Source organism: Manacus vitellinus, unplaced genomic scaffold, assembly GCF_001715985.3.
Source record: "Manacus vitellinus isolate BGI_N305 unplaced genomic scaffold, ASM171598v3 scaffold_1_pilon, whole genome shotgun sequence".
NCBI lineage: Eukaryota > Metazoa > Chordata > Aves > Passeriformes > Pipridae > Manacus > Manacus vitellinus.
The window spans coordinates 38,335,421-38,407,509 of record NW_021939396.1 but is presented as its reverse complement, the minus strand read 5'-3'; the positions used below and the strand labels follow the sequence as shown (position 1 = coordinate 38,407,509).

General features: G+C 39.6%; 2 protein-coding genes across 2 annotated transcripts; both read right to left on the bottom strand.

Annotated features, from left to right (window-relative positions):
- Positions 1 to 13,039: 13,039 nt before the first annotated feature.
- On the bottom strand, positions 13,040 to 33,663 carry LOC103755453 (transmembrane protein 68). Its single transcript, XM_018080195.2, has 7 exons — positions 33,539 to 33,663; positions 29,647 to 29,977; positions 27,134 to 27,298; positions 21,174 to 21,367; positions 18,955 to 19,015; positions 16,978 to 17,117; positions 13,040 to 15,318 (listed from the first exon to the last, which is right to left on the bottom strand). The coding sequence occupies exons 2-7, from the start codon at positions 29,972 to 29,974 to the stop codon at positions 15,214 to 15,216; spliced, it is 993 nt and encodes a 330-aa protein (XP_017935684.1). The 5' UTR covers positions 29,975 to 29,977; positions 33,539 to 33,663; the 3' UTR covers positions 13,040 to 15,213.
- Positions 33,664 to 37,666: 4,003 nt separating this feature from the next.
- LOC103755455 (transmembrane protein 68) lies at positions 37,667 to 55,639 on the bottom strand. The gene is made up of 7 exons (XM_018076287.1): positions 55,604 to 55,639; positions 49,404 to 49,734; positions 48,045 to 48,209; positions 45,129 to 45,322; positions 40,195 to 40,255; positions 39,655 to 39,794; positions 37,667 to 37,771 (listed from the first exon to the last, which is right to left on the bottom strand). The coding sequence occupies exons 2-7, from the start codon at positions 49,729 to 49,731 to the stop codon at positions 37,667 to 37,669; spliced, it is 993 nt and encodes a 330-aa protein (XP_017931776.1). The 5' UTR covers positions 49,732 to 49,734; positions 55,604 to 55,639.
- Between the last annotated feature and the right edge of the window lie 16,450 nt (positions 55,640 to 72,089).

Here is a 72,089-nt window from a genome sequence, read left to right as displayed (position 1 = left end):
TTAAAAGAGAAACTTGAAAATTTTATATATTTGGATTTTGTAGATTTTTTTTATTTTATTGCAACACAAGGTACCAAAATCATTAAATAAAGTACACTGTGGTCATTTTACCATGTCTCTTGAGTCCTTTTTAAAACTCTTTTATCCTGGTGGATCAGAAAAAGGATGCTAACTTTTGAGCTTCTGAAATTATTAGCAAATAAGGCAAAAGCTGGCCGAGCTTGGACAACAGTTTTGGACAGGTGATTGTCAGAGATCATTTCCACTGGTAATTATTCTATGCTTCTAGGCAGTATTATCACAAGGACTCCCATCTCTGAGCATGAGAGTGATGCAAGTGGCTCCCAGGTTACCTCTGGGAGTGGGAGAAAACTTGACCCGGGACTTGAACAACGTTACAGGCGTTGTCCCAGCAAAGACTCCCAGGAAACCATGAGGTATCCTGACAGCCATCTCTCCCAGAGCAGCAGAAAAGAGTGCTCTGGCCACTGTGGCTGAAGTTCTGACTGCTGTCTTTGAAGGGAGACCTTCAAAATAGCTGTCCCTGCCCAGGGAACAGGTCAGCAAGTCCTCCCCACTCCTTGGCCACTTAGAGCCAAAGTGCTCTCCAACACACGACCACACTCCCCAGTTGCTCCCCCAGCCAGTCCACAATGCCAAGAAAGGGAAATGCAAGAGGAGTTTGACCCTGACACGAGAAAGGGGAATTTCTGGGCTCTGATCTCAGGGCTATTGGGGGAGTGCAGAAACCCAGGACTTCTCTAGCACCTGAGAAGGGCTTTGGTCACAGAGGATAGGTTTTATCCCCCCTTCAGACTCCTGAAAGCATTGCCATTCAGTGATAAGTATCAAATAGTGGGGAAGGGAGACCTGAGCCTCACCCCAGTCTTGTCCTGACCCCGATCATTGGGAAAAACTTCAGGGAAGATGCAGATGCTTCTACTGCTGCCTCCTGGGCAACTGCTTAAAACACTAAACTATTACACAAGTTGTTGCTGTCTTTGGCAGTATCTACAATATGCTTAATAGCCCTCTTAGACTTCATTGCCACATTTGTGTGTGCAATGCCACCTCAAGCCACAGCCAAAGTTTGTGCAATAAAGGCCAGCACCTAGATCCCTTGGCCTTTCTGTCTCATTGCCATGTTCCCACTCCTTCTTAGATGCTGCTTCTTGGCCTCCCTCAGGTGATCAAGAAAGGGAGATGAGAGGGAAACAATCCACAAAACAATGAAATAATTGTCATGAGTTCAAAGAGAAGAAATGTATATATATATCTTGTGAAAGTGAATTTGGAAGCAGGGATGATATGTGACTGATAGATTCTCAGAGGTTTTGTTTCTCATGTATCTCTTATTGTTTGACTAAGGGTTTGAAGGTGTTGTCCCACCTTCAAGTAGTTTGTTATTTTAACTTGGAAAAGCACAGTGGAGGGAGCAGCAACCCAGGGGCACTACTGGCTTATTTCACATGAGCCCTAAATCCTCAATCCCTGTAAACCTGTGACTCGTCACCAAAGGCTCCAAAACCAGTGGGCAAGTAATAGAAACACACTTTTAAATACTTTTCTAACCTTTCACATGGCTTCCTACTCCTCTCCACAAATACAGGCTGCATGGGACACATTAACTGAGTGGGCAGCTGCTACAGCAGGGTCTAGTTAGCTTGGGGTAAAAGGGATTTATTTGGCATGGTTTTATGCAAATTATTTACCTCTGGGGAAAAAAGCTTTCTTCGGGGGACTTTTAATGAAAACCTACATGAAAGAATCAGAGCAATTTCTTTTTAGTCTGAACAAAGGTAGTAGACAGTTTAATTAGATTTTTAACAATGGAAGGAGAGAAAAGTTTTGCAAGGGGTTTGAAAAGTGCTTATTCAGAGCACTTCTTGTCTCTTAAAAGAATACAGAAATGTCTACAGTTCCAGTAAAAAAAAAATAAAAGTCCCAAATGTCCTGGCAAAATTATTCAAGCAGGGGTTTTCTCCTACTTTACTTAGCCTGGGAGCCAGCAAGAGGCTTGGCTTAATACTGCTAATAGTGCACCTAGAGCTCTGTGTGCATGGGAAGGAGCAGTCTCTTCCTACTACAGCAATCAGAAACTTGGGACAGTAGATTAGAGATAAGTTATTTTTGTCTCCTTAATGTTGCACAGGTATACAGTGCACTTGTTCACTGATTTAATAAACGAAGATGGAAAGCAGAAAAGTAAGTACTGATGTGTAGTATTGTTGCTTTGGGCGTATTTCAGACCCAGGGTCAAGTACAGAACTGCAGGTAAATTTAATGTGAAGATGGGTTGGAGACCTACTCTTTGGCACGTTTTTGGGCTAAGCAAGGTCTAAAGTACACAACAAGTATGTTGCCCACACAACAATGCATGGTTTAGCGTTATTCTCATGAGCTCATCTGTGTTTCTTTTCAATGGGAAGGCAGCTCAGTTAACTGACAAAAGTGTAGCTCTGGAGGATGTAGAGCACAAAGCTGGCTTTCCCTGCCTTTGCTGCCACCTAGCACACTGGGCCATGCATGTCGTGGGCTTCAAGCCTGCTCTTCAGCAGTAGGCTTTTTCCAAAATGGAAGGATTTCTCATTCACAAGAACCTACACACACACACACACATACACAAAAAAAAAAAAAAAAAAAAAAAGAGGGCAAAGTGATACTCACTATGTCTTTCAGTAACCAGGTCGTTTATTTTTAATCAGGTTCTTGTTAAGTGCTGTGAGCACAAGCTGCACTGCCATGATCACACCCAAGATATACATGCTGTTTTCCAGTGCTGTGTGACTGCTACATGCACTCATAGGACTTACATTATTAAGCAAGTTGACCAGTTTATGGAAAGCAAGCTCACTGATTATGTCCCAAAACATGGAAGGATAAGACCATTACCATTATAAATAATTGGAATTGAGCTAATGGATTATGAATGATATTGTGGTTTGCTGCAGTTCATCACCAAAATATCTCATTGTTTTAAGCACATTAATCTTGTATTAATTTGAAATTTCCTGTGTCTCTAGAGAATGTAGGAGTCCAAATTTGGAATTTTATCAATTCATTAAACTCCACAGATCATTTCAATATGAACCTAACTTCATTTTTAACATCTGTGACTAATAGAGCTCTAGCAGTAGCCAGTTCTAATAGTTCCTCTATGTTGTCACCAGCATTAGCCCTACTTTATTCCTCTGTTAGCTTTGTGCAATCTTCTGCCATGCCAGTGGATCCACCACTGGAGTGAAATGAATGTAGTTTCTCTTCTCTGAGACAAGAGGCACTGTGATCAGCCTCAGCTTAGCCTCACCAGCTATTTCTCAACTTGTAGTTACATGAGAGTAGAGGGAACATCTGGAATCTCCTTCAGCCTGAGTAAGCAGCATTACACAACTCAGCCCTTCCATATTTCACATTTGTCCCTACTGATCTTTTTCTCTAGTCTGATGATTTTGTAACTCTTCCAAGATTCTCGCTTTAAGGCATTTTCTTTTTATGTGTGTTTCTTCATTTATTTTAAATGCACGTTTGTCTCTGATATTTGTTTTTGTGATTTCCTTTAGGAATTTGTTTTTGCTTTGGGCTCAGCTTGCCATCTGTTATGTTTGAGACTACATTTCAAATGCTGTCACCTTTTCGTGCCGACTTTGATACCAGCTGACTGTGTTGGTGCAGCAGTTGTGAAAGGAGCTTTGTGTTTATGTTACAGATGTGTGGCATTTTCTCTGAGGCCTGATGTCCTGAAGAGTGTTCTAACAATTTCCTGATAAAATCAGGAAAATTAACCCATTGCTCCACTTCTCTGGTAGGTCAGTGTTTTGTTAGGTACCCTGTGCCATCTTCTGCTTACAATTTCACCCCAAGATCTGTTGTGCTGACTTGTAATTTCTTTGACTTCTGTATGTGGCTTCGGCTATCCCATATTTTAAAATCTAAAAAAAAAAACCAACCCAAAATAAGGAGATCTTGCCTTAGCTGGGCCATAGTGTCCTAGAGCATTCACCATTTCCAAGGAACGCAAATAATTGCCATGTGCTTAAACTCTGCTATAGCATAAAGCATATGGCATGTCTTAAACACAGAATCACAGAATCAACCGCATTGGAAAAGACCTCTGAGATCATCGAGTCCAAGCCGTGACCCAACACCACCCTGTCAACTCAATCTCCTTTAATGAGCACCTCCAAATATCTTACCCGTGTGAGCAGCATACACAGTGCAGTGTACTCCATGCCTGTAAAGGAAAAATGAGGTTGAAGCCTGTTCCATTGTATGATTTAAAGGCAGACATGAGCTGTTTTGCCTCCTGTAAGAAACACTGGTACTCACACAGGGGTTACAGCTCTCCCCTCTCTGCCCCAGCAGAAAGCAGGTAGGACATCACTGGCTATTAAGAATAATTATCCTTCATGGTTATATCTTTCTTTAAAGTGGCATTAACTACTAGGTGTGACTTGTAACTAATAAGGAATCAAATTCATCCTTTAGATGGGCTTTAGGTTTTGTACTTGATCCATCTGATCTTCAAAGTTATAATTATCCAACTTCATTCTATTTATATAGTTACCAGTTTTTCACATTTAGTCACATCACCTTATCCCAAACTGTTACACTGTGCTGATAAAACCTGAGATTCAGTGATAACAGCTTCTTCAACACCCTAATGGGACAGGATTTCATTAAAGTGGTGTATTATGTAGCATATAAAATTATTTTACCTTACCTGTAGAGCACCTCTGTGAGGCTTTGTTGCAGAAAGAATTGCAGGGTGAAACTTCCATCTTTGATTTCCCTGTATGAATTGTTAGAACCAGACATCTCCAGAAAATATGCAATTAAATGAGAAATGTTCTTGGAAATTTGGGGATCCAAAAAGTGTGGTCCACAGTATACATTCTCAGTTCCCAGTTGGATCTCTGACACACCACGGTGGTGACATTTAAATTGTGGGCTGGTGAGCAGGGAATGGAAAAGGACCATTTCTGCTTCTGTCTGATCCTGTCACCCAGCCACCTACATGATGTCACCTCTGGCTTCTGCCCATTTTAAAGAATATTGTGCCTCTTGCAGGGCACAGGGGCATTCCTGCTTTGTCTGGATTTGTCTCACCTACCATGCAGCCCTATGGAATTGCACAAGGGCAAGTTGTCTGGCAGGACTTTGCAGTCCTCACCAGTGTGTGTGCCTTGGTTTAGATGGTGATATGGCTAATGATCTGATCCAGCATGGCACAACTCTTCCCTCAGTAGTGACTGACACATCACTGTACTGTGTTCCCATCAGGTGTGCCATTCCCCTAGTAGTGCATGCAAGTAGGATATGAGAAACCTCAGTTTTGAATTTAACTTTTTTCAGCATTGTTTTGAATATAGATCTTCTAAAACCTTTTCTTTAATTAACTTTTTTTTGCATAGATAATTCATTTTCACCAGCAGCCTATGCTACAGGATGCTTCTAACTGTGCAGAGAGATAATATACTTTCTTTTTATTTCTGCCTGAAGCAGAATTAAAATAGGAAGAGAACTGTTTGGTTGCACTTTTATCCTTTGGAGTAGTTTTTCTTGTGTGCACATGTGCAACATCTTCTGAGATCATAGCTCTTACATTTCCTAAAGGAAGAGGAAGAAAAAATAGGGCAGCCTTAAAGAAAAACAAAAAATCTTGGAAGAACATAAAAGTCTTGTGTTCATTACAATTTGCCTTGAAGACTTTATCTGACATTTCTCTGAAACCTGAGTTATCAGAAGCAGTAATTTGCTCTGCATTATCTACTATCTCAATTCAAAAGAAGTATTAAAGAGGATGCCATTCGAATTTATACCAGAAGACAGATCCCAAGGGAGATGCTCTGCCTCTTATAAAGGCAGCTAGTGTAGGGGAAAGAAAGCAGAGAAGATTCTAGGCTCAGGATTCCCTGTTATTTATCTTTTAACTGCCTGGGACAAATATACAAAGACTCTGCACCTAGGTGTCTAGGCATAGGTATACAGATCAAATCATGCAGCAGGACTAGGCAGAGCCAGCAAGCAGATACAGCCAGTCAGACAGGTGAGTAATGGAGTCAGGAAGGGTGAGTAATGGAGCTGGGCACCGTTGTCTGCTGCCTTGCCAGAGCTGAGCTTTTATCTGTGGCAGGGCAGTGCTCCGTGTTCTGGCATTTTCCAGGTCCCACACATCTGTTTTTTTAAGCAGAGGCTGCAAAGACAACTTTTTCATACTGGCCTTTTCAGTCTACATCAGGCTGCACGAATAACTGGCTCCCTGTGTGCCAGTTTGCATTGCTGCTGTCTAAGTGGGTACATGGCACCAATCTGAGCTCATCCTGCAAACTGTCAGGACGCGAGTGCAGTATTTGGTGTGAATGCTCAGAGTGTTCAAAGGAATAACCTCTGCTTCAGCATTGTGGTTTTCCACTTACACCAAGGCAGCAGTGCTTTTAAATTCCCCATGCCCTTATTGTTCCTGATATCAGAAACACTGACTGCAAACTTACAGCCAAAATGCTTGGGGGAAAAAAATGAAAAAACGGAAGCCAAAATGTGAGCACAACTTTTCACACTGCAAGCTTCCCCATGCAAAGATAGTTCCTTCACTTGCCCTCAGATATCAGCAAAGGAGATGCAATTTTGGGGGTTTTCCATGCTATGGAAATTATGGCATTTGTAACTGTGAACTGAGCAGACCTAACTCCACAAGGTGGTCAGACAGGGAGGGCTACTTTCAGGCTGGCCAGGGCAGACATCTTTAGGGATCACGCATATAAAAAAACTTTCATCTTACAGAGGGGAATAACTGCACTATCTAAGCCATGCTGAGCTATCATAGAACATCCTGAGTTGGAAGAGACCCACAAGGGTCATCAAGTCCAGCTCTTGGCCCTGCACAGGATAGCACCAAGAGTCACCATGCGCCTGAGAGCACTGTCCAAATGCTTCTTGAACTCTGTCAGGCTTGGTGCTGTGGCCACTTCCCTGGGCAGCCTGTTCCAATGTCCAACCACCCATTGGGTGAACAACTTGTTTCTAGTATCTGACCTAAACCTCCCCTGACACAATTTCAAGCCATTCCTTGGGTTCTGCCACTGGTCACCACAGAGAAGAGATCAGTGCCTGCCCCTCCTCTTCCCTTCAAGGAAGTTGTACACTGCAATGAGGTCTCGCCTCAATCTCCTCTACACTTAACAAACCAAGTGACCTCAGCTACTTCTCATACATCTAGCTTTTTGACAGTTTTTCTAACTTCAGACAATCTGCCTTGCTAAGTAATGTATGTGCTAGTGGCAGCTTAAATTGGTGATTTTTTATGAGGATGGTTGTAATGGGGCAGCACTGCTCACCAAAAAAAGGACCAAAATGCATGTAATGAAGAGGGGGAAAAAAACAGTCCAGCAATCTGTATAGGAACAATTGTTTCCATTATAGATGTGCTGTTGTTAGACAAATGGATTCTCGGGAGAAATAAACCTTCAGCTTTTCTGCTGATACGTATGGTAAATCCAGCACAAGTACAGAGCATTATGGGATGCCAGGAAGGGAAATTTGGGTCATGGGCATATGAATTACCTGGAGCCAGCGATGTTTTCTTCATTTGACTTATTCATTTATTGATGCAGCTGCCAGCACTTGCTGCACCTCTTAAAATTGTCTTTGCCCCACCCCAGCAGTGGCACATTTATATTGGGCTGAATCACCACCACCTTCTCCCAACACAGCCTACCTGTGCTCAGCCAAATATCTTTTCCTCTCTCCAGTTGCAAAATAGTATCTGCTCAACAGCAGTTGAGTATTAAATCTGATTAAATTTGATGGAAGCAGGTCCTCATCCTGTCCCAAAAGAGCCGATATTATAGACTCGTGTGTTTTCCTTTGACTGCCTGTCTCCACTGCTGTCTCTTGCCTGGCACATTGCCTGGAAAGGAGCAGGGACTGTCAAAACAGGAGAGAGTGCCAAAGCAATCAAGCTCCTTCGGAAGGAAAACCCCGATATGAAAAGTTCAGTCTTTTTTGGGATGTCCCCCTTCTACAGGTGAAATTGCCCTTTCATATTTAAATATAGCAGTTTCCCTCATTGTGAAACCTGTAAGTCCTTTGTGTTTTTTCTCTGGAGCTTAGGAATATCCCGATATATATACATAATATAACAAATATGGAAACATTGTTCTGGAACCTGAGTGTTTCTGGCTTTATTTGCTCCAGTGTGAGCATGCTGCTAACACAGCTGCTGTCGACACTGGAAATGGGGCCCAACTCCTCAGAGGTGGACAAATTCCTCGTTGATGAAAACTTCCTATAGACACAGTTCCTACAATTACAGAGACCTGCACTAAAATTAGGAGCTTGGGCTGTGGAAATAATTACTTGCTTGCTATCTGTGTTTTCCTGCATGATTTGAATGGATGATCTGTTAGAAATCAGCACATCTACCAAAATTGCTTGGTTCACCAGCTAATAAAAATGATTAAGCATAATAATGACAAAGCAAGCATGAGCGATATCATCTTGACATTTGAAAAGCTCAGGTGGATTGAATAATAATGGTCTCCTATTTGCCTTGCAACAGCAGCTGAAGTAGGTTTCATGCTCTTGTTTATACCAAAGAAACAGGGCATCACACATACACACACAGGTACACTTACCTATGCTGCTGTGTAAATTAAGTCAGACAGTATCTCATCCTGTAGCTGTTAATGGTAAGATATTATGAGTTAAGAAACTAAAGACAGATTGATGTATTCCAGTGGCTGAGATTTTTCTGGCTGCCTTTTTAAGTCAGCTCTCTACTCTCATCTTTTCTTGAAGTGTGTTTTTGGGCACTCGTGGGTGCATAGCTGCCCACATACCAGGCTCTCCTGACTCACCTTGCTGCAGACAGCAAAAAAAGCCATCCTCCAATTTTAAATGCTTGTCAAGCTGGATACCCACTGGCTCATAAGGAAAGCTTTGCAAATGAAGCACTGGGCACGGAGTAACCAAAACAGCTTGAAAGTAGTGTGTTCAGCACAACTTCAGACCTATGTGTGATCCCGTTGCTGCACAGAAGGGTGGATAAATTACACACATAAGACTGTCTGTTGGTTCATGTATTACAGCTGCTATGCAGAAAGCTTATTGACTTCTAGAAATGGTGGTTTTGTATACTGTACAATGACAGAAAAATACCAGAGGTTCTTCATATAAAGCTCCCTCCTCATTAGAACAGCAGCCTTCCCTTATCAAGTTTGCTCTCTGTGGGGATCCTAAAGGAAGTAGTGGGATGTGCATAAAGACCAGAACCACGTTACTGCCTCAGCTCTAACTTCCTGTGTGTGTTCAGCCACACCTGAGCCAGAACCCAGGCTGAAAAAGATATTCCAGGGCACATAAGGCACTGAAAACAGGGTGGCTGGGCCAGCTGCACTTCTTAAAACTGTCTGGGGTGGCTGGACCAGCCTGGCTGCTGCCCCTTCCTCTGACTGCCCTGCAAAGGCAGCCCCACCACAGCACCACACCACGCGCTGCCCCCATGAGACATGATTCGCAGGCACTCGAGCTGGTTTCGCCCCCTTGCAAAGGCAAAGCTTTAGTGTCATTCAAGGCTTGTCCTGAACAATCCTGAACATCATGGGGAGCAGGGGAATCTGCAGGAAAGATTACAGACCAAGGCTAGTGACAGAGAGAGGAATTGGGTAGCATGCATGATGACAAGCTTGTTTTTGAGGGGAAGCAGCAAGCCTGGAGGTGCTGCTACCTGACGAGCAAGTCTAATACAGCATTGACTACAAGACATCTTCCACTAGATGCTACTGAGTTACACTTTGCTTCAGACACGCCCTGAGCGCTGCTGAGGTCTTCTCCTAAGCCTACTCCTCCCAAATAACTGCCCCCACCACTGCTCAAGTCAGATGGCAACTTAAGTCCGGGAAATGCCATCACAGCTGCTGTGCTTCTACGCTGGTACCAGATTTTGCAAGGACAAAAATAGAACCAGGAAAATTTGGTTCCATAAACATGAGTCAAGATTGTGCAGAATCAGAATTCCAAAAGTAGTTTGGGGTTTGTGTGTGCTTGCTTAAGCTGTGGAGTTTGGTTTATATTTTCATTAATACCTTCAGGAATTGAGTCAAGTTGCAGTGTCTTTTCCCTCAAGCTTGTTCTCACAAATCCAGAGATTACCAAAATGTGTGTCTGGAATGTGGAAATCTATGGTAAAAAACATTAACCAAGCAAGCCTGTAACAGCTGTGCCCATTAGTTCAGAAAATTAATCCACTGCATGATAGGCATAAAAAAATTAATTTGTTTCTGAATAGACAGGACACTTCAAAAGTTTTGGTGGATCTGTCAGTAGAGTGCTTTTTATATGGTAAGGAGAAATCACTTTAAAGAAATGTCTGTAGAGCTGGCAACTCCATTACAGCAGTTGAAATAAGAACTCAGAAAAGTTTCCATATACCTTTGGTAGACTTCAAGTAGATCAAAAAGAGAACTAACAAATGTTTATTGGGGTCTCCATTTCTGTTCCCACTTAGGAAGTAACTGAAAGAAAAATAAGTTGCTCTGAGCAAAGTGTAGACCTGACCATAAGAAAACACTACTGGAAGAAGCAGAAAAGCAAACCCCTCTGGAATATATGAAGATCAGCCCCATCTGCAATGGGACTCATCCCAATTCATCTGCCACAAATTCCCTGTAAAGATGACACAAAGTTGTAAATTCTTATCCTCCCTGATGCTTGGCACATTCTGTTTCCCATTAGAAAGAATTAGGTAAAAATGGTTCTGTTTCTTGACTTTTATTTTTTAAACTTTTAAGATCTTCTCTGAATAATGCGATACTTCCATCTGTATTTTGTTAGAACTTCAGTACCTCTTGTTCCCAGCGCATGCCATGGTTTTAGCTAGAAAACAGGAGCCAAAAGTGATTTGATGAATTGTGCTGCATTCTCTCATTACATTAACTAGTATGGACAGCAGGGAGTGCTGGGCTTTCTCTCATGATGGCTGTAACATAAGGCCTGGTGGAAAAGGATCTGCTCTACAACAGCCAGCTCAGCTCTACAGCGGGGAAAAAAATTTTGGGTCTGCTTTATATATGCAGCCTGATGTTAATTCCAAATGGCATCTCACCTTCTTGTAATGTTTCACACAGATGCAAAACCGAGAAGTGTTAGCAAACACTTCAGGTTTTAAGAAAATTATCCTTACAGTTCCAAAGCTTATTACATCTTTCTGACCAATTTTCTGACATGAAGGGATGATTATAACAATTTTAAAATGTTTCATGAAGCAACATACAGTAAGCATGTGATGTATGCTGCAACAAAATTCAAAGTTGTGATAAATCTGCAACCACCTGTGCAAAACAAAATTACTCAAAAAAGAAAAAAAAAAAAAAAAAAAAAAAAAAAAAAAGGCAGACAAGCTAATACTGCAAATAACCCACGAGTGAGGAGAAAAGTATCAGAATCACTGAGTGACTTCAGTTGGAAGGGACCTTCAAGACCATCCAGTTCCAACCCTCCTGCCATGGGCAGGGACACTTTCCACTAGACCATGTTGCTCAAAGCCCCATTCACCTGGCCTCGAACACTGCCAGGGATGGGGCATCCACAACTTCTCTGGGCAATCTGGTCCAGTGCCTTACCAGCCTCACAGTAAAGAATTTCTTCCTAATATCTAAACTGCCCTCTTTCAGTTTAAAGCCAATGCCCCTTGTCCTGTTGCTACATGCCCTTGTCAAAAGCCCATCTTCAGCTCTTTTACAGGATCCCTTTAGGTACTAGAAGGCTGCTCTAAACTCTCTCCTGAGCCTTCTCTTCTTCAGGTTGAACAACCCCAACTCTCTCAGTCTGTCTTCAATGAGAGGTGCTCCAGCCCTCTGATCATCTTCAGAATCTTAAGGCTGTCATTTCTTTTGCCTAGTTCTGAGTTAAAAAAAAAAGTGAAGGGAATAGATCTAAGAAAGTGTCATTGGATTGCCTCATTAAGTTTTAGCAGACGTTTCACAGAATTATCTTACTTAACATGCATTTTCAGTGCTACTACACTCATGTAGCAATTCCATGCACTTTCACATTTACTTTTGGTACCATAATTTTTTCATGCAAAAGTAACACCAAAAAAAGCATTCTTGTGTCTATGCTGGGCTTAATAGTGATTAAGCCCTCTAGAGCTAACACACTGTCATCATAGCTGTATCTTTTTATACAGAATAATAGGATGAAGCAACATAATGGTATACTTGTACAGCAAACCCAACACTGGATAAACCACACAGTTGTGTTGACAATGCTGATTAACTGCTCTACCTTGCATTTGCAGAGATTAATTTCATGTGAAAGCATCCTAATAATAGATGTTCAGACTGAGCTCTGCTATTACACAACAGGACAGTAAATTGACCAGTAGGAGATTTGGGTCTTGCTGAGAGATAATCATGAATACCTGTCAGTACAGCAGTCAGTCTACTTCCAAACAACCTAAAAATACATCCCCTGCTTATGCTCGCATGGAGAAAAACATGTGATGTCTTCAGCATATCCAAAGGCTAACCAGGTAATGAGTGGTTTAGTCTCAAGCTGCTAAAATTTCCTTTGAATACTTCTGCCTGATGCACAGTAAACCAAATCAGCTAAAAGGATGCCTGGTCTATAACCTTATTTGTGAGAGTCTCATTCCAGGTCTGCCCCGTTTTTCAGTGCAATAAAGTAGGCATTCACACACTAAATATGTACAAATAAACCTTACTAGTCAGTATTTATGACCTATTTTCTGTTGCAGGACCTTTAAAAAAGTGTTATTGCAGTGCCTGTTAAGGCCTCCTGGAGCACTGACTGCAACTATTAAAACTCAGTCCCTATTGTTTGTGACTTTTGTCCTTTATTCCACCATTGTCTGAATTATTTTTCCTTTAATTCATTCCTTCTGAGGTTTTGATCCTTCCACCCCTATGCAGACATTAGGCAAGAAGGGCTTCTCAAGGGTATGACGTGCTGCTCAAAGCCACTGAAGACTCAGCGGGACAGGCCACGTATCATTCCATTTAGTTCAAACACAACACAGAACTTCAAAAGTCTATTCCAGTTGTCAATTTTATTCAAAAGATGTCTGCTATACATTTTTAATATATAGAAATAAATATGAAAGGCCTATACAAATATGAACACTTAAAAGAGTACCAATACTGCCCTTCATTTTTTTTTACTCATCTTTCAATACTTAAAGGGACAAAATTGCAGCGAACAGCCCACATATTTAGTAAAATAAATTTTACAAAATCTCTGATAAAAAATGTCTGTTCATGTCTAACAGAACTTTTTAGACTGAGTTTTCTTTTACATATATATGCAACCTCAACACAAAATATGTTCAGCTGCCTTTGAGATGTTCACAATATAGACTGATGCACATTTTCTTCAAGTTGGACAGTTAAAAAAAAGGTCATACTTAATTTATATTCCAATGCAGGAATTTGGCATTATCATTTTTAATGACATACTGTGTTAATATTTTTAAACACATACCAATAAATAAAAAAGAACACAATCCTGCCTTCAAATGAAACCAAAGTCATTTTAAAAACTTTAGAATGGGCATTTGCTTTTGTATAACATGATTCTTCCCAGAGCTTTAAAAAAACTTAATTTAACACAACATAAAATGCTTTTGATATAAAATAACATCATAAGTAAGCTTTTTGCTTCCTGTAAACCATAATTGATAGTAAAATATCACTTTATGCAAAAGTGTCTAATGTAGGACATCATCCACATGCACTTGAGTAATGTCACTAATTTAAACATTTAAAGGAGCATAAAGCAATGTATGAGCTTAAATGGTGAGAGGAATGGATACTAAATCAAATACAACTGTTCCTTCAAAATTTGGGTGTTGGGGTTTTTTTGGAGGGCATGCGTGGAGGTTTTTTAAGAAAAGGTCAAGCCCCAACAATATTGAAAGGAGACAATGTCATACAGCAAAAACCTCTTTTATCTTTCCTTAAGGAATTTGTCCTCATCCCAAAACCAAAACCGTCCCAAATGTTAATTTAAGAACTGTAGATTAAACTTGCTGGAAATCAGAAGAAATATTTCAGATATTTCCTAATTGGAAATAAAAGCACAGGCTTTAGTTCAGAAAAAATATAACAATACAATTTGCTGTAAATGCACAATAGCCCAATCCTGCAACTCCTTCCTGTTGATTCAATTGTTTTCACTTAAGGAAAGTATATGGAACTTCCGCCTCAACCCTGATTTAATAACTTATGTAAATACCTGTTTGAAGAATATATATGTTTAACACTTTACCCACATACTAGATCTAAAGGCTATTTGGGAATGTCTATCCTGTTTTTCAAAAGAACTTCTATTTTTAAAAAGAGTGTTGTAATCATTTTTTCTTCCCTTCAAAATAAACCTTTGTGAGCTCATCTTAAAAAACAGTACTCCCATTTCCACTTCTTGACATTTAAACGCTTGGTTCATTCTTTCAAAAGAGAATTTGTAGATTAAATGAGAAATATACAGGACAAGTCTCTAGTGAACAGCAGATATCCAATATGGCTTGGCTTGAAACAGGAGCTGTGTTGCAGGGTTCTCATTCACTGCATTGGAGTGGTTTCTGTAACAGACTTCCTTGGATCGCTGCAGTTCTCTAATCAATTTTGACTTCTCCAAATTCTTTCTGAGCTCACCCAGTAAAACCAAACACTTTCCAGCACAGGTTTTGCAGTCATTGCTAGAGGTTCTGCAGGCCAAACGTTGACTGTATTCCACCAGTGTTAGAGTAACAACCTACGGAGAGTTTTCCTACGTGTTGCACAGCATTAATCTGGCCTGAAAAACCTACTTACAGTAATGAGGATAAAAACAGTAAGACTCCATCTCTGGGTGAGGGGGGGGAGAGATGTCAACGCACCAAAAAAAGGACAGACCATGTACACAAAGGCTTTCCAAAAAAACAAACCAAAAAACAATGACCCAGACACTTTCAAGGTAGGAATGCATTTATCAAAAATTAAACTTTGCTCCATTATGAATGATTTGAAGTTTGGGTTCCTGAGCTTGATACTGGACAGGGGAAAGGGCAAGGGTAAGTGATTTCTACCTTAAATTATACAGCAGTATCTTTAGGACAGTATTTAAAACCTATTATTAGAAGAATTAATAATTTGCAAATGTGACTTTAAGAATATTATAACTAAAGAGTAGTTTATAGTAGTTTAAGTTCAGGAGACCTTAATCATCTTTCTTATATGTTTGAAATCGTTCCATTAAAGCCCTAAATATATTTCCTGGTATTTTCTGATGTTTTTCTATTAGAGCTTGGACCGCTGCTTTTGTCTGTAGGGAAAGAGAAAAGGTTTTGGTCAGATTACATCATCTTTACGTAGCTCACACATTAGCACAATTTCTAGGCTCTTCTTCATCCTTTCAAATGCCACAGAACTACTGCAAGTACAAAATACTATTTTTCCATATTTAAGCCCACAGGATGTGATTGCAGCTACACTGCCATGGAACAGACCAACAAACTAGTACTTTTTTTTTTTCTGGTAGCTGAGTTCACAAACTCTATTAGTGATACGCAAAAATAAAATGACAGACAGAGTAAAACACCCAGGTTTGCATCAGTAACGTTCTTCCAGTGTCCATGAACTTTCCTTCTACACACTCTCAGAAGCAGCACTGGAAACACCATTGTGTCTTTGTAACACATTGCCTTTGTAAACCAATGGTCATCAAGGGCAGATGATTGTTGGTAGAAGCTCTCACTGTTCATATGAAGTACGTGATCAGCTGTTAAGTCCTGGAGAAGGACTTTATAGATCTGGTCCTAAGTGTTTCCAAAGATCTAAAATTTGTATTAGGTAAAAAAAGTGAGCTTAATTTTTTTCTATATAAAATTGAAAAATGCATACTGTGCCATAGCATGATACATGAGATACAACTTTAAAATCACTCTAATTAGGATTCTAGGGAAGTCACATTCTAGGGGCCTTTTCCAGCAGAATTTGCATTTAAGTCAGAAGCAAGTGAGGGTTGGCACAAATTAAGATGCCAATGCATGTTTGAAAGCCATTGAAATACACATTCTCTCCTGAAAGCCAACAATTCTGAAGTCCTGTCAGACTGAACCCCCAAAAGAAACAACCAATTTTCCATAACCAGGGCTTAAGATAATGCAGATAAACAATTTAAAATAAACATTTAAGCCATTTTGCAGAGATCTAATCAGAGGGTAAACAGACGAGGAGAGACAACTAAACTGACACCTGCATAGTCAAGAAGTCTCCTTCTCTCAAGTGAAGTTTTCAGAATGTTCTGAGTGACCATCTGTGGAGCTTTCAAAAATGGCTATCTCAGTCCCCTCCATCTCACTGCTCCACCATTTAACTGGTTTATGTCTTGCACTGTGAAATCTATTAATAAACTGGATGAACATGAGGACCTGACAATCCTTTCGACAAAGAACCTAAATCTGAACATTTAAAAGTTAATTTGTTGTGTGAGAAACTAGAGGAAATAGAAACACACTAAACAAAGCAGTGAAATTATCTCACTTATTTTTTTTTATTGCATGAAATTCCAACAGCTTGTGAACACAGATTTGTTACGTTTGAAAGGTTTCATCAGTATCTTTCTGAAAAGACTAAGATGTAGAACACTTCCTCCTGGATGAAGTGCTTCTCTGTTTATCAACCCAGAGCTGTCTTATCTGACTGAACTTCTTCAGTCTTTAAAGCAAGTTGTTTCTCAAAGCAAATAGAGGGTGTAATAAACTTTAGAAGACCTAGAACAGCTGCAAGTTGTAGTAATAAAAAGATAGTATTTAAGGCCATTCAGACTTAAACAAGTCCAAAACTAACTAATGATTCCATCAATTTTTATAACTGGCTCCTAGGCAGAAATCACTTGAAAAATCTATTGCAGTTTTTTCTATCAGAACATTCAATATTTAAAACAAAACAAAAATCTATATCTATCTATATCATATCTTACCTTTGCAGCTAGTTCCTCAGCAGTCACATTTGGTTCATATGGAATGGGTTCTCCGATAAATGTACGTAGCTTGACTGGAAACCCACCATACAGGGGAACTAATGGCAATCTAATACGTTCATATAGTGACCTAAATATTTCTAATGTCAAAAAAATTTTTAGGGGAAAGCAGAGAGAGAGAGAGAGAGAGAGAGAGAGAGAGAGAGAGAGAGAGAGAGAGAGAGAGAGAGAGAGAGAGAGAGAGAGAGAGAGAGAGAGAGAGAGAGAGATTATTCTGTTAAGTTTTTTTTCCCCATATGTCTCAACATTGAAATTGTAATCTAGCCCCCAAACCAGACTCTTTAAAACAATGTGTCATCTCAATTGTTGTTCTACCTTTGACTTTCATTTTCCAAAAGCTGCATTAATGCTAACATCAGACTTGTTTTCTACCCTAACTTGGTGTGGAATCTTTCCTCCAAAGAGTAGCTGAAACAAGAAGGAAGAAGAGAAAAATTCAACAGCTGCCTGTCTGGAGAGGACAGGAATGCTATGCAAAGCAGGTTACAGGTTCAGCTCATTTTACAGGTTAGTTAAGTGCTTTAGTATTGGAAGACTGCACTGGTCAGTCCCACTGTGGTCTAGAGAATCAGAAATAGCCTTATCTGCCTAAAGGTCAGCCATACTAACACACTGAATTGCTCTTTCAGATCACACACTGGTTGCAGTTACACAATATAAAAAGAGAGAAAAACCAGGTATTTCAATCAGCTCTAAGAGGACACATGATCTTTGCCACATGCCACCTTTTAAGCATTCATCCCAAATGTACCCAGAAGACATTCTTTGAATAATGCTTGCTAATATTATCTTTCTCAATTGCAGACAAGAAATTCCATTAACTGATGTGCTGGCATAAGAAAATCCTTATCAATCAAGACGTGGAATTATCTGTACACCACCTATAAAAACAAATATTCAAAAACTACTAAAACTGGAGTAACACCTCCAGTGATAAAGAGAGTTCAATTCCTCTAACAATCTGTTGTAGTATGCAAGGAGCATGAATGATTTTGGCTTAAATTTCTTCTCTTTGGGATGATTCTCCTGAACACAGCAACAATTAATTGCTGTTTATTTTTGTACGTGACAAATGTGTGAATTATTCTGAGCATCTGCATGTGATGCCTTGGTTTTCTCCATGCAATATTTAGTTCTTAATTAGAAGGGGAGAGAAACAGAACTGTGTTGCTCCTGTAATCCTCTAATGAAAGTGATGATACCATACTTGAGGCAGAACATGTGGTGTGGAAGAGACAGTTCAGGCCCCTTCTGCTAGACAGTAAGTTGAAGAGCTTAAAAAAAAAGGGAGTTTAACACTAGAAAATGAGCAGAGATGTGGACATCTAATCATCCCAGAGTTGGATGCTTCAGACACAGACCCATCTATTCCTTTCTGTCCGGAAGTCCCACAGAGATGAGGAAAAAGAGCTGGCAAATGCAAGTTTTTGTAAGGAACTACAGGTCTAGTGCAGAATAGTAAAGCAATTACAGATTAAATAATAGTCCAAATCACTCAAAATTTAACCACAGGCAAAGGTGTAAGTACAGAGCTTTAGGAGAACATTTAAAGGAATTATGTGTCAGCTGCAAACCTGTTTGCTTTGCTTCTTAACAGACAGGAGAAAACCTAGTGTTGGCCTAGCAGACATAAGCAGAGAAAAAAGCGCTGTAAATCTTTCTGCCTTTTTCTGGTTCCTTTTTCCTTTCTTCTACTGCTTCTGTAAAGGAACACTTACATGGAAAGTAATTTAGATGAGCCAGTACCACGTCTAATGCTGATATTAAATCCTAATAACATCTCTGAACTCTAACAGAGAGCAAACCTCAAGAAACAAGGCTGCATTAAATCTGAAATTTATATGGGAATTATTTCTACAGAGATAGGCTAAACACATACGCAAAAAGAAACTACAAAAAAAATAGAAAATATCTTACTTATTCCTCCTAATGTCCTAAAGCTTTCTCGAACGTTTTGTGTAAACATCGGAATGATGGGCTAGAAGGGAAAAAAAATAATTAAGAATTTAATGAAGATAGCTCTAACTGAAAATCTTCTACCTCACTTAAACACAACAAGCAAATTAATTCCAGAAGACTGTCTCAGACAAGGACATATAGAGAGCAAAACAAGTATTCTTAATTTCTTCTGTGACTTTCTGCCATGAGGTTTCAAACTGGAGAATACTACAAGATTTCAAGGAGTCACTGTTTCACCAAGTCCATTTTCTCAAAGCAGTCCAGAATTTCAGAACCTATGGAGCATTTAGGAGTCCCTCCCCCATCTAGCAGTGTTTGCACAGTTGTGACTTAAGTGTTTAAACCTCTTACCTAATTTGTAGTTACGCTCAAAGGGAAGAATTCACAGGATTAGGACACTAAACTTGTCTGATTCGTCTCTGCTACGCTGATGGTATTGCTTCACACATGATGTGTCATACATGTCCATGATTTATTTCTGCTGATGAATACTTGGAATGGTGTTCAATATTTCAAGTTTTTATTGCTGTTTTTGTTTACTGCAAACAGCTGTCAAGATTTACAAGAACCGTGAGGGGGGCAACTACTATATGAAGTTTTTCACTATCATTTTATGGCATGTATCCACTGTACATAGCATCATCAGAAATACAGAACTCTTCATGGGATCTTCATGCATTCAGATTCTTATAAACTTTTTAAAAACAAGCATGGAGATGAGCTAGTACATGAAACTTTTCAGAAAGGTATCACATTGGGGTTTTTTTGGGGGAAAAAAAAAGTCTGTAAATAATACGATGCAATTACAGAGAATAAAAGGAAGTGCAGTTGCATAACCTGAATGGTTACAAACTTGTTTATTCTAGAAAAATCTTACTTGGAACATTTTACTTTTGACATAGAAGTAGAGATTTTTGTATGTACCAAGTTAGCTTATATGACAAAAATTCTGGCAAACAAACTGCTGAAATGAGACAATTTCAAGGAGTTGAAGGTTCTGATTTTAGACACATTTTTCTGACATTTCAGACACATTTTTCTGTCCATGAGGAGTTCTGCTTACAATTCAAGGTGACTTAAAGTTCATTTTTAATCTAAATAAAGATATTTTTTCCACTTTCAGCCTGCCTCCGACACTATTCCTTTTTCACTGCATCTCTCAGTTGTTGTTTTTTTTTTGGGGGGTGATGAAGCTACAACACCCTTTTGAGTGCATAAAAAGAACCGAACACATTCAATAAAATAAATGTAATGAGTATAGCCATAGTTGAATCTCAGGTATGACCTTTCACATGCTATTACAATACATTAGTAAAATCTAAACCTGCTGAAAACACCCTGTTTAAGCAGTGTTATTTTCCTTGTGAGAAAAGCGACATACACTTGAGTCTTAAAAGTATTCTATTTCTGCATAAAATCCACAAATTTAACTAGTCTCTCTTTGACAGTACCTAAACATAAAACTTTTGGTGTGAGACTTACTTTTAAATTGGGTATATGCAGAGCTACAGACATATCCACGTACCTTTCAAGTACAAATATAGAATGAGAGGGACTCTGAAATTATTATTAAAATACTTACAATTCAAATATATTACACACTGTTCTGCCTTTCACAGTCGGTCCCCTATGAATAAGTATCTGCCTGCTGACCAAGCACAGTGCTATACATTACGACTGAAGGGACAGTTCACACCAGTGAACTCCTGCTGCTCCCACTGTATGCCCTGGATTTTACTACTATAAAATGCCAATACAGTGCATAGTGCCAGTGAGTCTATACTCTACTGGGTCACAGCATACTTCAGTGAAAGGAGCAACAGAAATGCTGATGTAGGGTTGCTTCCCAACCATTCTGGTCAGGGGTTAAGCCATCACAATCCTGACCAGTTATGTATAAAACAGCAGACCCTTGTAACAGAAATCATCCTGTATTTCATCTCTCATTCTTTTGAACTCTGTATTTCCTGACCACACTATTTTTAGCTGACTCTAAAGCCTTCTTATCTATCAAAGGCAACAAAAAGAGTTATGAAGTGCAGTTATGAGAGCAAGTAGACCATACTCATGACAGTCAATGTAACAGCAGATATACGATAATCAAAACAGCTTTCCCTGGAAGAAAGTAGCAGTAAGTTAGCATTCTCTGCTTCTCTTCCATGACCTGCCATACTTACCACTTTTGCATCAATGGCCACCTGAGCAAAGCCTTTCCGATTACTCCACAAAATAGTGTACATCTCATCACTAAAGAGTGCTTCCCGAACTCCACCTGGGGCAATGGCTAACAGGTGGCCCTCCTTCAGAGTACTGACACAAGCTTCTCTTGGTCCAGGTATAACTCCATGTACATCAAGTAATAACTTAAAACCTGTAGGGTAAGACAATATTAATTCAGAAAATGTTCATTCATACTACCATTGAGTACAGATTCCCAACACAGAACAGTATGGCTAAAACTTATTTGTCTAACAAGCTGTAGCCCCAAGTCCCCAAGAGGGACTGAAGCATTAAGTTGCGCTTATAGATTTTAGTCTGCAAAGTTGATGATTTAGGGTTTCAGCGGCTTTTTGTCATAGTAACGTGAGGTGATACCTCATTGTCAGGACTAAACGGAAAAAAATTGGCACTGCAACATCTTTCAAGTGTCCCTTCAAAGGAGTTAAGTTGGTTCCAGGGCACTGGCTCCTTGCTCAAGCTCTACTGTTCAAATGTAGCACAGTCCAAATAAAATACAACGAGAAGCAATACCAGCAAATCGTTGTGGTTTTTTCATTTTGTGAACTTTGGCAAAGCCCAGTTGTGCACAAGGAGAATGATTCATTTTCTTTGTCATTCTCTGCATTACAGATCACTGCAGCACTTGACTCCCTGGTTCAGTCTGTGAGTACCTTTCATACAAAGATCTGGCAAGCCTGAATTGGGTATATTCATCTTCTGTTAATATTATAACTGATTTTCTTAACCTAAGGTTACATAAACTCCTCCTATCATCTTGAATTTGAAGCGTCATACTGGCCCCACTCTCCAAGAAACAGCAGAACATCAAAAATTTGGTTACAAGCATCAAATGGGAGCATACCTGATGAATTTAGACTAAGATTAAAGGACATAACTAGCATTAACCTCTGTTTGCAGGAAATCAGTCCTGTTAACTGTTAACTGGTTCAATAAATTTCAAATTTATACAGTATTTTTGAGTACTACATACCAAAATGGGAACTTTGGACATCTGAGCAGCATGGGAAACATTATTTCTTTTTCTGGAAGTTTCCCACTGAGGCAAACAACCTTATCAGTCACAGACAAGGAAACAGAACTGATCTAGTCCAGTTTGCCTCTCAATAACAAATTAATAGCTGTTACTACAAACACACGTTTGTTACATACACTCACATGCTGAAGAAGTGTTAGAAATACAGTTAGGAAGATAGATCTGTCTTCCCTTACAGCTCGCATAAACTAAGGGCTTGAGAAGAAAAGCATGAGGCAACATATCATTAGTTTATTCTTAACTAAAGTCTGATCTCTAACTAGTCTTTGTTGTTAGTGTGAGTATAATTACCCCTGATTCATCTCTATACACAATCATGATCTGTCCACAAACATGACAACAGAACAAACACAAGCTGCACTACACCTGTCACATATTTTGCTGTGCCCGTCTCGCACACTGCTGGTGACATTCGCAATCTTCATCTAGTAGCATTTGCACAGAGGACACCTGAAATACAGTTATCCTAAAGTAAATTCATTTCTTTCAGGTGCTTTGTTTGTGGGATCTTCAACAGCTGGCTTTTACAATGCTTTGTATTCCCAAACTAATTAAAGCTCTCTGGAAAGTACTTGGTGGTAAGAAGCTGCCTGTCTCTAAGTCCTTCCTATCAGTGAGCTCAGGAGACAGACAAAACCGTTGAAGGGTTGGCTGAGCAGGAAAAGAGACTCCAACCTTCTTTTCTTCATTGGATATGCTGAGAAAGGGGTGGGCGGGAAGGTGCATGTGACACAACATCACAAGTCTGTTCAGTTCATGGATCAATAAAAAAAAAAACACCAGAACACAGAATACGGGCAAAAATTTGTACTACAGAAAAGTTCGGGGGGGAGGTTTCAAGTCTCCACAAAATTTCTCAGATGTATTTCCCCCCTTGGCTTTCAGTATAAACTTTATATTCTGAGCTGTACTTCATAACCTAGGCAGCAGAACATACATCACTATCAGTGTCTCTGCTCCAGTAGCAAGGAAGAAGAAGAACCTGTCTCCCTTAGAGCAGCAGAGAGACAGAAATTAGTGCAGTGGCCCTGAAGGGACAGCCAGGCTACCTGTGCCCAAGGCAAAGGTCATCACGAAGTCAGAAAAAACACTGGGGTAGTACCTGGCTGTTGCATGTAAGTGACCAAGAATCTATTTTTCCATTTTAAACAACAAAACAACTCTCAAAATTATCCAAACACAATTTTTCAGCCTTCCAGAGCATGAAGGGATGCTAATTCTTTGGGATAGCAAGAAATCCAAAATTAATTTTATTCCACAGTTTAACTTGGACTCTGCCCTTTGCCCCAACATACTCTTCCTTTATTTTCCACAATATTGTGTCTGCATCAATGTTTGAAAACCCTTTGGAGAGTACCCAGTAATGCCTTTAACACTGCTATCAATACATGCACCATATACTTTTCTGTAACTTAGCCCAAATGACTGTAACATCAGGGCTTCTCAGTTGCCTGGTAGCAAGATGGCAAGGACCACAGACAGACAGGAATCATTTAGATCATTGAATCCAACCTTCCACAATTGTAGGTAACCACATGTTTATATCTGCAGAGCATCTAGTCCACAAGACACATATACAAGGTGTTGCAAAGATGAGGAGCAACAGCCCCTTTCCTCTGGGACATTACAGGAGAGGGGCTGCCTTAGTGCCCCAAAATAGAAGGCAATCTTTTAAACAGGGGTTCCTAGATGACTCTAGGAACCAAATACAGCCCATACTATAGGGGAGGGTGATGGAAAAGAACACAAGTGAAATCTTAGCCTTCACTGTATTCTTGGGGAAAAGACTTTCTCTTAGCTCAACCTTAGAAAAATTAATGTATTCCTGAGCATTACACAGCTAAGAATCCAAAAGAACCAGAAACATGGAATATTGTTTTGGGTTTTTTCCCTGTGGCTAACCTCAAGTTATTAAAAGAAAAAGTAAAAAAAAAGCAGCCACATGACCATATTTCATATCCTTCTCCCACAAAATACAAGTAACAAAAGCATACTTAATACCAACACAGAATAAACTGAGACAATCAAATAATTTCCTTTTGCAACGACGTGAAAGAAAGACACATTACAGAATCACAGAAGGTAATGTTCAGTAGGAATCTCCAGATAGGAGGTCTTCTATTAGGTTAGAAACCCTTCCATAAGTTATCAAGCCATATCTTTCAAGACTAAGTAGTAGGGAAAGGCATGTTTGACGCACTGCAGGCTCATGAATCCCTTAAGAGGCACAGCAACATTTTACAAACACACTCCAGTTAACTCAGGACAGCAGTGCCTCGTGCAGAGGATGCCATGAGACTGCGCCCTGGCAACTGCATACTGGCATGGACCGGAGATTCAGAGTCATGGGACAAGCCACTCCTGACAGCTATTCGTAGTAGATTTAATAATCATAAAACAAGAAGAATCATTAAATTATCTAATCCAAGTGTGTCTAACAGAATCCCCAAATCACTCCCCCATTTCCCCTGCATTGAGCATAATAACTTTTGGTTAAAACATCTTCTGAAAAGGTGTCCACTTTAATCTGAAGATTTAATCAAGATTAGACAGCCTTAATATTAGGACAAAATTATGCAATCTCTTTGCTTTGATTCACAAGAGAAGTCGCATCTACCTTGCCAGTCATAGATTACTGCACAGATTTTTAAACAATTCAGAACATTTTCTGGGCTCTTTGGGCTTGTCTTCCTTGAATAGCCTTAATTCCTTCACAGAAACAGAGAATTATGTAGATTGGAAGGAACCTCTGGAGGTCATCTTGTACAACCTCCCACACAAAGCGGGTTCAACTAGATCAGGCTGCTCAGGGCCTCACCCAGTAGAGTTTTGAAAGTCTCCAGGGATGCAGATTCCCCAACTTGTCTAAGCAATCTGTTCAGGTGTCTGATCACTCTAATGGTAAAGTACCTTTCCACATGTCTAATCAAAATTTCCTGTGTTGCAACTGGTCTGTCTTGCTTCTCATTCTACCACTGTGCACCTGTCAGAAGAGTCTGACTCCCTCTTCTCTGCACCCTCCCGTTAGGTTGTTGAAGACAGCAACAATATCTTCCCCCACCCTGATCTGGTACAGATCAAACAAATCCAGTTCTCTCAGCCTCTCTGCATACACTGTGTGCTCCAGCCCTCCATCATCCACTGAACACACTCCAGTGTGTCAGTGTGTCCTGTACTGGGGAGTCCAAAACTGGACACCATATTGGGAGATGTGCTTGCACAGGTGCCAAGCCAAGGGAAAAAACCTCTTCGCTCAACCTGGTGGCTACAGTCATGCTAAAAAAAGCTCAGCGTGCAGTTCATCTTTGCTGCAAGCACACGCTGCTGACTCACACCCAACTTGTGGTCCACCAAAGGCCAAAGTCCTTTCCTGCAGAGCCACCTTTTACCCAGGGTACTGTTGCATGGGATTGTTCTATCCCAAATGCACAACTTTACATTTGCTTTTGCTGACTTTCATGAGGTTTCTGCCCGTTCATTTCTGTGAAGTCTCTCTGAACACAAGCTCTAACCCCCAGTATATCGACGGTTCCTCTAGTTTGGTATCATCGGTGAATTTGCTGTGCATCCTCCAACCCTTCATCCAGGGGTACAATAAAAACACTAAGCAACAGTGATCCCAGCATCAATCCCTCAGGAACACCTGTAGAAACCAGCTGTTAGGTAGATGTTGTACTGCTGAACTCAGTTCTTCGAGATCAGCCATTCAGTCAGATGTCTTGCAATGCTACTAAATGATATTTGGGGGACTCACATTTAGAACCTTATTTCAAGGTAGAAATGGAGAAAATCAACATAATCTACCATCTGATAAACAACTGTGCATAAGTATTAATAGATACAATATGGAGCCAAGTCTGCATTATGAAATAGGCTGTACTGGTCAGCTGTATACAAAAGACTGGATAACTAACTCACAGATCTGAATCTGTTGGCAAAAGCAGTTGTAGAGGCAAAGCCATGCTGCGATCAGGATGAAAGTGTTGTTTTCAGGGACTAAGGCTGAAGGAAGATACTAGTATCTTGTGGACTAAGAAATAAAACTATTGACAAAACAATAGTTTTCTGAGTCATTTCCACTAAAAGCATGAATACATTACGGAACACTCCTTGTAATTAATTTTGTGAATTGACAAGTTTTTAGTCACAAACTGAACTTGGGAAAAGGACTGGGTACTACTGTATTTCACACACACAAAAACCAAACCCCTCACATAATTAATTTCACCCATCAGCAGTGTATTTCAGTAGTCCAGTCAAAATATTGCCCTAAAGATATTTCTCATTTTCCTGATGCTTCACCTCATGTGTCACCGTGAACATGTTGGACACTTCTACAGCTTTCCTCTTTTTGAGATTCTACTCAAAACAGTCTTCCTGGAGACAGGTTCCCCTGCTCACCATACTCAACTGGGTGGGATAAGAAAATACATTGTCTCTCCAAACTAGTATTTTTAACTGTAAGGGCATTGATTCCAAACAGTTTAATTGTTAATCAGGTTACACCACTCATTCTGACTATATTAATAAAAAAGAAATATCTTATTGAAGTCTTTGCTAATGATTAATAGAGAGACAACTGTTTCTCCTACGATCTCCTTCTATTTATTTCTAAACACCCTAGAGTCATTGGAAGGTGTTACCCAGAGAGGAGTATGACCCATCCTTGGTTGGGTTGAGTTTACAACTCATTCTTGGTTGTAAAGAACATGTGAGAGGCAGCTCTACTTCAACACTTTCACTAAATTTGTCTGAATGTCTGTTCTAAAAGCTGTGTTCTTGTGATACAATTTTTATTACTTACACCATTAAAAAATTAAAGTAAGAGTTCCAAAACTGCTTGTTTATAATGAAGTATGTTACCTGGTAATCTAAAGACGAAATGATCAGCTACTACACAGCAGCGTCTCTTCATTGTCACGTGAAGTCTAGCCACGAAATAGATATAATCAACAGGAGTAGCTCCATGATAAAACACAACAAGCCCTGGTCCTTCAGGAATATTTTTGACACCATGAAGCTCATAACCTGTTAAAAGTGTAACAGATGTCAAAGTCTGATATAAATCTATCCTAAAGAAACTAACTTATAGCAAGCTGAAACCTATAGGTATTGAGAAGTGGTAAGAGCAAAGTGACCTTTGCACTATTCAAGAGGCAACTCGCACCATATACAGGAAATACAAGTTACTCCATAGAAATTAAAAGTTTCATTTAAAGTAGAAGTGCCACACTTAAAGAAAGAACTAAAAAATAAATTAAAACATCCAGTCTCACTGTCTTGAACTATACCATTTTCCCTTACTTTTTCAGTTCACTGTCTTCAAGGCTGCAAAGTCCTCTGAATCAATCGTTCAAGAGAAATCACAACAAGGGCTGAAGTGGTAAAACAACTATTTCAAGCTATTATTAACCTTTTGAAGTTCATTGCCACCAGTGACTGTTTAAGAAGATTTGACATGACAGCATCCATTTACATGTCTCCTTTTACTCCAGGGTATGAAGTGTATCTTTGCTATTTGTATCCAAGTTATACCTGCTCCAGTTTTCCATCACTAAGCACTAAAAGCTAGTTGGGGCATTATATGCTTAGCTGAAAAATAAACACAATAAGTTTCTTACTGAACTTACATTTCTATTTAACAGTGCAGAATATGTTAATACAAAATATCAAAATGCATCAGCATAGAACATATTCAGTTAATATCCAGTAGTATTGTTACAGTATCTTGTTCGTGGTTTTTGTAAAATAAATAAACAAAAAAACCCCAAAAACAACAACAAAAAAACCCAACCAAATCCTGTCACTTACAAAGTTAACTAGGTTTGCAATTCCTATTCATTAGTTTATTTTTAATTCTGAAGGTACTCTTGACTCTTCTCCCTCTGTTATACTTTGTACACATGTGGAGCTGCAGCATATTGCAAGTGTATCATCTGTACCACCCCAAGTGACCACTAACTGTGCTCCACGCCAGCCAATCATACATACAGCACTGCCATAATAAACGTAAAGTTACAGGTACCATGCACCCATTTGGGGCATTGGTTTTGGGCTTTTAGGTTGTGGGGTTGTTTTTTCGTTTGGTTTTTTTAATAATGCTGTGAGACTTGAGGATTAAAAGCTCTTCCTGTGATATATTGATTAATCAAGTGGGGAAAAAATAATTGCAAAACATTTCATTCTTTAGGAAGAAAAGTGTATAGATAACAAGGACGCAGCTGGCAGGGCAGAAAAAAGTCACAGCTGCCATTGAGGGACTGGATAAGAATCTTTTCCGTGCAAATAAAAAGTTGGACCTTACAAAAAGTTACTAAGGTTTAAAAGAGCCAAGGCCTTAAAAAAAATCATTTTCTTATGAAAAAAAGTAAATAGCTTTTTATTGTGAAGTGAGCATTTTAAGCTCTTTGATGTAGCTGTTGATTTTGATGTAGTGTACTTTCCTAGATTTGAAAGTTACATCTTAGGCTTACAAAGCCTATCTGATACAGCTGCTGCACCATCTGGTTATCAATGCCTTGAAAACCTGCTTCCCTTTGACTAGAGAACAAATAGAGATGATTTTCAAGAAGGATTTGTTCTTTATGTAAATTGCTCTTAAGCATCTCTTTCTCCTTCAGCTGCATCTAGACTGAATAGCTCCGAAAGAGGCTTATGATTTCCTTAGAAAGAAAAGCCAAATCATTTATTAAGTCTGTCTTTATAAAGAAATAGTAGTAGAAGAACAAGGAACAGGGCCCTTAGTTTTGACATTCTAGTAGAGAAAGTAGCTGTCCAAAATACAGAGACAGAAAGAAAATAAAAAAGTAGAGTTCTGTAACAGGCTCTAAAGTTAATTTCAAGAAGCAACGAGTGAGTGAATTGACACTTAGCATTCCTCTTAGCCCTCACTTGGCACTTTATGTAAAAAAATGTTTAAGTGCAATTAAATTATGCTAATATGTGCTGACATGCTAGCTATTAAGGAACTGGCATTTAACTTCCAGTCTTTATACACTGATTATGAAATAATACAGATAATTGATCTAATTTTTAACATAACGGACATTTCAGGTCTTCTTCAAATGAGACAATCCAGAGGTTGTTATAAAACATAGGAAAAAAAAAGGCAATTAAAAATAGCCTATATATTTAACCAGAAGAAAGATCTCATTTGTAGCAGCAAAGGAATAAATGCATAAGGCAAAAATTTTACAATACAAAAAAAGTCTCAATGGCTTTTTTTTTTCTCTCAAGCACCACTGGCAGTCATTGATAAAACAGAAAAAAAACTAGCATGCAACAGCAGCAACAATCAGGTATATAATGATAATCTTGAAAGGTAAATGAGGAATAAGAGCTTCAGCAGGTTTTAATGAAAGTCAGATCTTGCTTACCATGCCATATTCTTCCGTGTCCATCCCATAGGGTAGCCAACATTTCTCTTGCACCAATCCAAACATCGTGAGAATAAGCTTCCTTTAGCTCATTCTTCCTTTTATAAATATGAAGAAGGAGAATGGAAATGTAGAAGAGGGCAACAATAACTCCTGGAAGTATAAAAACTACTGCAAGTGGAAAAAGCACCCATACAAGGTAGAATGCATAACTCAGATAATCTCCAATATGCTCCACGCCAGTCCATTCTTGTAGAATGTAAGTCAGGCAAGTTAAGAAGGACATAGGTATCGGTCCTGCAATACAGGATTCATTTCCACCTGTCATTTCCTGTTTTAAAAAAAAAAAGTAGATGAATAAATCTTCTAAAAAGATAGACCTGTCTTTATTTATTTATATATGTATTTCATATATGCACATATGCATTTTATTCACATACCACTTAACCCACACCCCAGCAGCACCTACTAGAAACGTAACAGATCATGCAGCTAAATTTTTACTTGATCTTTACAGTCCTTTTCTTTTGTGTACTTGAAATGCTGACAATTCTAATTTAGAAAGACAGTGCAACAGCTTAATCTCAGGCTAAGATTTTATCTCATTGAAAACTGTTCAACTTACACAGATTCAGAACATTTATATTGTTACCAACACCAATTAATACTGTATTTTCAATTTTCAGAAAGTTGTATTGATTAGTCTAATTTATTGTTATAGTAAAACGAAATCTTCTCCCAAGCATTAACTACAACAAGAAACAGAACAGTCTCATGTCACCATACGATGACTTAGTAAGAAGATGGTCTCAAATAAGAAACTCTCAGGCTTGGAGAGACTTTTAACTGTATCTGGAAGACCCAGAGCACAACACAGAGAGGTAGCAGGAAAGACATGGGGGGAAAAAAAAGTCCTCTAAAAGTTTTAACTGCTCTGGCTTTACTCTGTCTATGTATAAGAATTTCTCTTCTCCAGTGCCAGCTCCTAAGAAGTTCCTGGACTAGACCTCTCTGGGTTGGTATTTCAGGCTTTCTATAACTCTGGAGAAAGACTTTTCTTAGTTTTGTATGATTTAGGGGGAAAACTGCTATTCATTTCACCTTACAAATACAAGACAACCTGAATGCTTGGCTATTTTGGCTACAGTGCTTAATATCTTGAGAAACAAAAGTTAACCAACCACTTTATTCTAGACTAGGATAAGACTTGACATTCTGCTAGTCAGGACCAAGAAGAAAAACACGTTGCAACCATAACACAGGATTGTATGGAGAAACACATTAAGAACAATATTTCTGAAAGAATCTAAGCTCAAGGTTGTTGTGGTTTGGTTTTTTATTAGAATGTGACTTACAACATGTATGACTGCAGAGCTCCGATATTAGACTGACATATGTCAATCATGCCTTTACTCTTGCTCTGTTTTTGCATGCAACAAATGACTGAAATTCAGAAAGTTTGTTGATACTATCAGAACCCCAATGACAACAAAAGTTATGAAGCAGATCAGTTTTACTCCACATTTGCTATGAGACGTTGAAACACGTACTATACCAGAACTCATCTCACTTATTTCCCCATCTCAGTTTTCCCTCACGCTCTCATAGACCAAGGATGTCCCTTTTCCTTTGGATTTGAAATCGGCTTCCACCCACATTGCTCAAGATAACTCCTATTAATGAGAAGAAAGCTGATCTCATCACAAGGATTTTGCTTCAGCGATCCATGCCTGTTCCACTAATTCAGGCTTATAATATTTTGCTCCTCATCATGTTCTTTGCTACTCAGCATGACAATGCGACCAGCAGCTGATTTATCTTCAGCAGTGTACAAGCACATAGCATTAGTGACATGCACTTCACAGATTTCATGCACTTGTGTTTGGGGGTGTGCATTAGCGGGAAAGGAAGGGAGAGAGTGAGCACGTGGGAGAGCAAGAGAAAGCTCCTTCTCATTCCTGTTGCCAGAGCTGAACTCCAGAACCTGTCAGGCAGCAAACACCCACAGCAAGTATAAGAAACACAACTTGTGAGACCAAGCAGGATTTAGGAGTAGCATTCAACACCACAATATTTATCAGATTGTTATGCCTGGACTTCTACAGTGGCTCCACCTACCACCTAGAGAACAATATGGAGCATGGGTTATGGCACAGAAACATTTTTTCAAAACTGAGAGGTGATTATGTAGCTTAAAAGATTACTTAAACTGTACTCTCCTACTGATCGTATTTTTAATTGTTTATGGCTTTCTCCAAACCCGAAATCCCCATCAAGTAAATTTAAAGTCCTGTCTACACATGTCAGGCTTGCAAAAATATTACGTGTCCTTTTGCCTATAATGTTCCATGCAATACCTCAAATGCAATCATCACAGTTTTAAAAGTTTACTTGCATATTTATGTGCTAACCTGGAACAGAAATTAAAATCTGACATCTTGTGTGCTACCAGCCAGAGAGGCAAGATCTAAAGTACTGTCTTCTCTTAGGGACAGTCAGCTCTACTCTGAACAGTGTTGTTTACTCATCTTAAAGGGAATCATAGAATAATTCACACTGGAAAGGCTCATTGAACAGCACTTGTCCAATCTCTTCTAAGGATTTTGATTATGTTGCTCAGTGCCATATCCAGTCCAGTTTGTATTATCTCCATGGATAGAGATTCCACAGCTTCTTTGGAAGCTGGGCCCCTAATCCAGTGCTTGAATACCTTCATGGTGAAAATGTTTCTCTTTATTCTAGTTAGAATTTCCCTTACTACACTCTGTGCCTGTTGCCTCCTATCCCTTTGCTGCAAAGATTCTACTTCCCCCTCCCTACAACTACTCCTTAAGAGCAGGAGTAAGGTCCTTGCAATGTGGCTGCAATGGCAATGAAGAAGGCAAGGCAGATCATGATCAAAAAAAGCACAGGAGCTCCACACTGAATACAGGTTCAACATGGTTCTTATATGCTACTAACTGGTAACAACACGTTGGTCTGTTGCAACTGTACAGCTACCTGCCCTATGACTGCACAGAGCAGTTAAAACTACAAGATAAAGCACACTGTCTTCTAGACACACCAGCAATGTCACTCTGATAAGGACCTCATCCAAGCAGAGACCACCGTGCCTTCCCTGTCAGAGGTTCTCTGGCATCTGCCATCATCCAAATCTAAAAACTACAACGGGGTTCAGTACAACTAAGTGTAGTACTACTAAGTCCAACCTTTAGCCAAGCTACAGGCAGAATCTCCCTGTAATATGAGCATATTCATATTTTAACTGACAGCACTGACACACTTGCTGTTGTGCAGTTCAAACTACATATTAAAAGTTCTAACTTCCTAATACAGCAGCTTACACACATTTCTACTCATTCAAAAGGATGCAGTCTCTCATTTGACTAACGACAGTACACACTGACTCACGTTTACTCTTAAGGCTTTACGCTGATGGTGAGGTGGAAACAAGGCTAACACACAACAATTCCTTCCACTGACTTCTGGCACATAACCCAGAAAAGTCCTTAACTAAACTACAACAGTGGTCTTCAGCTGCAGTCCGCACATCCTGGTTAACTGAGACCCTACTGATCACGCTAGAAGGAGCAATTACGGACAGCAACGCACACTGCTGTAAACCGCGCACAGCACGATTCCAGCACGTACACGAAATGTCTAAGGGAAGCCTCTGGAGGACATTCCAGTATCTCCAAACAAGAAAGGCACTGCAAAGCAGGAGCTACGACGTGCCTCTGCCGACAGAAATACACGGCTGCGGAGAGCGTTGCCACCAGAATCAGCAATGCCACCACAAACATACACAAAAAAACCCACACAAACCAACCCAACAAACAAAAACAAATTAAAAAAAAAAAAAAGAAGACCCTGATAATCCTGGTAATGGCACCTGCGACTGGAGAGATCCTAGAAGTCAGCGTGGTTTAGCCCTTGTTTTGGCACAAGAACTGGCCTGGCTCCTGTGCCGGCGGGACTACGTTGGTTCTGCAGCCGTGTGGGGGGACTCGAGCCCCCTTTCCTGGCACGAAGGACGCGATCCCGGCCCGGCTGCCCCCGCGCAGCGCCCGCGGCCGCCCCGCTCCCGCAGCCCCCGTCCCGACGGGAATCAAAGCCAGGCCCTGGGCCTGGGGGTGACCAAGACCTCCGGGAGAACCCGCGGGGGTGGCGGCGGGGCCAGGCCTGGGCCGGGCCGGGCCGGGCCCCCGCATCGCGCCCGGCAGCGCCCGCTCACCTTCCCCTGGCGGGAGGCGGCTCCGGCTCCGGCCCCGCCGTCCCTGCCGGAGCCCGGTTTTACTTCTCCGCCGCCGCCCCCCGCGGGGGCCGGTGCCGCGGGGCGGCGGGACCGGGGCGGCTCCGGCGGCGGGGCGGGGGCGGGAGGGCGCCCAGCGAGCGGGGGCGCGGGGGCAGCGGGGCAGCGGGGAACTCCGCGCCGCCGGGGGCGCGGGACCCGCCCGGACCCGCGTCCCGCGCGCACCGCCGGCGCTTCCGCCGCGGCGCAAGCGGCGCGGGGCACCGCCAGGGGCGCGCGCGCGCGCTCTCCGAGAGCGGGCGGGGCGGGAGGCGCCCCCTGGCGGAGCGGGCGCATGGGCGGGGCGCCCGGGATCCCGGGATGTCAGAATCCATAAGGCGGGAGAACAACTCCGAGATCTTCGAGGTCAACCCACGACTGAACACCACCGTGTCAACTAGAACATGGCACTAAGTGCCACGTCCAGCCCTTCCTTAAACAGCTCCAGGGATGGTGACTCCACCACCTCCCCGGACAGCACATTCCAATGTGTAATCTCCTGGCACATTTTAAGACTTATGTCCTCTCGTCCTGTCACTGGTTGTCTGGTAGAAGAGACCGACCCCTACACGGCTACAACCTCCTTTCAGGCAGCTGTAGAGCCATAAGGTCCACCCTGAGCCTCCTCCAGGCTGAACAATCCCAGCTCCCTCAGCCGCTCAGCTGTGGTGCTCGCTGGAAAATACTGGGTCCCACCCATTCACCACGCTGCCTTCAGCACCACTCACTTCCCAGCCACCCCTTCCCAGTACCTGCCAGCCTGGGGTGAGTGTAAGCCCACTTCTCGAGCCCCGCCGGTGGTGCCAGAGCAGCAGCAACAGCAGCCATACCTGGTACCACTGCTGCAGGAGTACCCACGCACACCCACTGCTGCAGGAGTACCCACTCATACCCACTGCTGCAGGAGTACCCACTCATACCCACTGCTGCAGGAGTACCCACTCATACCCACTGCTGCAGGAGTACCCACTCGTACCCGCAGCTGCAGGAGTATCCACTCATACCCACTGCTGGAGGACTACCCGCTCCTTCCCACTGCAGGCATTCGGCGTTCTGGACAGCTTGCACTTCAAACGTGGCATTCACGGAGCTGTTGAGGTATTCCTGACTGGCCAGCAGACTTGGATGTAATCCCTGGATTTATATATAAAGAAAAAATAAAAATCAGTCAAAGAAATAAGCAGTGTTCCAGTGGCGCCAGGTGCAGCTCCAAACACAGAGGTTGACATAGCTTCCCTACCTTCTGGGACGACATGTAGCTCCACCATGGCTGCTTCCTCAACCTTAGCAGAGGTGAAGTGGCCAGAACTGGCTGTGAGCTTTCAGATCTGTGCTTCCCGTTCTTTTCCGACTGGCTGTCTTCTACATTCACATCATCTGCCAGTTCAACGTCTGTGGCTGCTCAGCTGTGCATTTGTATAAGTCTGTTTGCACTGTCACTCAATTAATTGGTCACAGCACCAAGCCTGCCAGAGTTCAAGAAGTGTTTGGACAGCACTCTCAGGCACATGGTCTGACTCCTGGGGCTGTCATGCAGGGCCAGGAGTTGGGGTTTGATGATGCCTGTGGTTCCCTTCCAACTCAGGATAGTCTATGATTCTATGATCTTATTATTTTTCCAGTGTTACCAGTAGGATATTTTTCCCCAATGGAAAAGCATGTAGTTTGAGCTGGATAAACCTTATATGCAAAAAGTTATGAAAACAGGATTTCCCTGCATTATTCACTGGGCAAACTATACCCAAAAAGAGTCGTAAATGTTAATTTCATTTTGAGGCAGGCACAGGTCATTTGCATTTGCTGTTTTTAATTTCTTTTTTGTTGTTTGATGGAGAGGCTAAAAATAAGGGTAGCAGGGGAGTGGTTTGATTTGCAATTACAATTCTATTTGTATGGCAAGCCCTGGTTTCTATAATATCAGTTTCTAGTACTAATTTCTATAATGTTGTGCTAAAAATAGTAAAAATTTAGAGGGATCCACTAAAATAGTATAGTAGCTGCTTATTATTAGAGCAGTATTACAGTGTTTCTGGAAAAAATTGATTAAAATTTTTTATAAGAAAAATTACATATACATCACTCCTCTTTCTCAATAATAATTTTGTCTATCGTATTGAGATCCCAGAAAATACCCTTCAGACAACTGTGACAGAAGACAACTAACAGAAATTAGTTGTGTAATACAACTTCATGGTTTGAATTCCTGTTCCTGCCCAGGTGTATCAGTCTGCATCTTGGTTTGCTTCAGTTTATCATTTCCTGTGCATGTCGAGTCTCTGCTGGGAGAAAAATCCTTCTGCCTGTATACAGCAATTATAGTTAAAGTGTTCAAATAAAAATACCTACACCTTAGGAGAGATTTGAGATTTTTTTTCAGGACAGGATTCTTGTCTTTTTGCTCCAGGGAAATAACTCACCTGTCTATCTGCTCCCTTCTCCAGATGTGCAAAAAATATTTGTGGAGAAGCAGCATGGGAAGAATTTATTCTAATCCAAAGAGTAGATTTAGTTTTCTAATGAAAAATGGGCAAATGGTGTATACAGTCCCTTAGATACTATGTAACTTTTTAGGATGTTGAGGGGAAAGATTATATAGGTATTAAAAGCACAAGAATGAAAAATGAGGCACAAAAATTACCTCTCTTGGTGTTTGAAGTTAACAGACTTGGTTGCATTTAATGGCATATTGGATAGATTACACAAAGTTCTCCCACTCCCACCCGTAACAACATCCCACAGCCTGTAAAAACACATTCCGCTTTGTAGCCAGTTTCAGTTTTCCACAAATTGCATTAGGATGACAACACTGCCTACGTCTACCTTTCCAAACAGACGTTTCAGTTAAATCCGTATGGAAACAGCAGTGTTGCAGTACTGCATTTTTAGGCAAACCACCGGTGATGATAAGCCTCAGGGTTGCATTGCCTAAGTAAGCTACCCCTACAGTCTGTTCCCTGTTCACCGGGAGAAAAATACAGCACATCCATACTGCACTCGCTACATCCAGGGATTTTCAGACTGGGGGCAGCCTCATCCACTAAACAACTATGGTATGGTGCGATAGTGCATGCACGTACCAGATCAAACTTGGAACTACTTTCTGCATGTACTTGCATAGCAATACACTGAATTACATCCAAAGTCTTGGATGTAGCAGTCCTGCTTTCCAGGATGTGTTCCACTATTCTGATGTGTTTGTAGGAGTCTATTATCTGTTCTAATGGGATTATGTCTCTTTGTGTAGTCTCTAGAAAAATGCCTAAGCAGCAGATCATCAGCTAAAGTGAGACAGTTTCTCTTCTGACACTGTCTTGCATGGGGTCCAACAGGGAAGGTGCCCACTGTGGAGTGGTCTCTGGTGGGACAACACTGACTCTGAGGTTCTTCTCTGAGACTGGACTGTGATCTGCTCAAAACACAAAACCACAGATCTAGACAAAACTGCTAAGGCTCTCCGAGTAAGTATGTACTTGTTTTAGGAGCCAGGGAAACCCTGGCTACATGATTTCCTTTTGGGGAATTTAGCTGTTGCGTTGCTATTATACATAAGTCATCTTCTTTAGTCTTTCTGAGTTCAGGATATTCTCGAGAGGTTAACTGTTTTCTTCTGCCAAATCTGTAGAAACTTGTAAATTAAACTGGTTGAACACCAACTATTAGTCACCAGTGCTGTAGGACATTTTTTTTTTTACTGTATGCTGTAAAAACAACAAAATAAACATAAGCATTCTAATCGCTTTTACGACGTTTATCAAATCGCTCCAGTAAAGCCTTCCATATGTTGCCTGGAAGTGTTTGGTGCTTTCTTATGAGAGCCTGGACAGCAGTCTTTGTCTGAAAAGAGAAGAGAAATTTGCCTTTACAGACCTGCTTATGCATGGAAGAATAGTATAACCCCTGACTTCTCAGAAGTTCAAGAGGCACTGGGAAATTCACTCATAAGATCCAGTCTAAGAAAAAAAATGTCTTTTATATTAGCTAGTTGTCCTACTGACACTTTTCTTGGAAAGGAAAGGAACAAAAACATTGATTGCAGCTTGGATAAGCTCAAATTATTGAGATTTAGTAAAGCTGGGCATTACTAAGCCAAAGTTGCCTTTAACACATACAAACATTAAGTTTTTGTGCAATCCCCATCCCTGAAGGTTTTCATCAAAAATGCTGGTCAAAGCCTGACTAACCTCATCTGATCCCATAGCTGACCTTACTGGCACTAGGAATTTGGAGTGGGAACCTCTGTCTGTCCTTCCCAACATGAATTCCTCTGTAACTGGATCATATACAGCACGCATATAATAAGAGAATTCATAATATTCTCCACATGAGATTCAAATGCAAGTTCAGGAAGAGAATGCATACAATATTCTGTATTTCTAAAAGAAATAAGAAATTATCTCCTTTTGGTTTTCTTTATGTATTTAAGCTTGAAATAAGGGTACTGATCTACTCCACTGATCTACCCCAGAGTCATGGTAGAATATCACTGGGAATATAAGAAAAGAGTAGCTGAACCTTTCCTGACAGGTTCATGTCCTAATTCCTTTCCAGGGCAGGATCCAACAGAGGTCAGCCAGGCACTGCTCACCTCAAACGCCCATTAACCTGCTTTTTTCTTTAAGTAATACAAGGCACAGAAGACCTAACTGTACTCCTGCTGAAGTGGGTGGTGGTCAAAGTGGGTGGCCAAAACCTTGACTTTAACAAAGTAAATCAGCATCATGGGAAATTTCAATTTCAGTTTTGCAGGTACACAAAATACTGTTCCCCCAAAATACAAGAATATAAATAACAGTAAGGGCAGTCATATTGCTTCCAGCCTCCTAAATATGCTAAGACCAAACTCCACAGCTTACTGGGGCAGTTCCCTTATAACAGACCGAACCTGTCTTTCTGGTTTCACTTTTGTGAAGCCCAGAATCTGCAGCAGACCCTTGAAAAAAGGAAAAAAGAAAAAGAAAAGAAAAAAGATGAAAAAAAAAAAAGAAAGGAAAGCTGGCATTCTTGCACCTTTTTGGGAGCAGCAAGGTGTTTTTTCATCAGTGATTCATAACAAGTGTTTTGATCCATGTGCTCCTAGCTCATAGATTTGTTTATGTTTTTGCATAAAGCCCTCTCTTCACCTTCCATGACAAATTTTAAAAACTGTGTTTTCTGTTTAGCTTAATATTTTGAAAAATGCCTAAACTCTGGATCTACAAACGCCTTTATGCTCCTGGGAACCACTGATTTCACCAAGCTATAGGTACTCAAAATATTTTTATATTTTGGATGCAACTCATTTTTTTTAACATTTTTCTTTTGACAATGAGACTGAAGCTCTTGTGGAACTTTTTTTCTAGAGCCCTATGCTATTTAGAGAAGATGCTCAAAGTTATTTGTTATTTATGAAATTTATTTTCATGGTTACTGAAAACTGCACTTAAAACATAGTTTACATCATTTCAGTTATCAAAGTTACCAAAGGCATGGGAGAAACAAAGTTAACACGCCAAGAAGACAGAGTTCACACATTCTGAAAGGATGAGGGCATCCCAATCAACTATTACTATGTCAATACTTACTTGTAGGTATCCCTACATTAAATAATCACGGACCTCAACTGCCCATAGGTTTAACAAGTATATTTGTTTATTGAAGCATGAAAAAACCTAGCTTCAAGTACATATATAAGAGAAGGCAAAGTACATAGCTCAATTTTGCAAGGAGAAATAACTTACCTTTTCAACTAATTCCTCTGTAGTTATATTCGGATCGTAAGGGATTGGCTTCCCAATGTACGTGCGAAATTTGACTGGAAGTCCTCCATATGGAGGAATAAAAGGCAATCGAGTACTTTCATATAACTGTCTAAAAAATCCTGAAATAGTTTAAGGGAGGAAAAAGTGAGATTACAGCCACAGAAAACACAATCCAAACTTGAAATCTGATTAGTGTCGAAGACTTATTAAAAATGCATACTTTATCTGACAGCCAAGAAGTTGTTACAGGATTGAGGTAACTGTCCACCAAAATAAAGCTCAATAGACCTAATAGATCACTGAAATAAGACTGAATTAAAGAATCAAATCACACAGCACAAACCAGTTATGCACAAGCTATTTCCATATCTGAGATACCTCTAACCCATAGCAACTGTGTTAGAAAATGCAAAGCAAGCAGAAGTCTGAAAAGCAAAATCTAAGAAAAAAGTGAGAGAAATCTGAGAGAAAAGTGGAAAAAGCATTCCAAATACTTAAAATATATTTTTAACTTCTTACTTCTTTCTTTAAATGTCCTATAGCCTTCACGGACATTTTGAGTATACATTGGAATGATGGGCTAAGGGATCACAAAAAAAAACCAAAACAGTGGAAATGTTATACCAGGTTTGAATTTATGTCTTAGTGCCTGTTAATGCAGCTAAGAAAATCACTTGAATACAGAAGATAATTATCAGTCAGATAAGTAGCAAACAAGAAATCTTGATATAAAAAATAAACTCAAGAATAGAAATAAAATTCAATTTCTTAGTTCCCACAAATATCTGTTTTAAAGCCACTATCTGTAAGGAAAATTACTGACATTGTATTAGGGTTTATATAACTTTTATGTTATATATTTATTGCAGTACCAATGACTGGAACATAAATGAAGTTTTGCTATTTCCTTGTCTAAAGGTTTCATCACAAGTGGTGAATAGGAGAGTATTCAGTTTGGGAAGTCTAGCAGAAAGCAACTAGACATTCATGGTTGGCTCATCTGCTTCTCAAAGAAGGGTCTCACTGAAGCAGTCACGTTTGGATAATATTTCACTGGAAAATATTTCTGCAGATACCTTAGACAAATAAGGCAATTGTATGTCCTCACTGACCTGGACTACACACCTGCTGGAAGGTGGATACTTAGGCAGTTACAGAACAAGTTCATTTCATTACTGTGACTAAAAAGAAACACACTTGAGATACCTGCACTTGAAGCAGTCACGTCTTACAGCCTGAGGTAAGATTTCACAATTTGTAGACAAACTGACAGTGATTGTATCCATATATGCAATGAGCTTTTTGGCCACTATTGTCCTCTTTCCTTTTTGTAAAACATATTTTGAGCATGTTGTTGGAATTACTTGTCCATAAGGTAATGAAAGAAGACTTTTATGCTGTTAAGAATCATTACCAGAGAACAGAAAACCATAGGACAAGAGAAAAACGAGCAAGAAAACCACCTAAGTAGAGCCTAACAAGTAACTCAAAGTATTGGAAACCACTAAAAGGAAAAAAAAAAACCCTGACAGATAACAAAAATATCAAACACACAAAGTTTTTATGGTAAACCCTTCAGAATGAGAAATTAAGGCAAATTATTAGATATAACCCCTTAAAAATAACCAATAATATCTTTTAAAAACACGTAAGTACTGGATACTAAAAATACCACAGTTGGCTTCAGCTATTGATTGAGTACTGTATGTCTAACACGTAAAATGCTTGAAACCCTCTGTCATACAGACAAAACACTTTAAATTTTAGAAATAGTGCAAGAGAAATATATCTTAGGCTATAAAGAAATCTGGCAGCTACAAAGGCTATTCTCATACAATGATCAGCCATTGAGGTACAGAGTAGGCAGCAACCTTCAGTCCCTAAGCTGGAAAAAACAGGTACACATATAAAATCTTACATTTGTAAAGCAGCACAGTCAGATCTGCAGTAACCCACGGATTTATATCTGCCGTGCTGGAATTGAGTTGGATCACAACCAGTCAGCTTGAAAATCACAGAATCACAGTATAGCTGGGGCTAGAGTGGACCTCTGGAGATCAAGTAGTCCAAACCCCTTGCACATACATGAGAATTTTATAAACCATAGTCTCTGTTTATCTTTTACCAAAATAGAATGGAACCAATTTTTTGACACAGATAAAATTCAGGGATCTTCAGAAACGATCAACCCTCCCCATTAACCTGTCAAACCAAGCCATAGGCAGAGGTATTTCTGAAGGTAAGGGTATTTCTGAAGGTCAGGTCCCTGGCATAGATAAATTTGATGGAGACAAATATATGTCCCAGAGGCACTTTGAGTCATAACATTAAATAGTAACACTCTCCTTCTCTGGCTCCTTAAGCAGAGTAATTGCACAAGATGAAGTGGAAACTGAATGTGGAAACCTTTAGGCAAGGACTGAGGCTGAACCTATCTTCATTGTTTGCTTTTCTTCAACTTTTTCAATGAAAGAACTATTGAACTTCCGTAATATTGTATGAAGAGTGGGAATGTCTATTCATATATAAAGTTGGTTTTGAAATCCCCATTCAAGTCATCTGTGGCAGGTTATTAACCACAATGTAGTCATTTTGAATAAAGTGCGTGTGGTTCTTTGGTTGATGGCTACACCGTATGTAGAATAAATTCAAAAAAGGCCCTTATAATTCTATTTTGCCTTCATTCAGGATCCAAGCAAGTATTATCAAAATATACATGAATTGCTACATTATAGAACAAGTTCTGATAGTTAGATGAGTCAATGCCTGGTCTTTGGTCAACGTACAAGACTATTCTGGTCAGTATTGAAAAGGATGCAGCAAGAACAAACAAACAATCCATTTTAAAATTTGTCAAAAGATGGGATCCAGTTGCTACTTTAATATTGCCTCCTCTACTGTTAAACGCACAGTACTTTTTTTTTTTAAGTGTTTAGTTACCTAAGGTGTGTCCAATCACAGATTTCCAGAGAAATATCAAAGATGCAAGCTAATTACAATGATGCCTATCACACAGGGATCCACTCAAACCTTCTGATCATTAAAAAAAGCCCAAACTGAAGGAGTACAATAATAAGTAATACAAGAGTGCACAGCACTGTAAAGGTAAGATAGGATAGTAGTTGTCAAAGGATAAAATTCTCTCTACCCTCCTGCTAACAGTCCTATATATTACCAAACATTATGCAAATGACCACAGGATCATTTCACACTGAAAGAATCTTATCCTCAATGAATACCCAATTCATTAAATAAAATTTTTTTAAAAACCCACAGATTTTGTCAATAGAAGGTGCTAACAATTTTAGGTACTACTGTTCAGCTATTTCCATGTGCTTCTAAGTTATGTAAAACTGGTAGAATTAAGAGGATTACTAGCGAGGATTTTTGTGATGTGTTTTGATCAGGGTGGCAGTCTATGTAAGGGCACTCAGAGTTTTTTGATTCAATTTTTATTTAAAAAAACCCACAACCTATTACACTGTATTACTGTAAGGTTGCAGGTGAAGGGAAAACATTTGGCAATAGATTGTTCAAATATTTGAAGTAGCTTGAAAATCAGATATGAAAGCAAAATCACTAGAAATCACTCAAGTTGTTAAAGTGACACTTCTTTCTGACTGTTTGAGTATATTATTCACTTAATACATAAGAATACTATAAGGGAATTCAAAATGTCCATATGAATGGACTAAGTTTATCCTATTCACATTCTGGTATTTTCCTAGTAGCAGTGCTGTACGGGCCCGCACAATATATAAAGTATGGAACATTTACCAGCCCACACTTCTGAGAAAAAGGACAGGAAAGGGAACAGAATCACATCAAACATGACTTTTTAAAAGGCCACATAGCAAGACATTGATGTAGAAATAGGTCTCCCAGCCTAAAATTACTTTATCCACTGGGTAAGTGCCCCTAAGTTAATTCTAGTGTTTAGTTATATCCCCACAAAAATTCAGAGATAGAGTTATGAAGAAATATTAACCTGAAGCATGAATTTTGCAACTCCAGGTACTTTGCAGTAGGAGCTATAGCACAAGAGACCAAAACAAAGCTTGAGAAGCAACAGATCGGATGGGGTGAGAAAGAGATATAACTGCACAGAAATCTGAAAGGAATAGTAAGAAATTCAAATTTCATGGGAAGAACTCAACTCCCTTTACAGCTTCTCTTATATAGACAGAAAAGTTTAAGTGGAAGGTCAAAGAGCACTGTAATTGATGAGATATTCATAAGAATGTGAAGTAAAATTGATGGTTGTGCAATTCATGAGAAAGCAGCAGAAAGCTCATGGCAGAACAGATGAAACCTGGATTTGCAGCAGTATTGTCAGACACAAAAAGCCCCAGGTATGTTAAGTCTCAATTAAGGCAGAAAACTTGTATCTAGTGGTGATGGGGATGAGAAGTGGCAGTTAGGAAAAAGCCAGGGTTGCTGTTCATTTAGCTGTATGCTGACCCAAATAAAATAACTTCCTATGAGATACAGGCTCACAGGTGGATTTAGACAGAAGAAGTCAGAGCTACTGGCAGAAGGTTGTATTTGAAGATTATCATCCATATGGAAACTGTAACTGAAACACTGGCCATGTGTATATTGGTGGAGTTCAAACCAATAGAAGCACACCTCTAGAGGATGCTGAGGACCTGATATCAACACTGAACACATTTCAGTGTTCTGTTTTTATATAGAACTAATTCTTCTTTGGTACCACTGACTGAATGCTCATTTGCAACTGGAGAGTATTAGGTCCCACTCCTGGTTTATTTTTAGCCAAATGGAATGCAGCTCAGGTTCCTTAATGTTCCTTAATGTGAATGACAGAATGGTGAGTGAGATGAAAAAACTGCTTCAAAAGTGCCCACATGAGTCAAACTCAGACATTGATGTAGACGTACCTTGGGTTAGCTGATGCTATCTTTCACAAACATGAAGAAAAGTAAGGGAAAGGACAAAATCCTAGATCCTCCCAGAATAAATGAGAAGAAAGATAAAGATAATACATTAAAGAGCCATAAGAAAATGTCTGGGTATATAGAAGCAATTAAGATGTAAGTAGGATGAGAAAAAAAGAATGAAACCTTAGGAGAATCTGGAGAAGGACCACAATGAAGATTTCTGAAGTACAGCCAAGATGAGACACTGGATACCTGCATGATGGAACTGTAGACATGGAACTGCAGAGATGGATGCTTTGCAACAGTCAAGAAAAAGTTCAGTGGTTCCACAAAATCCTTGCTCCTTATGGATTAATGTGCTTGAGTAAAGTGATGTGAAAAGGTAAAGAAATCTTTACTTCTGAACCATGTTTTTTGCCTGGAAGATTTTCCAGCAAATACCCCTAAGCTGCCTTTTATAATGAAGCACGTATGCAAAAGGTATAAACTGGGATTGTTAGTGGTAGTAATAATAATAATAATAATAATAATAATAATAATAATAATACTCACCACTTTTGCATCTAGAGCAACCTGAGCAAAACCTTTTCTATTTCCCCACATGAGCTGGTAACTTTCATCACTGAATAGTGCTTCTCTAACTCCACCTGGTGAGATGGACACCAAGTATCCATTCTTGAGTGCAAGGAGACACTCCTCCCTTGTGCCTGGTATAACACCAGTCACTCTCAATAATAATTTAAGTCCTGCAATAAATAAGTAGCAAATGCATATTATTATAACAGTATATCACAAACACTGCTTGCATGTAGGAACCAGATCACAGCTAAATGAAAATGTACTAGATATATATTTAGACTAAGACAAATTTTTATGAAGGATGTAAGACACTTACAGAGGAAATATTGGCAAAATGACAAAGACATGAAAATATTTTTGCCCAAATGTTATGAAGATGAACCATCTTATCAGGAGCATCTCAATAGACTAATGTTTCCACATGCTATTTTCTATACTTATCAAAACACCCACTATGCAAGCAAAACTTGTGCATCATAGCTAGAAATCTGAAAACAAGTGTCTATTCTTCTCTCCTTCTTTTTATATACTTCAGTACAGGGGAAAAAATCAGTACAATAAAGATTACTGCAAAAATAAATACTTGAGAAGCATTTATTTATTTTAAAAGAAAATGTGATGTTTAACATTTTAAACATTTAGTTTTCCAGTTGTTAAATTGTGTATTTTGTGGTTAAATTGCAAACTATGTGGATCAACTTGGACTGCTGTAAGACTTAAGATGCATGAATGACAGAAGTCAGCAGGGCAATTTCAGCACCACATGAACATTTCAGTCAATCTCCTTCCTCTGTTTCCGTAATTGGGATTTCTCTAAAAGACAGATTTAGAAAGATGGAAGCATTCTATGCTTTCTTATATTATATTCACATTGTAAATATATTGGTTTGGAATTCCCATCCAACTTTCCACAAACAAGCATTTCCTCAATCTGCAAATTCACTGTTTGAACAGCATAATTTGCGAAGAAATTTTTTTATAATAAACGTAAGCAATAACTATGGACTGCCAGAACTGGTGCTTAGCAGTACAACTTTGACAAAGGTCTGCAACAGAAACTTTAGAAGACTATGGAAAACACAGTGCTGAATCTTGTAATTTTATTTAATCTCATTCAAGGTACCACGTTTGATAGATCTTTCTGTCAAAGACAGATGCTGACTTTGTTTAAGCCCTTTGTGAACTCAGATATATATTTTGGTTTTATCCTACAGTCAGGAATGCCATATCCTTATTAAGTGAAGAGGTACTTCGTTTGCTTGGCTTTAAAACTTTTTTAACTGTTAGGGATTATAATGTATCATATAAACATTTTTTCACTTCTTATTCCCCTTTTCCAGATCACACAGAATTTTGCATCCCTCAGTCATTTAAGACTTCTGTCTTATGTACTGTCTCTTCAAAGGAAGCTATGTCAGGCCTCTGATCATCATTGTTCTTTTTTTGTAACTTTATTACTTTGCAGCTACTCTGAGATGTTATTAATTCACAAGAATTCTCCTGTAACTGTGATTAATCCTATAAATAAATTGAACTGAGGTTCAGCATATGTTCATGAGCATTCTTTAAAGAACCTATCCATGAAGTGTAACATTTCTTTGCAAAAAGCAAGTAAATATGGTAGAGCACGTTAGGGAGAAATTATGCTCAGGCTATTACTTTTAGCCACATTTTCTACTAATGCAATGGAGAGGTCTGATCTCAATTATTTGTGGTCTTTTTTACCAAATGCCTTTTTGTAGCCTTTTTATAGGTTGACACCATATTTGGCACCTTCTGTTCCTCTAGCATGAACATAATTCAAACAATATGTTATGCAGACACCAATAGTCCAGAAATTGCACAGCTAAGTGTGTAGCACAGATTTTTATTAAAAATGTATAGTACACCATTGTCAGGACTTAGTAACAGACACTTCAATTTGAAACAGCACTCTCTTATTTATCCCTTAAAAAGAGTCTCTGTTGCAACATTTTGCTAAGCTTTCTCTTCTTTTGTGGGTACTGTAAAAAGCCAGTCTTCTCTTGACAACTTCATACTTCTGATGTGCTTAGTACCACTTAGTACCTACTAAATGCACTTGTAAAAAATTGTCATCTTTCTAGGGGTACCTGAACATGGTTTTCACATCAAACTTGCTTCATACTACTTGTTTTCAGTGTTTGAACAAAACTTCCTTTTCTGAAGAGTATCCTTCTACTTCTAAATAGATTCCTTTACTCTTTATTATTATAATAGCTTTTAATATAAGTAGTATAAAGGTTCCTTGAAATAATCTCCCTGATATTCCTTTGGGATGCTCTTCTTTATGCTTTGTTTTTATAAAATTGACATTTTTTTGTTTCTCTGTATCTTCTCCTTTTCATTATGGAATTTTTCTTTCTTTCTTTCTTTCTCAGTGTACAGTGTGTTGAATATATTGTGGTGGCCAGTATTACAGAGCTCTCTTCAAGAGTAAAATCTTCAACAAAGTCATACTCCACTGCAATGCCTACCCAATGTAGAGGGCAAGTAGGTAACTGATATCCTACCATTCCCTGAGCTCTTCTGCACTTCATAACCCACTGCTGACCACTCAGCACTAGATCAATAATAGAGTCTTACCCAGCACTTTCTACTGAGGCGTGACATTACATCTCAAAAGGAATTTAAATCTATTCATTGGTTCTGGAGGGTTTACCAATGTTTTCACTGAAATGACAGGACATTCTACCTGTTTGTCCTGTTACATCTACTAAGTTCTTGTTTAAAAGTCTAAAAGCAGTCTTTTAGTTTGAAAGCTCTCTTTAAAGCGTAGCAAAGTGTTTAAAATCAAAACCAAAGTTCACCAAAACTAGCAACAGGTTGGGTGAATCCAGAATGCTTAAATACAAGGGAACATGTTTTTACCTGGTAAACGAAAGACAAAATGATCAGCTACTGACAGACAAAGTCTTTTCTTCCAGAGAAACAGCCTCGACAAAAAGTAAAGGTAGTCTACAGGAATAGCTCCATGGTAATACACAAGAATGCCTGGTCCTTCTGGTAGGTTTTCCACACCATGAAGCTCATAACCTGTTTGGAATGGAAAATATTACACTGACAATGATATCTGTTAATCATATGGCAGTTTAAAGAAAACCATTTACTGTCCTTTGTTAAATGACTTCCAGAGAGTTGTGAAAGTCTCTGCAGTAGCATTTAAAATAATTAGGTTCTGTATCAGGCAGAATGAAGAGTTTGGGATTTTACATAATAAAATGTTTCTATTTTTGAGAATGGTGAGATGTTTAAATTAAAACCACAATCTGTAAGAATTCCAAAGAGAGGTTCTCTACAAGAGAGTGAAATGTATTCACTTCACAGTGGGAGGGAATTTCCTCACAGACATGGACTTCTATGAATCCTTGTCCTGGCTCTTCCTACGTTTGAGTTAGGTTTTAGGTGGAGCCAGATTAGAAGGCTAATGTATACAAAGACGTGGGAAAGTCATAGCTTCTGCCAACTAAGAGCTGTGTTCCATCTTGTCTGCCTGCATCTCCATCCCTGCTACAGCTCCTGTCATGAGCTGTTTGGATGGGATTGGAGCAGGTAGAGACCTAGGAAGAAGTGAAGAAATTTTTATATCCAGGATGTTCAAAGATTAAGGGAAAAGCATAGCAGGATAGCAACACAGCTATTAATCTTCATCCTTAGAATGGTAAAGTTACCTTGTGATAGTCTTAAACCACGTCTGTGGAAAGAACAAGAGCCTAGCAGGCTGCTGAGGATTTTCCTACGGAGTGGGGTGTGTTGAAAGTATCTGAAGGTTGAGTGTAATGATTCTGTAAAGTCAGGTTAGTTTTTAAATTCTGACACAGTACAAACTTAGATGTGATATCTAATTACTTCTTCATCCATATAGCTCTTAAAATTATTTTTAATTGTCACAACACAAAGTAGTTTTTACCAACTAAAAATACAGTAATTACATTTCCAACTAGAACTAACATCAACACTGCATTTCACTCTGATACCATATACAGAGAAATGCACCTGCCTATCCACTTAAGAGAAATTTACCCCATATTAATTAATTTCTCCCTTTCATTCTGCTTATTCTATATTGCAATCAGTCTTCGAGACAGAAACGTTTGGGTTAGATGCCATACAAAGTACAATAAATGTAATTTATTTGCATCCATTTGGAAGAAAAAATTAAAATTAAAACTACTGTGTATTTACTACTTACTGTAATTCAAAGCTTCAGACAAGTCATGTCATACTTACCATGCCATATTCTTGCATATATATCCCAAAAGCTTGCTATGGTTTTCCTTGCTCTGTCCCAAACATCACTCAAGGGATCTGCTTCTAACTCACTGTTCCTCTGATATATTAAAAGTGAAATATTAGAAAGGTAAATGAAAAAGCCAATTGTTAAAGGAACTATAAAAAAAACTAATATTGCACTAATTGTGAGTGAGGCAATGATCAAATGAAAAAGGTATTGCTTCAGGAACTCCACAACAGTCCATTCTTCCAGTCCGTAGACAAGGCAGCTGAGGTCGGTCATTGGTATCGGTCCTGAAGTGCAGGATTCTTTTCCACCTATCATGTCCTGCATGGAGAAGGAAAAAACTCAGCTGTAGTTTCTAATCATGGAAGTTTCTCAATTTAGGCAAAAAGCTTTCTGTAGGTACACCTGATGCCTATTTTGGCATAGCACAGGTTCAAACATTTTGTCTCTGTCATGCTAAGATAGCTGCTGGCTATGAGATTACTGTATGTGTTTATGGATCCTTTTTATACAGCTAGATAATATGGGCTAAAAGGAGAAGGGCTGGAGTCCAAAGAAGCCTTAGGATCCCTACAACATGGCTGATCAGATTATTTCTCTGTGTAAGTGTAGCTTACATTTTAGAATCTCAGCAGAGGGTAAGTGGTAAGTATTTTCAGCAGTTAGCCAAGACTGCTGCCAGAGGTGCAGGCTCTCCCCATCCTCTGCAGAGAGTCCAGCCTAGGCTTCTGCTCCCTCCCCTTTTGGCAGTAAGGGGATCAAACAGCAGAGTGAGCAGCTGAAGGGCCAGCAAGCAAAACCAGGGCAGTCGTGGCTCCTTCACAAGGCCTGTAAGTGCCTGGGGCAGCATTTGGTATTGCTGGGAGCACTGGGAAAAGCAGCTCTTCACCCCTCATCCATACAACAATTCCAATACACCCTTCTTTCCAATCTTCCAGCCCTAGCAAGGGCCAAGAGGGCTCCATGGCCTTACTGACACGTTTGCCACATGGAGCTCTCAAGTTAGTCTGTTCCTACAGTGGACCCTCTCAGCCTAACAACAGGTAGTGGTTACCCTGGAATGCAAGAGCACTTCAGCACCCCTGGCTGCTTTTAAGATTTTTGAGCGTTAGCCGGAGACTTAAACATTGCAATCCAGTTCAGTAATCCATAACTGAATACAGATTTTATTTGCCTCAATCAGGCTGCTACTTGTTTAACAAGTTTTCTGCTCCAACACCAGAACAAGTACGTACAAGAAACAAATCGTAATTGCCACAGTCAGTGCCAGGATCATAAAACACAGCAAGCCCAGACTTTTCTAACTTTATGTCTTCAGCTGCACACTTACATGAGCAAACCTGCTGCACCTAATCACTCCACTTTTGCTTTCCTTCTTTGAAGCCCTGGGTAGAATATAGGGGTGGACTGGTATAAAGCACAGCTCCCTTCAGAATTACGGATGAGAAGGAGTACAGCAAACAGCAAAAGCAAAAGGCAGCCACAAACAAACACTAGAGTCTAACATTCAGTAAGGCAAGCAAGCCCCATGACAAGCCCTGTGCACTGAGTAGCTGCAGTAGCTATAAATTTGGTCTTCCACATTCCAATGAAATCTGTCCTTATCTTAAACCCTTCAAACTCCATACTGGACACCAAAAAGGACCATTGTGGTTTAACCCCAGCAGGCAGCTGAGCACCACAGAGCCGCTTGTTCACTTCCCCCTGCAGCGAGATGGGGGAGAGAATCAGAAGAGAATCTCTTGGTGTAAGACAAAGACAGTTTCATAGGCAGAGTACAAGCTGGAAGGATAGTAAACTAGGAGCTCAAAGGAAGTACATGCTGTATTAAAAGATGCTCAGCATGGTGTAAACAAAAGAAAGTCACAAGAATTAATACAGAATTGTTTATATCCTGATGAGTGTTTATATCCTTTATATGCCTGACTAAGATATAGGAAAATCTAGAAACTGTCACTGAAAAGCGATTTTATCAATAACATCAAGCAAAAAAATGAACAGTCTGCATGATTCAGACATTAAAATCTCTGCTGAGACAGTGTTCAAGAAGGATAAAGCTAGTGGTGTGGTGCTACTCTACAGTAAGTTTTTAATTGCTTAAAGTTGCTGATAAGAGCACGGACTACAAATCCTCAATGCGTGCAAAGCATGCTATGCTGACAGAGCCCAGGAGATCACATTAATGGCCTGTCTCAGGATACTGAATCAAAAATACTGAGCAGTACCTGGAATAACTCATTCAGCCTGCAACAGAGGGTGAAGGAAGTGAGTAGATTTTGCATCATTATGGGGGCTTCAGATCTGGAACTGAGATTAGTACAGCCAGTACCAAAACTGTCTTAAAATCACAGATAAAATATCCATATCCACAGTAAGTACATCAATAGTAACCCCTTTATGATATGGGGATTAATTTGGATATATGGATCACTGGTGAACAAGAGATCGTATAATCAATCTACCAACACTTTAAAGATTAACAGGTACCTTCTTGTACCTAACATTCATTTTAAAACCACCTGAAATTCCCTCTGGCCCCCGATATTCATTTCTAGTAACTTGAAAGACTAGAGATAATCCACAGGATTGGAACAGATTTAAGATTATTCGTAAACCCTCAAACACAAGTAATTGCAGACTCGGCAGCCAGATAAACTTCTGGCAAGATAACTGAGAAGCTGGTATGTGATGAAGGTCACTGATACCACCCTACAATTTTGTGGGAAACAGACCTTGTAAACAAATTCACCACCATTCTTTGAAGGAAGTAGAGGTTTCATAGCTTGTGCAAGTGTCATGCACATACAGTTTTACAGGGGCTTCTCAAAGAGTCACTTTAAGCCACATATAAGCTGCTACTTGAAAGTTGCCAGCCCCTTCCACCAGCCTCTTGCTGTATGTTCTCACCCCCAGGTTGGTCTCCAACAAATCAGCTTGGCTCCCTGCTAACAGGATGCCTGTGAAAATGCTGGCACAAGCAAAACCAGCCTTGGGAACAGCCCAAACTTAAGTTGGCCTACGGGTATTATGCAAGAATATTACTGATGATGCTTGATAGCTCTTTTAAATGGAGCACATATGAAATGGATGATGTCATCAACTAACATGACGAAAAAATATCCATCAGTGGCAGAATCTCCACCAAATAAGAACTGAGTCTACATCCTACATTATTCAGTATTTTCTGAATTTTCTTCTATTATTAATAGGATGTTTACATTGATCAGTGTAAACAATGTAACATCCCATTGATTCCTCTTCCTCCATCCCAATTTTTATCTAACAGAAAATCACTTGCTGGCTGGAAGATCACTACCTTTAACCTTGTTTGCTCACAGACTACAGTATAAATGAAGACTTTAACTTATTTATTTCTGATTTTAAGGTCAATGTAGACACTGAAAAAAGCTTTAGAAAGAAAATAAAATACTTCAATGTGCAAAATCATACTTTTAAAAAAGCTACAAAACAGATTTTAACAGTACAGATTGGACCAAAGACACCCACAAGTAGTTGGGCACACATGGAGTGAGTTCACCTCCTGCCAGCTAGTCTGGGTGGGTGGGATACAAGCTAATTCAACATCATTCCAGTTGAATCCAAGAGTGGAGAAAGAATAAATGATTGATAAATTGAGGAAAAACTAGAAGTGGTATGGCTTTTTCTGGAAATTGTTTGCTCAACCATGGTTCAGTTCCTTCTCACTCAGTTCAGTGGTACACTACCTCCAATAATTCATAATGAAAGAATGAACTTTGATCACTGAACCGTGGACCCTGGTTTTTGGACCATATGATGTGAGTCACATCATTCCTCTTTAATGCCACTATAGCATCAAAGGACTACAACAGGACAGGACTTCTATTTTTCCATGTTCTACTGGCTCTCACCAGTCCCTTGCTGAAACCACAAACACAGTTTCGAAGCTTTCTTTCTATCAAACACCATATAGGAAGTTACTACATTTGAGTGCCTATTGCAAGGCTACTACTAAAAACCTTCTTGATCGTGCACTAGGAGACAATGCAAGAGTGTTACTGCAACATATTTGCTCATAACTGTTTTTGTTACTCATTGCCCTAAATGTCAATATTTAAAAGAGAAATTTTTCTTATGCTTTTATCAAATCTGAGCCAGGAGCAGCTGCAATGTTCTTCAATACTGAATATCCTATAAAAGGTTAACAAGTGGGTATAGTATTTTATTATTGAAAAAAAACCAAACATTTTTTAAATTGTCTACATTTTTTTCATCTTATCGAGTGATGGACTTAGAGCTACTGTTCTGAGTGATTTCATTGTTCTCTACAACATGTGCGTTGACATATGAGGTATTTGTTTGGGCTCCACCTATAAAGCACATCGAATTCCAGAGTAACAGCTTTATCTATAACATAAATTACAGATGATATCAGAGAGAAATTAAACTATTGTCTCCCTACTTAAAGGGGAGCTCCCCTTTCAACAAAAGTCTCCTACAAGTTGTTCAGATCCTGAGCTCTTGATGAAGCATCATTTGTTGATAAGGATAATCTTACCAACACTATAATCCCAGGGAAGAACAAAGCTGTCACAAGAGACCTATTACAACAAAATTAAAACCTTGTATCTGGCTTTCAACAATGACTGAAGGATTATAATCTTGGTCTTGATGCTCACCAGTTTGCTCCTGGCAGTAGTATAGCAGAGCATAGTGGGAAGATCAGTGTAAAGTAACTGCAGACTCTTCTAGAGATTATTTTTTGACACCTGCTCTCTTGTGGCAGGCTCCTACTCTTTCATTAATCTCAACTGCTCTGTTTCACAAGGGGAGTCATCGAACAGTTACAGTTCTGCATCTTACCTTTCAATGTAAATGACATTCCAGTTTTACATTTCCTGGATGTTTTGTGGCAGTTTCATGGAAAATTACTCTCTTGCTGATCTCACCCTGTCAACACCCACTTTATTTGGCTCCATAAATCCACCCTACTTGTACACTCCTATGTTTCTAGAGCTTTCCCTATCTTCAGTACATCCACCCCAAAAATGAAGGGTCTATCCCCTCAGGAAAGAAACTACAAGCAATTACAGTGCCCAGTATCCCAGCTTTTCACAGACATTCCACCTTTTGCACACACTGAGGATACCTAACCTGGAGTATTGTTTCACATTTACAGCCTCAGCAAATCTGGGTAACTGAATTCCCACTCAGGTTTGATTGAGCATGTGGAAATCAGGCACTACCCTGACCGAGCATACTTGCTCAGCTCAATTCCCAGAAATGTGGCAGTTAAAAGCTGGAATAATAAAATCATAGACTCATAGAATGTTTTGAGTTGGAAGGGACCTTAAAGATCAGCTGGTTCCAGCTATGGGCAGGGACATCTTCCACTAGGTTGCTCAATGCCCCATTCAGCCTGGCCTTAAACACTGCCAGGGATGGGGCATCCACAACTTCTCTGGGCAACCTGGTCCAGTGTCTCAGCACTCTCACAGTAAAGTTCTTCCAGATATCTAACCTAAACCTGCCCTCTTTCAGTTTAAATCATTCCTCCTTGTCACTACATACCCAAACAAAAAGTCCATCTCCAGCTCTCTCGTAGGCCCTCTTCAGATACTGGAACACTGCCATGAGGTCTCCCAGGACCTTTCTCTTCCTCAGGCTGAACAATCCTAACTCTGTCAGCCTGTCTTCACAGGAGAGCTGCTCCAGCCCTCTGATCATCTTTGTGGTCCTTCTCTAGCCCCAACAGGTCCATGTCTTTACTGTGCTGAGGACCCCAGAGCTGGATGCAGTACTCCAGGTGATGTCTCACACCTGGAGCAGACTACAGGGGCAGAATCACCTCCCTTAGCCTGCTGGCCACCCTTGTGATGCAGGCCAGGATATGGTTGGCTTTCCGAGCTGCGAGCACACACGGTCGGGTGTATGAGGAGCAGGATCTGAGTTCAGTGCTGGTACCCGTCCTGCTCAGGCACAAGTAAAATACAGCAAGCGCCTTTTCCTCCACCTGGAAACGTCATTTAACGTTTCCAAACGTCAACACTGAGAAGACTCGGGCGGTTTCTCCCATTTCAGGCGCTCAGGGACCCTCCCCCGTCGCCGGCTCCCCGCGGGGCGACAGAACCTCCCCCTCCGCCCCGTCCGTCCCGTCCGTCCCGTCCCGTCCCGTCCCGTCCGTCCCGTCCCGTCCCCCCACCCCGCTCACCTGCCCTGAGCGATCGCGCCGTCCCCCGGACCCCGCGGATGGGGCCCCGTCCCGGGATAAACGCGCTGCCACCCCCGCGTCAGGGACGAGGAGGCGGGGCTGGGCCTGGCAGCACCAGTGGGCTGCGCGCTCAAATCTCCATTTTTAATTCTTCAACAATAAAAATCTTTGGGCGGGCGCCGGGGGCCCCGCCCTGGAGCGCAGGGGTGGAGACGCCGCTTCCCATCACCGGAGGACAGGGGAGACGCGGAGTCTTCGGTGCAGTTCCCTGGTTGGAAAAGAGAAGCCTCCCCGGGACGTGCTTCCAGCCAATTCATGTCTACGTTGATTAAGAAAACTTTCAGAGTGTCATTGACTGCTGAGTTGAGAACATATTTTTGCAAAGAGAATGGTTTTGAGAATGGTTTTGCAAAGGAAAGAATCTCTTCAGAAAGTTTAGGAGAACTGTGTGCCACACAGACTTGAGGTATAATTAAAGTAATACAGAGATGGACTGTGCTATTGTGGCTAAATTAAGCAGAGGAAACCTGAAACATAAAAAATACCTTTATGTTGTACTGTTGTTCACACTATCGCTTATGTGACAGAGGTATTATTGAGACTGATAAGACCAATAGGTACCACTTTTAAAGTTCAGAAAATCATTAATCCAACCTGTTTAAGACAATTGATAGAATTTCATTGATTTGATTTGATTTGATACAGAACAAGAAACTGAGGAATAACGGTGACTTGCTGTCGGGGTTTGTTCTGCTGATTGAAAATATTCAGTAATACTGTAAAGGAGATTTCCAACGCCTGTCCATTAGGATTTATTCCCAAAGAGGATTCTTCAGCATCAAGACTTCCTCCGAACTTTTGAGAGGCTTGCTTCAGCAGACACAAGCAATTAGCTTGCCACCTGCTCTTCAGAAGACTCGGAGGATAGCAAGCACTGCTCTAGTCTCAGCATCTCCTCTTAACATCCACATTCATCCCAGTTGCAGCCCTTGCATGGCTCCCATGAAATAAAACACGTGCCTGCAGTACATTTCTTCCCACACATGCACTATGCTGTAGCTGTGGTTCAAGGGAAGTAGTTACAAACCTGCAAAAAACCATCCACCGGAGATGCTTTCCTATTGGCTTCTGGCTACTATGACTCAAGACAGACTTGTTCAATAAAAGCTTCTCTTGTGAGGGAAGAAAAGACTTGATATTTCCTGTCTAGCATGAAGCAGCAAATCATTGGAGAAGTGGTTTTGCTAGTAGAGAGGTCAGTAGAATGCAGATATAAAGTCTTTATGTGGCAAAAGTACATTTAGATGACCAGTGCAGATAAAGTGTTGCAGATAACACTTACTGGGCAACACCAAATGTAGCTGAAATAAAGTATTTTTTTTTGTTTGCATGCATATATCATCATCATGGCTGGGCTTTGCGAACGAAGATTTGGGGAGGGCCCTACCCACGTTTGTTGCAAGCACGTTGGTGGCTAAAAAGACCAAAACAAGATAGATGTGTCTGGTTGCAAAAGGCACAGCAGAAAGACTCCTTAGGTGGTATATTCTGCAAGGCACGATTCTTTCTGCGTTCTTTTCTCCTCAAGGGTGATCCTGCGTGCTTTCTCAAAAGCATCAGCAGCATTGAAGATAACATGTCTCCAGACCTCCTGATTGGAGGCCAGAGTAGACCAGTTATGTTGATCAATATGGCCAAGGCTGAGATGTTGTTTCAGGGAGTCCTTGTATCTTCTCTTCGGGGCTCCTCTCTTGTGGCAGCCGGTGGCAAGTTCACCATAAAGCAAGATCTTAGGGAGGCCGTGGTCCTTCATCCTGGAGATGTACCCTGCCCAGCGCAGCTGTGTTCTCAGCAACATGGCCTCAATACTTGTGACTGCTGCTTGTACTAGAACTGATGTATTGGTCACATAATCTGACCAGTAGATGTTTAGGATTGTATGTGTATATATATGTATATATGCACGTGTATACATTTCCTTGTATTTTCATGATGGTGTACTGTCGTGCAAAGAGTCTGGATAGAAATGCAAGAACAAAAACTGCTGTTGAAGAACAGAACTAGAATGAAATAACAGCCATGATAATACAGATATTGAAAAATGCATTGGAATAAAGAGTACTGAATAGCATAGTGTGATAAAAAAAATTGCTTTGCTATCTTTGCTTTGACTTCTAATTTTTTTTCTTGCAAGTCATCTTGAAGAAAACTGTATTAGACTTTTTCAGAGTATCATTAGGAATCCAATAGGGGCCTCTAGCAGCAGATTTGGATATGAAGAGGGATTTCTAGTGATAGACAAAACTACTCTGAGAAATTCATGTCATTATATGAAATCAGAATTTAGGCATTTGAATCTCAGGGAGTGGGAAAGTATATTACAGAGGTACAAAATTTGAAACAGTCTGGAATTTTTAGGCAAAACAATGGTCAAAAGTTTTAGAAAGAAGATTCAAAAATACCTACCAATACCTAGTGTACAATGTGTACTATCATGACTGTAAAGTTTCTATGAGAAATGGAGTTAAAAGAACTGATTGGTGTAATAAACTGTATCTTGTGAATCAGGAGCATATGTTAAACTTCACCTAAAAATAAAAGTAGCAACCAAGGTGAGATAGAAATAAAAAATTAATAGGGCTGAAAAACTACTTTGCTCTAATTTTGAATTAAGGTAACGAGATGGAGAACTGGCAGATTGATACTAAAGATCACTAAGCTGGGAAGGAGTGTTGACATGCTGAAGGGTAGGAAGGCTGTACAGAGGGGTCTGAACGATTGTGCAAGACAAACGGTATGAGGTTCGATAAGGCCAAGTGTCTGGTCCTGTATCTGAGTCACAACCACCCCATACAGCCCTACAGGCTGGGGGCAGAGTGGCTGGAAAGCTGTCTGGTGAAAAAGGACCTGGGCATGCTGGTCAACAGCAGCTGAACAGGAGCCAGCAGTGTGCCCAGGTGGCCAAGAGGGCCAATGGCATCTGACCTGTATCAGCAATATTGTGGCCAGTGTGCACTAGGGCAGGGATTGTCCCCCTTATTCAGCATCAATGAGGCCACACCTCAAATCTTGTGATCCCTCTTCTCCCAAGTAATGAGAGAGATGAAAATGTCTCAAGTTGTGCCTGGGGAGATTTAGATTGAATATTAGGAAAAATTTCTTCACTGAAAGGTTTATCAAGCACTGGAACAGGCTGCCCAGGACAGTGGTGGAGTCACCATCCCCGGAGGTATTTAAAAGACATGTAAATGTGGTGCATAGGACATGGTTCAGTGGTGGATTTGGCAGCATTAGGTTAATGACTGGACTCAATCACAAAGATCTTTACTAACCTAAATGATTGTGATTCTATGCTTACTATAAAATGACCATTTGTGTTTGGAGGCTGTAAAGTTTTTTAGTAAAAGAAAGTGATTACTTGGTGTTGTTTTTAAAAAAGTGCCTCAGTCTTGTTTCCTGTTTTTTAATACTTGCTTGGGCATGAATACTAAGACCTAAACAGGATTAGTAATTGACCCTGTCCTGGAGCATGGCCTTTGTGGCATGTTGGCCTTTGTGTGTCCTTAGGACTGGCTCCTACTTTAGCCAGTAATGTTGTAGAGTGATGGGAAGAGATGACTGTGTTGAAGGTCTCAAATTTCAATAAGCTGAACTTGAAATCTTTTTTTTTTGTCTTCTTCAAAATCGTTATTCTAGACATATCAATCATTGATGCTACAATGTGGGAATCAGGATAGTACCACAGCTGTGGGATTGTTTGCAGGCAGGCTTGGAAGCTGAAGAGGTGGGATCCAAGACAGAGAATAATTATTTTTTATTTTCTAGAAGAGATGTTTCACTGATGAAGATAAAGAAAAGGAGCTATTTCTTTAGATCCTGAAGGAAACATTCCCGAATAACATTCTGGGAAAGCTGTTAGATGGATTGAATTTGCTGACTGTAGATGGTGTAAGGAGCTATATTGCTCAGGCAAGGCAATCTGGACATTAAGTATGAAAGCTTGTTCTGTTTTTGCCTACATAAAATCAGAAGTCAAGCCAGACTCTGCCTGAGGGTTCAACCTTAGCCTGTGCTTGCAAATATCGTGTCTGTCCTGGAGGAAGACAAAAAGTCACTTGACATTAAGTTCCAGTGGCCTAAAAACTCAGTTCATTTGCCCTGAAGCAGAAGATGTTGACCTGAGCAACAGCACTCCTAGCTCCAGGAAGAGCTCCAATCCTCTATGTAAGCCATCCCTCTGACATATGCAAGATTATGAGAGCTGAGGCTACTTTGTTGGTCAAGTCTCCTCATTTCTTTTTCATATCCTCAATCTTATTTTTCTCTTCCGCCGGGGTCAATGTAGTCCAGCTGGCTCCAGATTCGGCATCTAACTGCTGGCAGGGACAGTGGTTGTCAGCCCACAACGCTGGAAATTCCTAATCACTGCGACTGGATTTTGCCGCTTGATGGAAGGGTAACTCTTTGCTACAGCCTAGTTTTCAACCTGCCTTTTTGTCATGCATACTTAATTGATGGTTTTCAGCGGATCATTTCCTGATAGCAGAGATGTAACAAATCATCAGGAATTTTTGGGCCTCTTCCAATTTATAAAGAAACATTGTCTCTAGCAGGTATTGTTATCTCTCTTTTCTCTGTACCTTAATATTTTTAAAGTGTCCTCTGCATTCTTTTCTAATATATCTCCACTCTACTGACATTCATCCCCAAATCTTCATTTGCGAAGCCCAGCCATGACTGACATTCATGTAATTTTTCCTTTCTTTCTTATCTAATTTCAGTCTGCATTATTCTTACTCTCGATTTTTCCCAAACTAGTTCTTAGGCTGAGATAATCTCCTTTCCACATCTCTCTTTCTCTATTCTCAACATTAATCCATCTCACTTGAACAAACTCTGCCTTGTCTCCATCACCTTGGTTCCTAGTTTCTTTGCCCAGTTTATCATAGCGTCAGCAAAGAAAGCTTCCCTTTCTGGTTAGATGCACCCTTCCCAGCATCCCTTGGTTGACCCAAAACTCTATTGAATCTCCACAGCCTCATTCTCTGGAAACGCCATTGTCCATTCCCAGCTCTTTTACATACCATGGCTACTTTGAAAAAAAAAAACTCTTCCCCAGTTTCTTCACATCCGTAAAACTCTATTGATGTTTCACAACCCCCACCCATTCCTTCCCACAACCTTCACTACTCCCTTGCATTTCTCCAGTCTCCTGGCATTCTGCAGTTGCTATATAATTTCATTGACTGCACTGATAGCCTTGAGCTATTTATGTGCCTAGAGGTAGGGGAAATAGGGTGAGTTTTTCTGTTTAGTTATAGTTGTAGTTTGATTAATACTATATATTCAGAGAAATACAGCATATAGAGAGGACAGTCTTTGCAGATCATAGAATCATAGAATTGTTTGAGTTGGAAGGGACCTTAACGATCATCTGGTTCAACCCCTGTGCCATTTAGATGTTAACTGGTGGCACTCTTTTTGAACACAGACACGCTACATTTTTTTATGCTTCATAGAAGGTCAGCCTAAATCCAGGTCAGAAATACATCTGGTGATTTCCCTCCATTCAATCCAGTGTCGCAGTGGACTCTTTAGCCTTCAAGTCAATGGCTTTAAGCTCAATAAGCAGTTGGTAAAGTAACCAAGAGCAATATACAGTTCATTGGATAGAAATACTTCAAATTTTCCTCTAGACTATGACAATCGTGTCACAACCTGCTGTCATAAAGTTCAGAGAAGAGGGAGGAAGAAACAATTCATCCCAAATACAAACAGAGGTACAGAAACGTTTGCAGTAGTTGCACACTGTTTCCTGTGTTGCAACACCCGTGGTACCTCAGCAAAAGCATGCATACATAATTCCTCTGATAACTCAGCGTCATTCTAAGCTGAGTGAACCAAGCCCAGTGTGGTGTGAGTAGTCAAAATACTAGTGATGGCCATAAGTGTACATCTTTTAGCAGGACTGAAGTGTATTTAGTGTACTTGCCCTGTAGTGATGTTACTGACAGATATGTATGCAAAGTACGTGGCTGTTCACTATTATGTGCACCTGAATATATGGTTATTTTCTAAACTCACTTACCTATAGACACAGTAAAATACGGCCTTATCTCATTAGACACTTTCCATTACTTAGGGTTGTAAGGCTCATACCGTGGCTGGACTACAGTCAGGACTGAGGTCTTCACTTCAGAACAGGCTAATTGATGGTCCCTTCGCTCCTGACTGATTGTGCACCACTTTAAGCATTATAAGGTGTATTCACCATCAAATCCCAAAATAAATATTGGAATATAATTCAGGTCCTGATTGTCAAGAGGTTAGGCAGCTTTACTCTAGTTATGACTTCAGTTAAATACTGTAGTAATAACATTCTTTCTCTTGCAAGCAATTGAGTGGGTGTATATGTAGCAATTGCCTGAGTGGGTAGAATTTGCACAGATGAAAATGAAGTAGATGAGCTGTAATATCAAGGGTGGGTGACATGCCTCCCTTTATACACCCTTTCAGCTTGCCCACGCAGGATGTACATACCAAAGAGGGCAGCCTTCTAAAGGGTTGAAAGGTCATAAAACCTTACAGGAGCATGGGTTTTGCTGAGTGGATCTGCCTAGGATGCTTTATGCTTCAGGAATTTAAGAGAAAAGTGCTTAACAAGACACTATTTGGTTTGGACATTTATGAAAATGTACCTTCAAGTATTTTTCCTAAAATGAAAATTTTATAAATGTTTTCTTCTTTATCACTAAGAAATGGTTATATGAATTATAATCTTGACTAAGACACAGCAGACAGAAAACCCTAGAGCCTGTCTGAGGGGGGTTTTTTGAGAAAAACCTCACTACTTTTCATAGAGGAATATATTTAAAGACAAATGAGAAAATATTGCAACATCATTTCAGATTGCAGGAGTGTTTCATTTGTGAAAAAAAACCAAGAACACGCAGCCAGAAATGTGACAAACGTCACTTGTAGGTTGATGAGGAGTCAGAAACTGTAGTTTCTTACTAGTTTTCTCATGGTAGAAAGTACAACAGACTAATGCCTCAATAACATGCTTGGTCCAGTGTCACTTAGACATTTGAACCATCTCTTTAGTAAGCCACCCTCTCACACAGATAATGACAAAATTTTCTATTCAAGGAAGAAAAGGCTCAACACTCTATGGACAGAGCAGAACTAGAAGGGACTGCATCACCTCAAGCAGTGATCAGATCTCTCCCCTTGCTTAAGGCAGTGCCACCTCTGTTTTTTCATAGATGTTTGTCTGTATCCATCTAAAAGAAAAAAAATCTAGCGATAGAGATTCCCTCACAACACTCCAACACGATGGTTATTATTATTATTTTGTCATGAGTCTTTTGTAAAGCAAACAGACATTTCAGAAGATAGAGGAGTGTCTGTTGGGAGGAATTGAAAGATGATAAATTAAAGCACTTTAATATTCCATTAAAACTTGTAGTAATCACAGATACACATCCATTTACTTTGTTGCAATTTTGGATGTTCAATTCACGACACAAGAAAAAAATTTAGGAGCTCTTCAGGAGTATGGAAAATGTAATTTTTGCAATTAAACCATAATAAATCATTATTTCAAGTAATTTCACAAAGACAATGCTATTAACTGAAAAATGGGGAAAAAATTAAGCTTATATTTTAGTAATGATAAAGTGAATCAAATCCTCACACTTTCTTAATTAGACTGCCTTAAACCATTTATCTCCCCTGCATATCTTTCAATCCCCTTTCACTTTCAGAAAAAGTACCAAAGTGCCTCTTCAGCTTAGTGGGGATTTTCTAAATTTTCAATTTCTAGATTTTCAGGGATCAGCCACACTTTGTGTCTGATCAAACCAGGATTTTTCAATACCTCTATGACTAGTAAAGAATTAAATTGCTGATTTACCAGACAGTGACTTTTTTCTGTCTTAGATTTACCATTACCTAAGGTTGCGTTTTGTCATGGTTTAACCCCAGACGACAACTAAGGACCATGCAGCCACTTTTCACTCCACTTCCCTGGCCCACAGGTGGGATGGGGAGGAGAATTGGAAAAAGGTAAAACCCATGGGTTGAGACAAGAACAGCTTAATAATTTAAATAAAGTAAGGAATAATAATAACAACAACAATAATATCAATTAAAAGGGAGATAACAAAGAGAGAGGAATAAAACATAAGGCAGACGAGTGGTGCCCAACACAGTTGCTCTCCACCCACTGACCAATGCCCAGCCCATCCCTGAGCAGTGATCGGCCCCTCCCAGCCAACTCCCCCCAGTTTATATACTGAGCATGACACTCTGTGATATGGAATATCCCTTTGGCCAGTTTAGGTCAGCTGTCCCAGCCCTGCTCCCTCCTGGCTTCTTGTGCACCTGCTCACTGGTAGAGCCTGGGAAATTGAAAAGTCCTTGGTTTAGGGTAAGCACCACTTAGCAACAACTAAACTATTAGTGTGTTATCAACATTATTCTCATATTAAATTCAAAACATAGCACTGTACCAGCTACTAGAAACCAGGACACATTTTTAGCTGCAGTTGCTACTAATAAAAACTTTTTAATAACCCAAGTTTTTGACTTTGTTAAAAAAATAATTCAACATGTTTCTAAAATAGGGTCATCCACAAAGAAAAAAATACAATTTTTTACATGTATCAGAATAAAATCTGAATTTAGTAGACCCACTGCAATGTGTTAAACCACATTCATTTTTACTTCACTCACTGTGCCCCAGATATTTTTAGTAACACTGCCAATTCAACAGAGCAGAATCCTGGGTTCTCATCTGCATTTGATCTCTTTCTACAGTGCTCTAGCAGTGTGAGGCTACTTTTACTGAAAGGCTACTTACTATTCACGTATCTCTAGGGCTTCTTCACAGCCTTAAAGAAGGCTCTAAAATAAGATTTCTCTAAAAGTATGTAGTTCATATTTAAAATGCTGCTCATGTAATGAAAATGTAATTAATTTTAGATGCAGTTCATTTTAAAAATATGTATTGTATTTTCACACATATTCATTCCCATGCCCAACATATAAATGTGCTTATGCACGACCACCTCAAATCAAATAATTTGAACAACAAAGTCATCCTTTTCACACTTTCTTCTGAGAGTATTCTGTAATAAGTACTGTAATATGCTCTTGCCCATTTCTACCTGCTCAATTTTTTTGTAATCATTCTGAACGCTCAGTTAGAATGGAAGGAGCCTACCTTTCTTAGGTCAGTCAAGAACTATATCATCTGGTAGCTAATCTGGTAATTAACCTAATCCACTGCATGGCCTTTCTATATTTCAATATTTCCACAAGTATATATATTTCAATATTTTCATATTGAACTATACACAACTTTTTAAAGGGATTGGCCAACTTGTTCCCATCTGCAAAAGACTGTCACTTATTAAAGGCCTGATGTCAGTATTTGGAGACTCCCTGTATCCATCTATTGAGCCTCTGGAAATTTACTCATCATTACAGGTATTCAGAAAGGTGATTTTTTCAATGATAACAGCTACCATGAGGTTGGAAGAGATAAAAACCAGTGTAGCTGCTTCTTCAAATGTAGTATTCTTTTTTTTTTTTTGGTTGGGTACCTCTGAGACAAATTTTTTCTAGATGTTAAAATTGAATCAGAGAAATTACCTGTGCTCTCTCCTAAACTTTAGAACTCTGAAACTGAGATGTATGCTGCAGATACCAAAAGGTCCATCTTTTTTACCCCTGTAACACTATTATTTTCCCAGGTGGACAGTGTAACTACAGAGCAGATTGCATCAAGGTTTTTTATGCAACTGCTAAGGTGGAATGCTCTGTCACCCCAGCCCACGCAGGGATGAGTGGGACAGTCCCCTTCCTCACCTGGCTGGTGATGCTTTGCCTGATGCCTCCCAGAGCACAGTTGACCCTCCTGGCTGTCAAGGCACTGCTGACTCATATTCAACTTGCCATCGACCAGGACACTCAGGTCCTTACAGCCACATGAAATTAAAAAAGAGAGTGACTTCTCCCAGCTGCATTCCTTTAAAGTGAATTACCCTTGTGGATATTTGCTTGTTGGTATTCTTCCTTTCTCTTTTAGAATCTGCTATGAACATGGCATCTGAGATTCTGGCATCAGGAAAGAGTTTAGCTGGTGCTAGACATTTTCCATCCCATGAACTAATGTGGTGGCCACAAAGAGAGCAAGAGGGATCACAAGTGATACATTCACTTCAGGAGTGAAAACTCATCAAGCTCTGCAAACTGGACACTCCAGTGTGCAAACCTGGATTGCACACCTTCAAGACTCCAGTTACTTTACTGCTGAGAATACCTAGCAGTTGGCATAGTCTGGCCAGTTTTTTAATGCAGTAGCAGCTTTGACTCAGGACTATCTCACATCAGAAACAGTGTTAGCCTACTGACCTTTGATGGCCAAGGAAAAGGTTTGTTAATCCCTAAGGAGTGAAGTAATTAATTCTGGTGGAAGATTATAAAAATATCCATATGTTTTTAAATGCTCTGTTATTACCACTAATTGTTAGGTAAAAGGTGAATACTAAAGAGTGCACTCCCTGGTAATTTGGTCACGGTATTACAGATTTAATCTTGAATTAATATCCTCTTTCATCTGCTGCCCTAGGCCTTTTGACTGCCTGCCTGCTATGTGACTCAGTCCCCCAGCTGAGATCATTCCTGTTTCCAGCCATCAGTGGTACTGGTTTTCTACATAATTCCAAACCTAACAACTGAAATTGCAAACAAAATGCCATTGCTCCTGATAGGATGTCCTTACTCATGCCGTCCTCAGGTAGGAAGCTACAGAAATTTTTACTATTTATATTTGAGAACATGTAGTTGAATTAATGAGTTAAACAGTACCTGAAAAAGATGTCCTTTTTAAGGTACTCTTAAAAATAGAGATTATTGCTGAGAAGTGTCTACAGTTAAGTGCAGCTGTCATTACATGGATGTTTTCTACATCATCATGAGTTATAGGTAGATTTCTAGATGGCCTACTCAGTTAACAGGACTTTCAGAAGTTCTGTTTTCTAGTAATATAATCCAAAAACACCTAACAAAACACTTGTCCCCTATAGCCTGTTGGATTAGCAGAACAGTGTCTTAGTTTGAATCATTCGCCCAACAAGGCAGTTCTGCTAAATGTGCAGCTGACAGTAGCTAAATAAAAAAAAAATAACATTTGCATAGGCTTTTCTCTTCTTAGTTTTCTCATCTCAGAGAATGTGCCTCCATGCAATGAAGCCTCAGTGATAAAGTATCTCCTGACCATCACAAATGTGGCTAGTATAAAAAGCTCTTTAAAGTCAGGGACTTCACTGAGATTCAGGATCCCCTTTTATCCTGCTCAGAACTTGCCAGGCTCATTCAAGTAAAAGTGAGAGAACAAACCACTAATTGATTTCACATCTCTGGGTCAAGATCACCTCTGAAACCAATATATTGTCATTTATCTAAACACTATAAGTCATATAAATGATACTGACGTCATATTTCGTAAACAGTTTAGTCAAAGTTATAACAAATAATCAACTCTTCCATTAACACCACCCAGATGTGGAAATAATCTTATTAATCATCCTGGGTAGAGGGTAGAGCAGTGGCTGTAAATAATTTTGTGTAACAGTTGACATTTTATAGAGCCATTCTGCATCAATATTTTTCTTTATATATTTTATATATGTATAGATACAGACTGAGATCTTGAGGCTTGTTCTTTTTCTAAAGGACTTTCATAAAAATCCCTATTTAAGAATAATTTTTTAGAATAACAACAGTGATGTTAAATGAATTTTTAGTACCTTTAGTGTCTTGATGCATCTGCACCCACTTGCATCAACTAATATGTGTGTCCTATAAGAGTAAAATTATACCTTGTTCTACAAAAGAGATCAGCCAGTAGTAGTGAACCAGAGGTTGGCAACTTGTGACTTCACATCAGCAAATCTTAATGTCCTTTCTATTTAGCCCTTGTTTGCATAAACTACTTATGAATTCTATAAAACCAGATTAAAAATTCTGAAGTGCTTTACATGCATTATAGACGTATTTCCCTCCATGTAATAGTGGGAGTTGCACTATCTGTTGAAATAATGTCATGTTGAAATTCAACTGGATGGGATGTATTTTAATACAAGGTTACCACTTCATATTCCCCTCTTTCTATTTGTTAATGAAGATTTTATTTTCCTTATCTTCTACAAAATTATTCCTAATAATTTAAAAGGGAAATTAATTGTTCAGAATTAAAGGCCTGGCACCAGATTCAGAGAAGGTAGCCTGTGTACAAAGCTGGAGAAATCTAGTAACATGGTTACTCCCAGAATAAATGGAGATTTTGAGGGAAGTTAGAGGTGGTTTCTGACAAAATTCATTAGCATACAACGAAGGGACATCTGCTAGGTTAGAAAAACAGGTTCTATTGACATACTACTATTACTGTGTAAAGTTCAAAGGAGTCCCTCAGGCATTTCTAAAACTTATGCATATGATAACTGCCACTTTTCCCAATTAGTTATGAAAAACAAGTCTTAAGTATGGAGGATAGAATGTCTTTTTCATCTCTGACAATGTATATAACTTATGGCCACAAAAGGATCATCAGGATTTTGAAAAAAATAGCCAGGTATTAAAACAGTGGTCTGAAACTTTCAAAAAGCTCTGCTGAGACTCATAACATCCTGATATCAGAATATCCACCCTATTATTGTCTTCCCAAATTATCACACCATATCCAAATTCTGAGCAGGTTCACATAAAATTCAGTGGAACTCCTGTAAAAAAAAAAGAAAAAAAAACAACCAACCAACCAAAAAAAACCACATAAAAACTAAAACCCTGAGATATATATGTAAAAGTATAAAAATACAGTGTAGAGACCTCAAGAGGTCATCTTGTCTATCCCTGCTCTACAGGATGTTTAGCCATCTCTGATTTTCTCTCAAGGATAGTCATTTCACATGCAGTCCAGAGGGATGAGTATTCAGTCCTATGACTTCCCCTGTAAGACCTAGGGTCTGCCACTAGTACCCATTAACTGAAAGTATTTCCCTGTAGTAGCTTGCTTGCAAGAAAGCATTTGTAGTTCTTCAGTCTCAGCATCTTGGCTGGCAAAATCTTCCCTATCTAAATATATCCGGCTTGAATTACTAAAAGTGTATTTTTAAAGTTGCTCTATGACCACCACTACTGTAATGGGTTCAGAGATTTTTTTCTGACAAGATCAGTAATTTCCTGATTAATTGCATAGCCATAATACAGAGTTGTTTTGCTTCCTTCTCTTCCCCAAAATGTGTCTTACTGATTTCTAGTTTGGGGAACTTTCTTTCAGCCTTCTTTGTATTTTTTTAATGGTTTGTTTTTCCTAAGTCATTTCAGATAGATAGTATTGAGTTCTTGATGTATTTGTTCATGCAGCCTCCATGGATCTTCATGCAGCTCCACTGACAAGACAGTGGTCTCAGCCCTTACATTCCAAGAAAGTAAAACTTACTCCAGAAGGTCAGTGGCACTGGACTTTGCAAAAGGGTCAACATATGCTCTAAAAGAGTATAGACCTCCAAATACATTTTGTGAAAGGCTACAATATTACTTTTAATTCATGACTGATTAAAAGATTTTTGAGTTTGGTTTCTTTTGGTCATCCTGAGATCGTGGCAGTTTCTCAACCGAGATGGACTGATCTTATACCTCTTTTGATATACTAGAAGAAGAGAAGCCAAGTGAATGGTTGCATTTTGCATGGATATTTCTTCTCCAACCTGTAATTTCTTATCAGAAGTGTGGACACAGTTTCCTCAGTTTTCACAAGCTAAATCTGGAATGCATTGTTAACTGGTTTTGATGAAATGCAATACCAGATCATCTTCTTTTTACTTACATCTTCTATAAATTCACATCCTCACTTCTCACACTATTATTTTTTCTTTAGCAGTTAATCTATGGAATACGATTAATTTCTACTGAAAATATCTTTTAAGCCCTGTAATCATAACATATATATTGGTGTAATGTGAGGTTTTCATATACAGTTCCACCTTCTTTTGCTTTCCTGTTTGAAGAACACTGTTTTGATTTGTGAATTCTCTCTTCCTTTTTAATTTAACCATAATGAATTTAATGGTATTTTTTATTGTTGTTTTTCTTCTCAGTAAATAGCATTTAAGATTAATTGCTTAGTGAAAGCAAACACAGACAATTTACTCAGGAGTATAAATAAGAGTCACTTCATTTGCCATATGAACAAATCACGTCAGAGTTTTGAACGAATAAACCTAAACAGAAAAAAAAAGAAAGAAAAGAAAGTAACAAACAATCCTTTTTTTAAAAAAAAAATGGAATTTTTAACCTTTGGCAAAAAGTTTGATCTGGTTGATGTTTTCTTTCTGCTCAAAGAATATATATAAGCTGAGTTGTACTTCCTCAATGATTTTCTTTTTAAATTATTACTCGGCCTGTAGAGAAACTGCAAGAGACAAAAGACTGCCTGATTCCTCAGAACTACTTCAAAGTCCAATGTCTCCTGTCCAGGGAGAAAAAGATCCTGAAGTACAGCTAGTGATTTTCTTTACCCAGACAAGAGCAGTAATGTCTCTCATGAAATGCTTTTATCCCATCTGATCTTACTCAGATTAGAGAAATATTTTGCAGCTAGTGCAGAGTGTCTATCTCTTTGACAGCCCCAGATCTTAGCACAGTAACATTCTCTATTCAAACTCTGAATTTTAGTCAAACTGCATAAATTTTATTGAAAAAACACACAACTTTTATCCGTATTGAAGAGTTTAAAAACTAGAGGGATCAAATAGGTAAAACAGTAATACACTGTAACTTCATCTCTCCTTCTCTTACTCCTTAAAATATGTCATTTCATTCAACCTCCTTTTAAAATCTGTTGTCTCTTTCTGGGTAACCACTGAATTAATTACTCTTTTGTTTTCCAATATCTCTTGTCGGATTGTCCAAGACTTTTGAGGAATTCAGAATAGTAGTTCACAGTCTTGTGGATTCTGGTTGCTAATTCAAGCAGATTAGTCAATAACAAACCAATGGCTGGTTCACTAGGTGACATCCTTCTTGAGAAATGCAAAATGTCCAAAAGGAAGGCCGTATGTCCAAATCAAACTTGCTTTGTTGCAACATCTGAAACCTTCCCAGGGATTAAATTTCCTCAGTCTGTTTTATTAAGGAGAGCTGGATTAAACAAATCTAAACATGTAAAATTAGGTGGCATAAATATTGCTGTATTTCTGTTTCATTTCCACTGTGTTCAGCAGAAATGAAATTTGTACTTTCCAGGAAAAAAAAAATTAAAAAGAGCCACCAGTGTGCAGGATAATAGGAACAAACTACTCAATTCCCACTTGTAATATAAAAACACAGAACTGAAAAGATCTGTACAGATCCAGTCTCCAGAAATCTCTGGAACATATGGCTACTGAAGAAGCCCATGAAGCATCTATTGCACTTGCAATGGCACATGATGCTTCCACATCAGCTAGCTTAAGAATTTTAATAAGAGGTCAAGAGCCATAGCAATTAAGTGTCACAGGATGAGAACAGGACAGATTAAGGGAGTTGTCAATGACAGAGTTATCTGCAATAACACAGAATTTATTGAAAAAAACTCCCAGATGGTGGGAAAAACCTGTTTGTCCTTGCCAGACTGACATAGGGAAAGATCCTCTATTGACTGTAATTCTGGCGAAACAGATTAATGCAGAGCACATAAAGAGCATACACCAGAAATACACCTTGGCATCTTTAATGTCAATAGATACACAAAGACATTTTGTCCTGCAAGCCCAGGGTTAGGAAAGAGGTGGAAAGATTAGGAAAGAGGGGGAAGAGCCGACTGTCCTACTCCAAAGACAAGCAGCAGAAACTGACACATAGATCAATATAATCTTTGCATTCTCTTACACAAATGTAAATAAAAGTCTCTTTTTCTTACCCTCTTGGAGGTAGTAACACATGCAATATATAAGACCTTAATTTTCTCCCTGAGGATTTTCTATATAATATTTAAAAAAATGTTTCAAATTCAGTTTTAAAACCTTTTCGGTTTTTCATACTCAGGACATTATTCCAGAACTTGGTCTTCAGATACTGTTTCCAGTTTACATGTATTTATTACCACAATAAATATTTTATCTTGTGACAATATTGCCCCTTAACTTAAACAAATCTCCTTCATGTTTAACTCTGTATGTTGCAGAGGTTTTTTTCTTTATTTAATCTAGGGCAAAGGGTCATATCTTTTAAGCAGAAGAAATTGAATTCCTCACCCTTCCTGATGTCTTATCTCAGTGTCTCTGGTGATAACCAATGTAGTTGCAACATTCCCTTTGACATGTATGTTGCTAGAAGATTTTTGTTATCAATCTTCCTGTATATTTCAGGTCATATTGTGGGGCAACTTTGTTAGAATATGGTTAGAATATTTTTCTTGACAGCAAGATAAAGTCTCATC

Bases quoted from the DNA above. Each gene is read 5' to 3' on its own strand.
- LOC103755453 (XM_018080195.2), bottom strand. From the start codon at position 29,974: ATGACAGGTGGAAATGAATCCTGTATTGCAGGACCGATACCTATGTCC. The intron at 19,016-21,173 runs GTAAGTATGGCA...TTTCCCTTCTAG, and splicing joins TGGCCATTGATGCAAAAGTG to CCCATCATTCCGATGTTTAC. The intron at 17,118-18,954 runs GTAAGATATTTT...TTTTGACATTAG, and splicing joins TAGGACATTAGGAGGAATAA to AAATATTTAGGTCACTATAT.
- LOC103755455 (XM_018076287.1), bottom strand. From the start codon at position 49,731: ATGATAGGTGGAAAAGAATCCTGCACTTCAGGACCGATACCAATGACC. The intron at 39,795-40,194 runs GTAAGAAGTTAA...AAACTATTTCAG, and splicing joins TAGGACATTTAAAGAAAGAA to GATTTTTTAGACAGTTATAT. The intron at 37,772-39,654 runs GTAAGTTATTTC...TTCTCTTTTCAG, and splicing joins CAGAGGAATTAGTTGAAAAG to ACAAAGACTGCTGTCCAGGC.